General features: G+C 43.6%; 3 protein-coding genes across 6 annotated transcripts; 2 read left to right on the forward strand and 1 right to left on the reverse strand.

Moving 5' to 3' along the window:
- Positions 1 to 370: 370 nt before the first annotated feature.
- atcaya (ATCAY kinesin light chain interacting caytaxin a) lies at positions 371 to 15,875 on the reverse strand. Its single transcript, XM_084163475.1, has 12 exons — positions 15,629 to 15,875; positions 14,663 to 14,721; positions 12,640 to 12,891; positions 10,727 to 10,900; positions 10,391 to 10,493; positions 9,993 to 10,124; positions 9,648 to 9,734; positions 4,489 to 4,587; positions 4,118 to 4,153; positions 3,900 to 3,968; positions 2,201 to 2,270; positions 371 to 1,646 (listed from the first exon to the last, which is right to left on the reverse strand). The coding sequence occupies exons 2-11, from the start codon at positions 14,697 to 14,699 to the stop codon at positions 2,237 to 2,239; spliced, it is 1,023 nt and encodes a 340-aa protein (XP_084019601.1). The 5' UTR covers positions 14,700 to 14,721; positions 15,629 to 15,875; the 3' UTR covers positions 371 to 1,646; positions 2,201 to 2,236.
- Positions 15,876 to 20,516: 4,641 nt separating this feature from the next.
- On the forward strand, positions 20,517 to 49,888 carry zfr2 (zinc finger RNA binding protein 2). Of its 4 annotated transcripts, none has more exons than XM_084164388.1 (19): positions 20,517 to 20,605; positions 22,950 to 23,208; positions 23,541 to 23,655; positions 23,935 to 24,153; positions 24,318 to 24,622; positions 24,859 to 25,044; positions 25,253 to 25,472; positions 25,630 to 25,784; positions 25,887 to 26,006; positions 26,399 to 26,580; positions 27,441 to 27,567; positions 27,745 to 27,956; positions 36,141 to 36,312; positions 37,443 to 37,617; positions 39,075 to 39,163; positions 39,433 to 39,528; positions 39,641 to 39,752; positions 47,672 to 47,769; positions 48,033 to 49,888. In XM_084164388.1, the coding sequence occupies exons 1-19, from the start codon at positions 20,553 to 20,555 to the stop codon at positions 48,210 to 48,212; spliced, it is 3,075 nt and encodes a 1,024-aa protein (XP_084020514.1). In that variant the 5' UTR covers positions 20,517 to 20,552; the 3' UTR covers positions 48,213 to 49,888. The 4 variants fall into 4 exon arrangements, with proteins under 4 accessions (XP_084020514.1, XP_084020515.1, XP_084020516.1 ...); XM_084164389.1 differs by having other exon boundaries at positions 27,748 to 27,956; XM_084164390.1 differs by having other exon boundaries at positions 26,399 to 26,544.
- Positions 49,889 to 50,990: 1,102 nt separating this feature from the next.
- Positions 50,991 to 60,356, forward strand: matk (megakaryocyte-associated tyrosine kinase). The gene is made up of 13 exons (XM_084163705.1): positions 50,991 to 51,023; positions 51,450 to 51,507; positions 52,050 to 52,163; positions 52,373 to 52,488; positions 52,713 to 52,932; positions 56,199 to 56,292; positions 56,486 to 56,551; positions 56,673 to 56,772; positions 56,972 to 57,056; positions 57,266 to 57,339; positions 57,563 to 57,758; positions 58,000 to 58,086; positions 59,625 to 60,356. Exons 2-13 carry the CDS (start codon positions 51,499 to 51,501, stop codon positions 59,814 to 59,816), a joined length of 1,353 nt encoding a protein of 450 aa, XP_084019831.1. The 5' UTR covers positions 50,991 to 51,023; positions 51,450 to 51,498; the 3' UTR covers positions 59,817 to 60,356.
- The last annotated feature ends 5,027 nt before the right edge of the window (positions 60,357 to 65,383 follow it).

The raw sequence follows: 65,383 nt of genomic DNA on the forward strand, positions 1-65,383 counted from the left end.
TACAATTTGGTGTATTCAAAATGTTTGGTGAACTTTTCTGAAGCCATTTTCTTACTTTGTCCGTTGAATATCGGTAACCTCTACTCTAGCCCATCATCATCCACACAATACCTGTCCACAGAAAAGGACTTCTGTTATGTTTTACATTTATCAAGGTAACATTTGAAGTTGGATGCCACTTCAGAAACAGAGGCATTTCTGATTATCATACTTGCTATAGATGTGCATGTCTAGACGGGTTGACAGGTTACCAACAAATACAATGCATGATATTGTACTATACTTGTACAAAAATTAGAAGAGCACACAAAAATCTATCTTGAGTTACATATTAGGAAGGCAACCTGCCCCAAAAAAACACATACATTTTATGCTCACCATTTAATGACAATCAAATTCAATAGTGCAAAACAACACTTACAATACATGTATGTAATTCTTACAAAAATAAAAACTCTAACACTTCCTCCCCTCTACCACCCGGTAGGTAAGTATCCAATAGAAGATTGACCAGTAGGCGACTGGTCCATAATCCAATAGGACATCTGAAGGTATATTACATGCTGACAACATGTTGGCATGCTTTGACTGCACCCACAACACAGCATGATACAGAAATGATACCATTAAGTCACAACATTAATGATTGAATAACTGAAATGAAATGCAGTGCTCTTGACATTACAGTCAAACCAGCACATTTCTTGGTCTTACTTTCAGTGTGCCCCCATATTCATGTACAGACAAGAATCCTGAGGCACATCAGAATGTAAGGTACATAGGTTGGTTAGTTGGGCACTGAATGATCCCCGGACCATGAAACACGATGACATCAAAATTATTAATGCAACACAGCTGATCAAAAATAAAGCCTGTACTAGGACACATTATGAGGCCAAAATGAAGCAACGGTGAAGGCATCTGATGTCTCGCAAAGCATTCTAGTCTACATCTACATTTTCAAGGGCTAGCATAGCGCTAATGGGTGAAATGATGCACACCAATGCTGAGCTCTAAGTAGCATTGCCTGACTCTCTGGTCCTCCTCCCCCCTCTTCTTCTCTTAGGCATATCTTCCTCTCAGAAACCAGAGCTGGCAGAGCCCTCAGTGCAGCTCCAAGGACATGACACCATCCAACACTGTCTGTATACAGTAGTTAGTACATACTCAAGTCTAGTCTACAATGGTTCCTGCAAGAGCCTCCAACACATAAAACTGTAACAGGTCTGGTTACCTCCCTGCTACTGACAGCTTACACCATTTATGTCCTGTGAAACATTTTCTACAATATTCATGTTAGTTTTTCTTACATCTTGACTTATGCAAAGGCATCGCACTGTCATCTATATTTGAAATGGATACAAAACTCATGGTGGGGACTGGTAAGCACTTTTAGCGGTCGTAAAAGTATGTAACATGGAGTTGTACAGTCCCCAGAACAGACAGTTCCTTGGAATGTCCTGATGGAATCAGTTGGCAACCTAAGAACCGCTGAGGAGTGTGTGCACGCACGTTGGGGAGTTTAATATCTTGATGGAAACATCTTCAGCTTGATATTTATAAATGAGGAAGTATTCTTAGACTTGTTGGACTTCATGTTTCTTCTTATAAAACACAGTTTTCATGCTCCAAACTTCTTTCACCAACTGCACAGATGAAAGAAGACACCGTCATTAAGAAATAGGCTAATGATATAAACAACTTGTACAAGAATGCACTTTTCAACACGGTAGACTAGGTTCACAGAGCAGTTCATTCAATACAGCTGACCTTATTGAACAATTAGTGGGGCATACCTGACCGCTTGACCTCTTGACCCCTGAAAGTCCCTTGATGACCCAGTGAGAGACACACATTCCTAACACATCCACCCATTAGGCCTGGCTGGCTGCACTTGACAGGGCATTCCTCTATAATAGCAGTGTGGACTGGCAGGGTCTGATTCTTAAACGGCTGAGCAGATGGACATTACGTAACAGTAGACGTTCAAATGGTGCTGGTGGTTTAAATATATTTTAAGTGGTTAAATGGCCTGACCACAGAATTATATCTTAGAACTAATTTAACAAGATCTCTATGGGCCTGACTCCTGCCACAGGCTACCAGTGGATACCGTATGCACAATGTACATTGTATTTATGAGTGCAGTGTCACCTTGTAGTCAGTATGAGAAGAGCAGTAGTGTTGTGTCCTTCCTTACCATGGCATGAGATGAATAAAGAGGAGCAGATCCCTTTCAGATTCCTTGCCCTGCGATCATTGACTTGGGCCTGCAAATGAGTATGAATAAATAAATATCTCTGTAATATTGTTTCCCCATCCATTTCCTGATATATTGCTGGTGAGAGATAATAGTGCTTGACCATGGCCATGTTGACTGCTGCTTGGTCTATACCAGGTAGACTGGTAGACGAACATCTCATTCCAAATTCATGGGCATTAATATGGAGTTGGTCCCCCCCCTTTTGCTGTTATAACAGACTCCACTCTTCTGGGAAGGCTTTCCACTAGATGTTGGAACATTGCTGTTGGGACGTGCTTCCATTCAGCCACAAGAGCATTTTTGAGGTCGGTCACTGATGTTGGGCGATTAGGCCCGGCTCGCGGTCGCCATTCCAATTCATCCCAAATGTGTTCGATGGGGTTGAGGTCAGGGCTCTGTGCAGGCCAGTCAAGTTCTTCCACACGATCGACAAACCATTTCTGTATGGATCTCACTTTGTGCACGGGGGCATTGTCATGCTGAAACAGGAAAGGGCCTTCCCCAAACTGTTGCCACAAAGTTGTAAGCACAGAATCGTCTACAATTACATTTACATTTTAGTCATTTAGCAGACGCTCTTATCCAGTGCGACTTACAGTTAGTGATATCCAGAGTGACTTACAGTTAGTGAGTGCATACCATTAATTTTTTTATTTTATTTTTTTCATACTGGCCCCCTGTGGGAATCGAACCTACAACCCTGGCGTTGCAAACGCCATGCTCTACCAACTGAGCTACATCCCTGCCAGCCATTCCCTCCCCTACCCTGGACGACGCTGGGCCAATTGTGCGCCTCCCCATGGGTCTCCCGGTCGCGGCCGGCTACAACAGAGCCTGGATTCGAACCAGGATCTCTAGTGGCACAACTAGCACTGCGATGCAGTGCAGGTAGCGTTCCCTTGGCATCTGCCAAACCCAGATTCGTCTGTCGGACTGCCAGATGGTGAAGCGTGATTCATCACTCCAGAGAACGCGTTTCCACTGCTCCAGAGTCCAATGGCGGCGAGCTTTACAACACTCCAGCCGACGCTTGGCATTGCGCATGGTGATCTTAGGCTTGTGTGCGGCTGCTCGGTCATGGAAACCCATTTCATGAAGCTCCCGACAAACAGATATTGTGCTGACGTTGCTTCCAGAGGCAGTTTGGAAATCAGTAGTGAGTGTTGCAACCGAGGACAGATGATTTGTACACGCTACACGCTTCAGCACTCTGCGTTCCCATTCTGTGAGCTTGTGTGGCCTACCACTTCCCGGCTGAGCCGTTGTTGCGCCTAGACTTTTCCCCTTCACAATAACAGCACTTACAGTTGACCGGGGCAGCTCTTGCAGTGCAGAAATTTGACGAACTGACTTGTTGGAAAGGTGGCATCCTATGACGGTGCCACGTTGAAAGTCACTGAGCTCTTCAGTAAGACCATTCTACTGCCAATGTTTGTCTATGGAGATTGCATGGCTGTGTGCTCCATTTTATACACCTGTCAGCAACGGGAGTGGCTGAAATAGCCGAATCCACTCATTTGAAGGGGTGTCCAAATACTTTTGTATATATAGTGTATCTCCAACCCTGGTCCTGGAGAGCTTTAAGATATCCGGCTATCACACACAGGCCGTTATAGTGTAACTGTCTACTCCCTACCTCTCTGCCTTGGCTGAAGAAGACACCTGTGGGTTTGGATGCTCCTGCTGCCGCTGTTCCTGCTCCATCCTGTACAAGCAGAGGGAGACAACACTTGTATAAAAGCTTGATGAATGAACTGACTGAGGATACAGCATGGATCACCCCTGATTGAGCATGAGCATGGCATGTATACCTGGTTAATTCAATCAAAAAAATAAGATGAAAATGTGTTTTACCTTTCTTTCCGAGCTTTGATCCTCTCCTCCTCAAATCTGTAAAAATAAAAGATTAAGATCACTATTCTGATCCAAGTCCTTTCCCAAGAGTTGGAATACAGATCCTATCTTACATATTTTTTTGGGCTGACAAACAAAATCTGAAAACCTTTGATATTCAAATGTGTTCTTCTATGATTTATTTACTGCCTCAAAGTCTCTGCCAGGCATCCATGTCTATTCACGGAGGGAAAAATTATTGGCTTGCAAGTTTACATAATTTATTAGTCTGCAAAATTGCAAATCACTACAAGTCAGTGAATGATGGTGGGAGTCAGGTGGGAGTCAAGTCTTCAGCTTAGTTACTCCCCATAGTGGTCGATGATACTTACTGCACCACACACTCCGGGACCTGCACATGTTCCATGGGGACTATCTCTGCCAGCTCATCCAGACTGTGCACATACTGGATCTTATTCATAAACTTCACACTGCAAATAGAACAGGATAATAACAACAACCAGTTATATTGGTGTTATGTGTACAGTTGTGGTCAAAAGTTTTGAGAATGACACAAGTATTGGTCTTCACAAAGTTTGCTGCTTCAATGTTTTTAGATATTTTTGTCAGATGTTACTATGGTATACTGAAGTATAATTACAAGCATTCCATAAGTGTCAAAAGCTTTTATTGACAATTACATTAAGTTTATGCAAATAGTCAATATTTGCAGTGTTGACCCTTCTTTTTCAAGACCTTTGCAATCTGCCCTGGCGTGCTGTCAATTAACTTCTGGGCCACATATTACATTTACATTTACGTCATTTAGCAGACGCTCTTATCCAGAGCGACTTACAAATTCTGACTGATGGCAGCCCATTCCTGCATAATCAATGCTTGGAGTTTGTCAGAATTTGTGGGTTTTTGTTTGTCCACCCGCCTCTTGAGGATTGGCCACAAGTTCTCAATGGGATAAAGGTCTGGGGAGTTTCCTGGCCATGGACCCAAAATGTCGATGTTTTGTTCCCCGAGCCACTTAGTTATCACTTTTGCCTTATGGCAAAATGCTCCATCATGCTGGAAAAGGCATTGTTCGTCACCAAACTGTTCTTGGATGGTTGGGAGAAGTTGCTCTCGGAGGATGTGTTGTTACCATTCTTTATTCATGGCTGTGTTCTTAGGCAAAATTGTGAGTGAGCCCACTCCCTTGGATGAGAAGCAACCCCACACACACGAATGGTCTCAGGATGCTTTACTGTTGGCATGACACAGGACTGATGGTAGCGCTCACTAGGAGTGGGCGATATACCGGTTTGATAGTAAAAACCGGTATTGTGCCGCGCCATGATATGGATTTAGCAATATCATGGATACCGCGATTTATTCAGAATTCATAAATTCGAATTTTGCATCAATATTTTTTTGTTCCAAATTTCAACTGAGTGATAGTACTAAGTAGCTACATCTTTTTTTTATTTTTTTATCCAACCTTTCTTGGTTCTTACGAATAAAAGAATGTATGTTAATATGTTGACCTATTTTTATGAGCGCACGTCGCATGCACTTGTTGCACGCATGTAGTGCTAGCAACAAAGAAGTGTGCAGGCAGCTGCAGTTAGGAGGCAGGTTAACTATTGGGGGAAAACTTTACAATCCAGGATGAGCGAAAACACAGAAATTGATGTTGCTCAAGAGCAGGAGGATAAATTGGTTAAGAAGAAAGGGGGCACCTCTGTTGTTTGGAACTGGTTTGGCTTTAAAATCTCCGACCCCGACCAAAACACTACCCTATGCAAGTTGTGTCGTCGTGTTGTCTTAGCAAAAGGTGGAAACACGACCAACCTGTTCAATCACTTAAAAAACATACATGTCCGTGAGTATGAACAATGCACCAGAATGCGTGAGACAGTAAGCCCAGGAGCTCGCCCGAAGACAAGCCAGACTCGCACTCAACAATCAATTATATCATCATTTGCTGCCGGTACTTGCTATGAGAAGACGAGCAAAAAATGGATAGACATCACAGCTGCGATTACAAATCACATAGCGAAGGACATGGTACCGATTCAAACTGTGGAGAAAGAGGGGTTCAGAAAGTTGATTCAAACTCTGGACCCAAGATATGAGATCCCGAGCCGCAAATATTTTAGCCAAAAATGCCTGCCACAGCTTTACACAGAATGCTGGGACAGAGTTTACAGTGAGATAAATAACATTCCATTCTTCTCCACTACTGCCGATCTATGGTCAAGTCGTACCACAGAACCTTATATAAGCCTCACAATCCATTACATAGACGGTGACTGGAAACTGAAAAGTAAGTGCCTACAGACGTCTTATTTCCCAGACGACCACACCGGGGAAATAATTGCAGGTGGGCTGAGGGACATACTGTCGTCCTGGGGATTAAAAGAGTCGCGTCAAGTTTGTATGACGACCGACAGCGGATCGAACATGATCAAGGCATTGCAGCTGAACAAGTGGGCAAACCTTGGATGTTTCGGACACAGGCTGCACAATGCTATTGGTAAGTTTCAGGACTGTAGCCTAGGCCTACCCTGTATGATGCTTATTATTAAGAAAAAATACAGCTCACATCAGCCATGTACCGTAGGCTAAATCTAAGCACATCAGATTTGTAAAATGTGTAACAGTTGAATGTAAATGCCGTAAATCCTCAAACAAAGATTAAAAGTTATATTGTATTGTGATTTCTATATAAAAATGCATTATTATTAATTATTATTGTATTGTGATTTGATTATTTTTCACCCTATTATTTTGATTTCTTATTCCCAATTTCCAGAGAGGAGTGTCCAAAACGCTCCCGGGCCACAGGGGTGTGCGATTTCCCGGGCCACAGGGGTTTGCAAAAAGGTGGTTAGCACGTTCTCATACAGCTGGAAAAAGCAGAAGGCCCTGATGACAGCACAGAATGAACTAAGCCTGCCCCTGCACAAGCTCATCACAGAATCTCCGACAAGGTGGGGATCTCGTCTGAAAATGATGGAAAGAGTCCTGGAGCAGGAAAAGGCCATTACACAGGTCCTGGCAGGGGACAAAAAGACACGGCACCTTGTACCTACCTGGCAAGACATCCAGGTCTTGGAATCAGTCACAGCAGCACTGAAGCCACTCCAGGACTTTACAGATGCCCTGTCAGGAGAAGCGTATGTGAGCGTGTCCTATTTGAAGCCTGTCATCAATCTGTTAAATGCAGAGGTTCTAAATCTGAGCAAGGACGATACAGAACTGACCAAAGAGATCAAGATCAAGGTTCTTGATTACTTGAATAACAAGTACACTGACCCTGCAACAGATGAGCTGCTCTCCATGGCTACCTTTCTAGATCCAAGGTTCAAGACCAGGTACATGTCCGCTGAGAAACTGGAGGACATTAAGGTATTTATTCATTTGTTCTTGTTTTATTGCTTCAAATGTAAAGCACTTTGGGCTGCATTTTATGTATGAAAGGTGCTATACAAATAAAGTTTAATTATTTTCATTTTTTAAGGTGAGAGCTGCCTCAGAGACCGAAGCCCTCCTGGTGGAGAACACAGCCCTGGGAAAATCGTCTCTTGCAGAGGATCACACTGACAGGGAGAAAGAAGCTTCCACTGCTCATCAATCAGGCAAGAAGCCCAAGAAGAGCCTTGGGAGCTTCTTTAAGCAGACCAGCAGTGCACCTGCCTCATGTTCAGAGAGGCAGATCATTGAGCAAGAGCTGAATAGCTACATTCTGGCAACGGCAGCGAGTCTGATCCTTTGGAGTGGTGGCGATTTCACGGATCTAATTTTCCACGTGTGAGTTGTCTGGCAAAGAAATACTTATGCATCCCTGCCACAAGTGCCCCCTCTGAGAGGGCATTCAGCACTGGGGGCAATGTGGTGACATGTCACAGGGCAGCACTAAAGCCAGAAACAGTCAACATGCTGGTATTCCTGGCACGGAACTTGTGAAGAAAGTTCTAGTGAAGATTTGTTGATATTGTTGATAATTGATGGTTGAGGCTTGAAAGGTTTAGTTTCAAACGGTTAGTTTTTTACATATCTACGGACCGTAGCCAAAACAAACACACGTATTTGAATTTGTAATTACCTTATTTTCTTTATCTCCTGTTATTTTTTATTTAATTTTACTTAATATCTAATTTATATATATATATATATATATATATAGGCCTACCTACCTCATGTTTACGGAATGCATGTTTGCACAATACAAATAAAAACTTTTCAGGTCCATACGGTCCAATGCCTCACTCTTTCTGGTTATATAAGGTTCAAATACATATTTTTCCTTAACTAATATAATTTAACCAAGAAGGGATATTAAAATGTGATTCATATTTTTTTACGTCATATATCGTGATATCATATCGATATCGTCTGGACAGTGGAAAATATCGTGATATGAATTTTAGCTCATATCGCCCACCCCTAGCGCTCACCTTTTTTTCCGGGTGCCCCAAACAATCGGAAAGGGGATTCATCAGAGAAAATGACTTTACCCCAGTCCTCAGCAGTCCAATCCCTGTACCTTTTGCAGAATATCAGTCTGTCCCTGATGTTTTTCCTGGAGAGAAGTGGCTTCCTCGCTGCCCTTCTTGACACCAGGCCATCCTCCAAAAGTCTTCACCTCACTGTGCGTGCAGATGCACTCACACCTGCCTGCTGCCATGCCTGAGCAAGCTCTGCACTGGTGGTGCCCCGATCCCGCAGCTGAATCAACTTTAGGAGACGGTCCTGGTGCATGCTGGACTTTCTTGGGCGCCCTGAAGCCTTCTTCACAACAATTGAACCTCTCTCCTTGAAGTTCTTGATGATCCGATAAATGGTTGATTTAGGTGCAATCTTACTAGCAGCAATATCCTTGCCTGTGAAGCCCTTTTTGTGCAAATCATTGATGACAGCACGTGTTTCCTTGCAGGTAACCATGGTTAACAGAGGAAGAACAATGATTTCAAGCACCACCCTCCTTTTAAAGCTTCCAGTCTGTTATTCTAACTCAATCAGCATGACAGAGTGATCTCCAGCCTTGTCCTCGTCAACACTCTCACCTGTGTTAACGAGAGAATCACTGACATGATGTCAGCTGGTCCTTTTGTGGCAGGGCTGAAATGCAGTGGAAATGTTTTTTGGGGATTAAGTTCATTTTCATGGCAAAGAGGGACTTTGCAATTAATTGCAATTCATCTGATCACTCTTCATAACATTCTGGAGTATATGCAAATTGCCATCATAAAAACTGAGGCAGTCGACTTTGTGAAAATGAATATTTGTGTCATTCTCAAAACTTTTGACCACGACTGTACAACTATTAGTTATCCGTCACAGTGGTGATATGTAGCATAACTGTATTATAAAAAATGCTCTCAAACTTTTGTATAATTTCAGCCAGAAGTTTTGAAAGTGCTGCTCAATTTTTTTTTGCAATTCATATGATAGGTTACGAATCCAATTCGTACTATATGTTACGAATTTGTTGTGTTTAAGATCCTGGTGTGCATCTTTAACATGATGTTGTGTGTTGTTGTTGTTCTGTGGTCACCTGATGAAGGGCCTGGATATGGCCAGCACAGTGCGGATGAACCAGGTGGGGTGGGCGATGACCAGAGACTTCAGATTCTTCCTCAGCCTTCAGGGACAACAGAAATAAATAGTTGAAATAAGGCAATACATACATCCCATAGTGCTGGAAGAATCTATCAAGCAGCCTAGTATGAGTCGATCCCCATTTCCCATTGACTGCCAGTAGCAGTGACAAGCTCAATTACTCCCCATTAGTTTCTCCTGAGAGTCAGTCAACATTTGTGTTATGCACATCCATCCTATGCCGACAGTATGAATGATCGCTTTTGTCATGCAGTGGTGTATAAGATATAAATATCCTTACCTCCTATCAATCATCTGATAGCATTTCTTCAGCCATCCTATGCCCGGCATCTTGCCCCGCGGTGTGGCTCCATTCATGTAGATGATCAAATAGTCCTCAGCAACCAGCATTTCTAGACTGCTGACCACATACCTGAGATGGCAATGAGGAAGGGAAAAATATTGAGGTTTATTTCATTGCTGCCATGGCAAGCACTAAAGAAATCTCGAGTTCTATTTTCTGGCAGCATAAATCTTCAATACAAAATTCTTATGTGATGTATGACATGATATCTCTGCATTCAATAATAGTATCACAGGCATGATGACCTAGTTTTAAATATCACTCTGTCGTAGCTGGGCATTTGTGCCTCTTGCCATAAATCAGTATCTCTGCAATTAGTAAATCCAATTACTCACAGGAAGAGGTTCTCCATGATGTAGTGGTAATCTGCACAGCTGCTGTCGGGCAGGTAGCAGGCTGAGAACACTATGATGGCATTCAGACCCTCGCCATAGTAACCTGCAGAGGGCGAGGAGAGTGACAGTTGACATGGCCTGTAAGTTCATCCCGTTGGTGTCAATTATCTGGATGCAGAACCATCAATATACAGACATATACAGACGTCAACTCAGTTTGAGATTGAATGGGCACCATGTTGGCATCAAAAGTTCCATGACAATTCAATTGTAATTAGTTTAACTATGTATACAGTATCTATGGCTCTGGCTGGATGCTGTTGGCTGGATACTGACCCCCATGGGTGATGACGCGGAGGTATGGCCTGATGACCTGCATGTCGATGCGGTGCTCCTGCTCCCCAATGATCACCGTCCTCCACAGGCGCCCGTTACCCCCTGTCCCATCAGCACAATCCTCCTCCTCTCCGTCACCAGGCGCCGCTTTGGCGTTGGCTACTGGCGTGTCATCTGGATGTACATAGTGAAAAGTTGAAAGGTGTTTATGCTATAATGTGAAGTTGGTTAAAAACAAATGTATGTATATTAGTGAGACATAATGGATTTGTTTTACGTCATCACCTTTGTACTTCTCTTCATGTTTCTTAGCTGCTGTGCTGTTTAGCTGTAGTCTAATAGTCTAGACGTTAACATAAGTGTACAACGCAGCTATTTACACTCAACAAAAATATATGGATTTCACATGACTGGAAAAACAGATATGCATCTGTTGGTCACAGAGACTGTACCTTTAAAAAAAAGCTAGGGACGTGTATCTGGTGTGTCAGTATCTGGTGTGACCACCATTTGCCTCATGCAGCGCGACACATCTCCTTCGCATAGAGTTGATTAGACTGTGGATTGTGGCCTGTGGAATGTTGTCCCACTCCTGTTCAATGACTGTGCGAAGTTGCTGGATATTGGCAGGAACTGGAACACTCTGTCGTACACGTCCATCCAGAGCATCCCAAACATGCTCAATGGGTGACGTCTGGTGAGTATGCAGGCCATGGAAGAACTGGGAAATTTTCATCTTCCAGGAATTGTATACAGATCCTTGCGACATGGGGCCGTGCAATATCATGCTGAAACGTGAGGTGATGGCGGACGGATGAATGGCACAACAATGGGCCTCAGGATCTCGTCACGATATCTCTGTGCATTCAAATTGCCATCGATAAAATGCAATTGTGTTCATTGTCCATAACTTATGCCTGCCCATACCTTAACCCCTCTGCCACCATGGGGCACTCTGTTCACAACGTTGATATCAGCAAACCGCTTGCCCACACAACGCCCTACACGCTGTCTGCCATCTGCCTGGTACAGTTGAAACCGGGATTCATCCGTGAAGAGCACACTTCTCCAGCATGCCAGTGGCCATTGAAAGTGAGCATTTGCCCACTGAAGTCGGTTACGACGCCTAACTGCAGTCACGTCAAGACCCTGGTGAGGATGACGAGCACGCAGGTGAGCTTACCTGAGACGGTTTCTGACAGTTTGTGCAAACCCACAGTTTCATCAGCTGTCCGGGTGGCTGGTCTCAGACGATCCTTCAGGTAAAGAATCCGGGTGTGGAGGTCCTGGGCTGGCGTGGTTACATGTGGTCTGCGGTTGTGAGGCCGGTTGGACGTACTGCCAAATACTCTAAAACAACGTTGGAGGTGGCTTATAGTAGAGAAATTAACATTCAATTCTCTGGCAACAGCTCTGTTGGACATTCCTGCAGTCAGCACGCTCCCTCAAAACTTGAGACATCTGTGGCATTGTGTTGTGTGACAAAACTGCACATTTTAGAGTGGCCTTTTATTGTCCCCAGCACAAGGTGCACCTGTGTAATGATCATGCTGTTTAATTCACTTCTTGATATGCCACACCTGTCAGGTGGATGGATTATCTTGGCAAAGGAGAAATGCTCACTAACAGCGATGTAAACAAATTTGTGCACAACATTTTAGAGAAATAAGCTTTTTGTGCGAATAGAACATTTCTGGGATCTTTTATTTCAGCTCATGAAACATGTGACCAACACTTTACATGCTGCGTTTATATTTTTGTTCAGTATATCTAGCCTGAGTGGGTGCCAGACCGTGTCTGCGCTAGCTACATCTTGCCAAACAACAAGTTGTCTAAAGCACACAGACTGGCACCCAGGCTACCAGGCTGGCACCAGGGCTTCCATTATTCCGCACTGCATGAGCTCTACTCACCTTCCCACTCCAGCTCATTGCCGTTGGTGATGAACTCCAGGGAGTCGTTGTCGTCAGGGGTCTCGATGTCGTCCACGTTTATGTCCAGGTCGTCGGGTGTATCCAGGAAGTCTTCAGACAGCAGGGAACCCTCGCTGTGGTCCAGGGACAGGTTCATGTCCGGGGCCACTAATGTACGGCGCTTACGATGGGTGGACCCTCCTCCACTTCCGCCTCCTCCACCTGCATTAACATTCAGAGAGTTGGGGGGAGCTGCGATAGAGGAGGTGAGACTTGTTAGCTACTGATAGTGTACACACATGACATCCAGTTGAATTCACAGGTGCAAGGTCCATGAAGTAGCATGTGAGATGAGGCTCATTGTTATAAAGTAATACACTGCTCAAAAAAATAAAGGGAACACTTAAACAACACAATGTAACTCCAAGTCAATCACACTTCTGTGAAATCAAACTGTCCACTTAGGAAGCAACACTGATTGACAATAAATGTCACATGCTGTTGTGCAAATGGAATAGACAACAGGTGGAAATTATAGGCAATTAGTAAGACACCCCCAATAAAGGACTGGTTTTGCAGGTGGTGACCACAGACCACTTCTCAGTTCCTATGCTTCCTGGCTGATGTTTTGGTCACTTTTGAATGCTGCCGGTGCTTTCACTCTAGTGGTAGCATGAGACGGAGTCTACAACCCACACAAGTGGCTCAGGTAGTGCAGCTCATCCAGGATGGCACATCAATGCGAGCTGTGGCAAGAAGGTTTGCTGTGTCTGTCAGCGTAGTGTCCAGAGCATGGAGGCGCTACCAGGAGACAGGCCAGTACATCAGGAGACGTGGAGGAGGCCGTAGGAGGGCAACAACCCAGCAGCAGGACTGCTACCTCCGCCTTTGTGCAAGGAGGAGCAGGTGGAGCACTGCCAGAGCCCTGCAAAATTACCTCCAGCAGGCCACAAATGTGCATGTGTCTGCTCAAACGGTCAGAAACAGACTCCATGAGGGTGGTATGAGGGCCCGACGTCCACAGGTGGGGGTTGTGCTTACAGCCCAACACCGTGCAGGACGTTTGGCATTTGCCAGAGAACACCAAGATTGGCAAATTCGCCACTGGCGCCCTGTGCTCTTCACAGATGAAAGCAGGTTCACACTGAGCACGTGACAGACGTGACAGAGTCTGGAGATGCCGTGGAGAACTTTCTGCTGCCTGCAACATCCTCCAGCATGACCGGTTTGGCGGTGGGTCAGTCATGGTGTGGGGTGGCATTTCTTTGGGGGGCCGCACAGCCCTCCATGTGCTCGCCAGAGGTAGCCTGACTGCCATTAGGTACCGAGATGAGATCCTCAGACCCCTTGTGAGACCATATGCTGGTGCGGTTGGCCCTGGGTTCCTCCTAATGCAAGACAATGCTAGACCTCATGTGGCTGGAGTGTGTCAGCAGTTCCTGCAAGAGGAAGGCATTGATGCTATGGACTGGCCCGCCCGTTCCCCAGACCTGAATCCAATGGAGCACATCTGGGACATCATGTCTCGCTCCATCCACCAACGTCACGTTGCACCACAGACTGTCCAGGAGTTGGCGGATGCTTTAGTCCAGGTCTGGGAGGAGATCCCTCAGGAGACCATCCGCCACCTCATCAGGAGCATGCCCAGGCATTGTAGGGAGGTCATACAGGCACGTGGCCACACACACTACTGAGCCTCATTTTGACTTGTTTTAAGGACATTACATCAAAGTTGGATCAGCCTGTAGTGTGGTTTTCCACTTTAATTTTGAGGGTGACTCCAAATCCAGACCTCCATGGGTTGATAAATTTGATTTCCATTGATAATTTTTTTGTGATTTTGTTGTCAGCACATTCAACTATGTAAAGAAAAAAGTATTTAATAAGATTATTTAATTCATTCAGATCTAGGATGTGTTCTTTTAGTGTTCCCTTAATTTTTTTGAGCAGTGTATATTAAGCTAAAGTGACTTATAGTATATCAAATGCCAGACAGGTGAGGTGTTATTTCAATTATACTTACAGGCTCTGTCATCGGTGAGACCACAGGAAGACTCCATGTCACCGTCCTCAGGAAGTGGTCTGAAAATCAACACAGAGAGCACATCATTATGTCAGGGCCACAGCCACACACAATAGCATGACATGAGCAAACACTAAAGCCAGCCAGCCTGACTCAAATAAACCAAACCCCAAATAGTCCCTGAAGCACACTAGTACATCACCACATCATTGCAGCTGGTGCAAAATTAACACATGCCAGCAATCATGTCAGTGGGGTTGTCAGTGATCTGGCTCAGCACCTCAAAGGGAGCGCAGAGAGAGGAGGTTGGGTGGTAATTAGCATCTCCCCAGGGAGTTCTTTAGATTATAGACCTGCCATGGTGTGCGATGTGGGAGGGAGGTAGAGGCGGTGGTATGTCAAAAAACCCTATTCACTGTACAGGGGAGGCAGACACACCGTTAGGCTACCCCTTAACATTTGGTGTAATTTCCCTTGTCACTTCCTGTAACGTGAAACAAGGGAGGACATGGAGGAGGTGGAGAATGAAGTATAATACGGAGGAAATGTCAACAACAACCAAATATCAAGAGGCACTGGGGAAATATAAGGTATACAGATCCACTGTGCTCCACTGCTGCGTAATCCTAAACCATCCTTTCAACCTAACATCCCAGGGAGGACAGACAGTCTATAACAGTGTTGCCAAATCAACATGACTGGCAATAACAAATGACAAGGGCATCCGTTACACCGCATGGTGTCCGATCTAGCATCCCTGAGGCGTCCCACTGCTATAACCACTGGCAAGCTTCCATTGTTTAAATAACCAATTTCCTACAAATGATGACACCATGAAGAAGAAATGAAATAGGAATTATGTCTAACAAAGGTTATGATAATCCAAAATGTCAAGCAGTCAGGCCATATTCTTTTCCTATATGATGATGAGGGCTAAAATATCAAATCATAAGAGCTCCTGCTTACCTTATAAACAATGAGGATGAATTCAAAGACGATCCAGGCAACTATTTGATTTTACAGCAGAGGATCCTATAATATTATGCATTCCCTTTTCTCAGTCGATCATAGGGAGCCTCAGGCACATCATCATTCAGAGCCTAATGATACATATACTTATTTTCTCTTCCTCCTTTTCCTTAAAGCTGATCTGCCACCATTTTCCTGGTGATGCTGTGTTGTTGACTGGTTGCTGCGTCACATGACGTAGCCCACTACCATTTAAGGAGAGAGCTGCACCTGCTCCCTGCCTCCGCTCCTTCAGATGGAGAGAGACAGGAGGATAAAACCTGCTGTCAGAATGCTCTCTCTCTCTCTTTGCCTCTCTTTTTCACACTCCTTTAATTTCCTACTGAGCAATTCTTTGATCTCCCTGCATCTCATAATGACAATAAAGGGAAATGTCATGCCTTAATCCAGTCCTCTTCGTAATTCTTCAGTGCTTGGAGGACAATTATAATTTTTGTTTAAAATCTGTATAGATCCAGTGTTTGTGAATGTTTACGGCACATATTATTGTCATATGGCTATTGCAATCAATGTCAGAGGTTGATTTCAGTAGATGGGGGTATCTGCTAGGTATTCCAGGCTATAATTAGACCAGCTGCACGAGGCTAGCCCACTGGGAAATCCTCAAGCAAATTATACTGGAGCAGATTATTGCCCTTCAACAACAAACTTCACTGCGGGCATGAGGCATTGTCATCTTCCAGTTGTGATGAAATGCCACCCACTCACCTCATCTCCTCAGCACCGATGGCCAAGTGTTAAAAAAAACACACAGTAACATTCTAAAGTGTATTACTGTGTGATTATTCTTGCAAGTACAATGTAACAAATAGTGTAACCTTTGTTGTTACACTGTAGGCTGTATACTATACTTACTAATGGATTACTGCTGTAAGTATAATGTAACGGTGAGTTATTACAATACTTTTTACACAGTATTGGACCCTGCAGGACTAAAGGACCCTGTAAAGTAAAGCATGTTCAAAGTCGTCTGACACCCACCTGGGGAAGTCTTCATCCTGCCACTCGTCTTTACATTCCATGTTATCCATTCGTAGTGTCGCCTCTGTGGTGCCCATCCCATGGAAGGGAGGGGAGGGGAGGGGCCTGGGGCACACAGACATAGACAGACCATACATAATTAACCAACCAACCAACAATAATCAGTCACAGATGGGGTGAGTTCCTTCCTGTTACAATGGAGCACTTTGAGCATTGGAAATTATGTATAGATCCAATTGATCACTTTCACCATTATCATTATTATCAATGGCATAATCAAATCATAGCCTCCGGCTTTAAGCGGGATCAAATCATATCAAACCTATCCTCAGGTCTGAAGATCAAATGGCAATAATGTGGTCCTCTGTAGCTCAATTGGTAGAGCATGGCGCTTGTAACGCCAGGGTAGTGGGTTCGATCCCCGGGACCACCCATACGTAAAAATGTATGCACGCATGACTGTAAGTCGCTTTGGATAAAAGCGTCTGCTAAATGGCATATTATATTATTATAATAAGCCCATGTTTTGTGTAACACATTAGAGAATTCCTCCGTTATAACACAGAGAATGCATTTATACAAGAGGAACAATAGTACGGTTATTAGTATTTTATTTAATTCTTAGTATTTATCATTTCAATTGAGAAACTGAATCTAGGTCACAAGGCGTTTATCCCCCTGTGCAGCATGTGAGGAGCATGTGACTGAGGTCCCCTTGCAGCTTCCCTCAGTCAATCACAATTAAGGAATTTCCTAGGTGGATTCCAAGAGGCCAGGAGAAATCAACTCTTAATCCCTCCTCATCAGCTACTAATCCTCAGCACAGTTGCCACCTTTTTGATGTGTTCAGGTTTATCCTGTCTGACACAAGTTTAAAGAGACAGTTCTACAGCCTATTAATACTGGCTCCAGGTAGCTCAAGCTGGGTTGACATCATGTAAGTCAGTGCAGCGTACTGTAATCACTCACATTCTGTTTTCGAGGGAAAGTTGTAAGTGTGACTGGGTTTCAGTTTTCGTTACCATCATTGGCTATGTTGAATAAGATAGAGGCACTGTAATATTATTAAAAGTCAGATACACCGTATATTTTATGCTGAGGTTGTATGGTTCACTGCATGGGACTGATTGTGTTTAATGGAACTAATTTACTCCTCTCTTTGTACCTCTTCACTCATGTGGAAAATCAACAGAGCCTGACTGGGGTGTACTGTGGCTTAGGTTCCCCAGGTCAGCTGTGGAAATATTTATAAAAACAGATACTCTCAGGGCGGGCTCCGAAAGTACATTACCTGTCTGTGGGTGTGGGTAAGTGACAACATTAACTCTGAGAATTCACCTAACATAAACACAGCAAAATAAATAAGGAGATCAGAATACGATTTGTAAGGCAATGTCCTACACACAGAGGGTGTAGAGCAGTGTACTGTATCCCAGAGGGCAAAGCAGCATACTATAAGACCCCAGCCATAACCCACAAGAGAAGCTGCTTGTATTTCATGTCACTTCGATTGAGCATGCAATCGTGAGCCTTATTGTGTGACCAGAATAATTTGCATACCATACACCCAATAAACGCATAAACCCAACTGTCTGTGCCTAGTGAAGTGATACCGTATCCAAAGTATAATTTGTCAACTGAAGAGAGGGCTGGCATGTTATCAATATGGAGGGAAGAAGAAAAACCCACCAGCATGAGAGGTAATCAAAGTAATCAATTGCCTGCATCTTTCATTTACCAAACACTATGGATTGTTTTGTGCCCTCACAGATATTTTTGTTGGATCCTAATACTTTAAATTAAAACAATGACGGTACTACATTTCTGGAGGTATTCAGTATGCTGCCAGGCATTGGAGTAAATGAAGAGGAATAATAGTAGTGTGGGAGAAAACTTGACCGTAAGGCTTGAATCACGTCTGCAGTCTGCATGTGCAAGGAAAATGCAAGAGCAGAATACAATGGAAACCGACAGTCATTCTTTATCATCTAATCCTATTGATTTACTATATTCATGAGCTACTATACATTTACTTCACACACTGTATGAGTAATGTAATAAAGAGTAGAGGAAGAATGCAAGGGCGTACTCACATGGGCAGTAAGAGATCCCTTGAATCTCTGCTGTCCGTCCTTCCCTTTGTGTCCTCCCTCCTTACTCACGGATGTAAAGATTGGACAGCTAGGAATTGTAATCCTTCAGACCAGGGTCGATGCATGGGTCTAGTGAGTCGCCCCCCTCTCTCGTCGTCCCCTGTGTCAGGCAGTAGCAGCAGGTGTCTGAAGACAGGGGGCAGCTCTGTTCCCTACCCACCCCCCACCCCCCCCCCCCCCCTCCTGGCTCCCTCCACTTCTGTTGGGGAAGGAAAGTGTGAAAGAGACTGGCCGTGAAGACTGAAGTGACAGGCTCCTTTAGAGTTCCACTCAACCCTTTTATTTTGAAGGCATCAGTGCTGGTATCATGATGACTGTTTCTGGTTGTCTATTCTGCCCATGTATTTGTGTCTAGACTCTAAATCAGTTTATGAGTATGAAAATGTATGCACTCACTGTAAGTCGCTCTGGATAAGAGTAAAATGTAAAATGAGAATCTCTTGTCTCTCCATCCCATAATAGATAGTCCATCAGCGCCAATTCCTCTTCAGTAGTTATACTGTACTATCCTCTCTGTTTATGCTGGTTTAATCCAGTCCATGCTGGGATAATCCTCCTGTTCATATCTGCCTAAAAATACCACGTACATATCAAGTCTCCCTTTATGTTTTTACTCCATGAACTGTTGTGAATGGTCCTCTATGCCCACTGTTTCCTGGCAACAGCATCTCTCTCTCTTGCTCTGTCTGTCTCTACACTCAACACACCACCACCCCATCCCCTACCCATACACAGACACTAACTTATTCAGTCTCCCTCGCGCACTTCAGTTCACCAATCATATCCCCCTTTCATCCACACATTTCTCACCCGGCTGCTTATGCTCCACCCATTCCTGTCCTCCTTTCTCCCTTCTCCCCTTTTTCTGCCCAGCTGCAGGAGTGGACTTCCCCTCTATCGAGCATTCTGCCCTAGACAGCAGTGGTGGTGGCAGGCGGCCATGCAATGCCAGTGGGACACACCAGAAGGGCTTATATGTGGCACTTGTGTGATACATAATACACGCTTCATTTGCCACTAGGACGGATGCGTCGGGATGGACTCTGCACAGCTTGAAAATATTTTAAACAGAATATAAATGTTCACTAGGCTTATACGGATTTGAACTGAAATTGATACTTTGTAGCTATGGTTTAAACGATGAAAATCAATTGTGTCAGCACCTCTAGAGTTAAATCAAAGATGTCTATAACTAACCCAAGATAGTTCATCTCTCTCGTTTACAGTGTGAGCAAATGAAGTATAGTAGGCAGAACAAGCAAGCAGGTGGGCAAAGCCAAGCACGAGCTAGCGAGATCGTATTGGCCGTTGTTGCTCATATTTGCATATTTCCGGTAGGGAACGCCTCCTCAGTCAACCTTGCACTCCTAAACAACGCAACTTTGGCAAAGCGTGAAGTCTATAAAACTTAGTGTACTGTGTTCGTAAAATATTCTAGTTTTGGGAACATATTTTTTTTTTTAGATACGATGTTTCATCGATGAGAAAATTAGCAGAATGTCGGCCCAGTTTCAGCTAGTGCCGTCCTCTCCCACAGTTCGCTACTAGACTTCCTCTCACTGCCACATTTGGGTGGTGAGAAAACGTTCTAAAAACCGATGCTTCAGTTTTATAGCCCCTGTGACGGGTCTGTGGTTAAATATCCAAGCGTGCGCGCGAATGGTAGCTGACGGACACGTGACAGAGAGCGGATCCTGTCTGGTGGTTCGGTTACAGTAGATGCCAAGATGGCTGCAAGCAATTATTATGGGTTCACTCATGGTGCCGGTCCGCAGTACAGGTAATTACATAGCTGCTGGCTATGGGTAGCATGCACTCATCCCGAGTCGTCGCCCCGTCTTCTTGCGACGAGTATGCCTCCAAACGCCTCATTGCTGGTGCGATATTGCTAGCTCGAGGCCTTGGGAGTGCAATGGATATGCTAGCCAGATTAGTTAGCTAACTACTGACTGTTATCCAGCAAAGCAGGTTCCAGTCTTGCCCGGCTAGGGAGCGCTTCGCACTTGGAATATAATGAAACCTCAAAACTCTCATTCGTTTGGCAAATATGATTAACTGGCTACAGTTGCTAGCTTAATATGTGTGGTAAAATGGCTAGCTAGTTAGCTTTTTTCCCTAGTGGTAGGGACGCACGAATTAGTTGACTTCCCGAGGTGTAATCATTAGTCCAAACGATTGCGTTTTGCGAAGACAACTAAAGTTTCTATTATTGGACACATTAAGATAGTTCCCTCCCAATTTCGTTCTGTTTGCTTCCGTTTAAGAAACGTTTTCGTTTTGCAACAATCGGCGTAATGAATACGCCCCTGGTCAGCTTCAAACTAGCAGTCACATTTTGGGCGAATATGCTAACATTTGAGGCCGTTCAGTTGTCGAACGTTGGCGTTGCACATAGAAACGCCATGAATAGAGCCAACATGATTCCTTGTTCTAAATGTAGAGGCATGTTTGTTCTACATAACATATTTCTATAACTACAGGACTCCTGATATCTCCAGGAGTGATACGTATAATTGTTTGTCTATCTGTTGTGGTCTAGTACTGTCTTTTTGCTAGCTAGGATTATCTACTTTAAGTGCTGCCCTTCTTCCCAGTAGCCACTTGGTGTGTGAACTGCTGAACCCTCATAACTTGCAGATGATTGTTGACACATCAACCATGATTAAGGGGCAGGGCAATTTGTGACTGTTGTGGTTTTGGTAATCAGTGTATCATTGCCGAAACAAAGATGGCTCTGCCGAGTTATTCCAGGAAGGAAAGAGCGGAAGACTCCACACCACTCTCTCACTTGTGTATCTTACCTAGTTATTTTCAGATGTCATTTTGCTCTTTTGTAGCCTTGGCAACTCTGTATGTTTTCTATCCCAGTTCGCTCCTCTACCTGTAGGCTTTACAGACTCTCCCCACCCGTTGGCTGCAACCCTTCTAATTTAGTGTACCATGCTCAGCCTATGCTGCCCTTCAGTCCCTAGAATTTTTGGCCCTGACGGAGACATGAATCACCCCAGAGAACACTGCTACTCCAGCTGCCCTACATGCAAAATGTGTAGAATTGTGGGAAATTTGCTTTGAAACTGCCAAATCTTCTCTCCGCCAACAAGAGGGGTGTGAACAGTTTGGTGTTGCATGGGTTGCGAGGTAGGGGTTTGTTACTACGCCGATAAATTACATTATCCATCTGGACTTTTGCCACCTAGGAAATTTGTGTGACCGGACCTTCTCAAATAGTACTTGAGTACCCCTGTCCTAGATCTATCCGCTGCCTTTGACACCGTGAACCATCAGATCCTCCTCTGCACCCTCTCAGGGCTGGGTGTCTCAGGCTCTGCACACTTGGATTGCATCCTACCTGGCAGGGCGCTCCTACCAGGTGACGTGGAGAGTATCTGTGTCTGCACCACTTACTCTCACTACTGGTGTCCCCCAGGGCTCGGTTCTAGGCCCTCTCCTCTTCTCTCTATACACCAAGTCACTTGGCTCCGTCATATCCTCACATGGTCTTTCCTATCATTACTATGCGGATGACACTCAACTACTTTTGTCCTTCCCCCCTTCTGACACCCAGGTGGCGAAACGCATCTCTGCGTGCCTGGCAGATATCTCCGCTTGGATGTCGGCCCAGCACCTCAAGCTCAACCTCGACAAGAGGGAGCTGCTTTTCCTCCCGGAAGAAGGCCTGCCCGCTCCAAGACCTCAACATCACGGTTGACAACTCCATGGTGTCCCCCTCCCAGAGTGCAAAGAACCTTGATGTGACCCTAGACAACACCCTGTCGTTCTCAGCAAAAATGAAAGCAGCGACTTGCGCCTGCAGGTTCATCCTCTACAACATCAGTAGAGTACGATCCTACCTCACACAGGAAGTGGCGCAGGTCCTAATCCAGGCACTTATCCTCTCCCGTCTGGACTACTGTAACTCGCTGTTGGCTGGGCTCCACGCTGATGCCATCAAACCCCTGCAACTTATCCAGAACGCTGCAGCCCCCCCCCCCCAGTATTCAGGTTACACATTTACCATTTAGAGATGCCCTTCATAAATGTCAGTGCTTCACTTGGTATTGACAGAGCGTTTTCCGTTTCCATTGTGCCTCATTCTTCCCTCCATCTTGTCTCTGTCCCCACAGCGTTCAGCCTCCACCGGCCTTTGCCCACCCTACCACAGCCAGCTACGGTGTCCAGCCGGCCCCTGCCGTGGCCCATGCAGTGACCGCCTCCTATGCCCCTGCCCCTGCACAACCAGCCAGGCCCGTGGCCTCTGCCCCCTACCTGGCAGCATACCAGACCCACCCTGCCCCCCCAGACTATGGCTACCGGCAGCCGGACCCTACGCCCCAACCCACCACCACCCCACAGGCGTACCAGCTACCGGTATACACCGAAACGGTCAGTCCTATTTCCATTCTTTAGCATCCCGTTGCATGCTGTCATCGTCTTTTTATCTATTAGCTATTGTATATAAATGCAAGTACCTGGGGAGAGTTTTAGATTGTCCAAGTCACATTAATCCTGTGTAGCTCAGTTGGTAGGGCATGGCGCTTGCAACGCCAGGGTTGTGGGTTTGATTCCCACGGGGGACCAGTATGAAAATGTATGCACTCACTACTGTAAATCGCTCTGGATTAGAGCGTCTGCTAAATTACTAAAATGTAAAGAAAATGTGCTCTATTTTGAACACTATTTGCTATGCATATTTACTCTGTAAAACAACCTTTCAGGATAACTACAGTTACGGACGCCCACCTGCAGTCACTAGTTATGAGACTAAGCAGTACTACCAGACAAGTATAGCTCCAGCCCAGCGGACACCAACAGAAGCTTACTACCAGACAGGTGAGTCATTGTCAACCTTATTCCCATACATAATCACACAAAGAAAATCATTAACACTGCAATGCAAGAGCCACCGATTCATTTGAAATGTTCTCTCTTGTCTGAACATGACAATACATAGTGTTTTTACTGTCTTATACACTATTCATGAGAACATACTACTGTGCAAAAGAACTTGGCTGCTGATGTACTGCAAAAGCCAGTATATTGAATATCGTGGAACTGGAGCCAAGCCTGTTAAACAACACTGTGATGATGATGTCTTTCCCTTTCCTGTAGGTGTGAAGAGTGGCTACAGTCCAGTCAGCACAGTGTACAGCCAGCCCCCTCCACCACAGAGGCAAGTCACAGCTTTAAAGCCTCTGGCCCCCGCTAGCTCAGTGTCCACCAGCTACAACATCTACCCAGTGTCCACCAGTGTTCAGCAGCCTCCAACCCCCATCTCGTCTTACACCCCTTGCTCCTCCTTCAACTCCACAGCTGCCACCTCCTACTCGGGTAAGAGATAGAGCTTATTCCCACACCGCCAGAACTCCACATTTAACCCCAAGGATCAACCCTTGTGAAATTCAAGCAAGCACTGCTTGCATATTTGTCACAGCATATGTGTTTTTAGTGTGACCCCCTTCTGCCCCGTCTCAACTCTCCATCTCTCACCTTAGGCATCAGCTACTCTACCTATGACTCGAGTGGCTACACTTCCACCCCCTCCTACTACCAGCCTGCACAGCTTTCCACTCCCCAGCCGCCCCCCCAGCAGCCCCAGCCGTCCATGCAGCCACCTCACAAGCAGCTCACCAGCTCCTCCTGGAGCAACGCGGGGAGCAACATGGTGACTGCTCCCACAGTCAATGCCTACAAGAAGCCCATGTTCCACCAGAACAGGCTGCAGAAGCCCAAAGGGCCACCCAAGCAGCCCCAGCTGCACTACTGTGACATCTGCAAGATCAGCTGTGCTGGCCCGCAGGTAGTGGTGAACTGTGTGGGTGATATGTTATGAGATGGACAGGTCATTTGTTGGCAACGGACATAACGACAACAGAGTCAAATGAATGTACAGTATTTTAACATGCAACAGTTAAACATGTAACGTGCCTAAGGTGAGACATACTGTAGAAACACAGGATGGACATTCAATGTTTTTTGCAGGTTTGTTTTTCTAGGTATGTTGAATTAACTGTTGTTAAATGGTTTTCTCCGCAGACATACCGGGAACACCTCGAGGGCCAGAAGCACAAGAAGAAGGAGGCAGCTCTGAAGGCTGGCAGCGCGGGGGGGAGCAACGGGCCCCGGGGGATTCAGACCCAGCTGCGCTGTGAACTATGTGACGTTGCTTGCACTGGCGTAGACGCGTACGCCGCCCATATCCGAGGGGCCAAGCACCAGAAGGTAGCACAGCTGCACTGACAGGAGGAGCAACATCAGGCAGCTAGCTAGCTAATTGATGCACTGTTTAGCTAGCTAATTTGTCTAGATCAGCTCTGTGATAGTTGCACATGTTGGTGTATCATTAGTGTAACACTTTTAATCAGGTATTTGTGATATCCCACCTCACAATTTTTTATAATGTGTTATTTCTCTCCTTCACCCTGTGTAGGTGGTGAAGCTCCACACCAAACTAGGCAAACCTATACCGTCAACTGAGCCCATTTTAGTGAACAATGCTCCAATTATCTCAACGTCGACCGCTGGGAAGACGACCCCTATTGTCGTCAAGGCAGCTGCACCTGTAGCGCCACCCAAACCGGTGGTCGTAAACGCCGTCAAGGCCCCATTATCTGTGAAGAAGCCAATCACACCCAAAATAACCCTTCTTGGTAAGTCTTCCAAAAAATCAGTTTTTAGTAGTTGGGATTATGATATTATCTGTGCTGACAGATTAAACCAATGATGGATCATTTAAGCAGTAATTCTGGACTCACAAACGGCACTTCTAAGTTGCACCTTACTAATATTTGGCCTTCCTCTTGACAGCCAACAAGCCTGCCACCCCTCCATCAGCCAAGGTGGATGAGGCCAAGCAGTCAGCAACAGTTTCTAAGAGCGAGACCACGAGTGACGATGAGGATGGAGATGGAGTGGGGGGACAAGGGGACGTCCAGCCTGTGGGACATGACTATGTGGAGGAGGTAGGAGTTATTTTTAATGTATTTGTATTCACTAATCATTTTGTAAAAGATGCGAAGGTTATGGTATGTTCTAATGCAAGTTTCCGTTTTGATGATGGGAAGGTGCGTAATGATGATGGGAAGGTGATTCGCTTTCACTGTAAACTCTGTGAATGCAGTTTCAATGACCCCAACGCTAAAGACATGCACCTGAAGGGACGCAGGCACCGGCTGCAGTACAAGGTAAGATGTTTCTAGAGCTAACCGCTATGTACTACAATGCACTTATTGTGCTGGCAAAATTTATTGACTGAAAAACATACATTGAACCCTGTGACCTGTTGTACAAGCATGTCAAGTCACTGCAAAACTATCACCACTAGATGGCAGACTTTGTTTAGGCAGGATGTAGACATTGCTTGCAATGTCCTGTAGCCCCCTTGTCATTTGGCTCTCAGTTGAATTATGTCATTCACATTTACATCTACACATCAAATTATAATTTATTTCCATTATGGCTCTATGCCTACCTCTCAGTTCGAGAGCCTGCTACTCACTAGGTGTGTGAGTGTGTGTGTGAATGTATGAATGACAGCTCTTGACATTGTTACTATCCCTTCCTTCCCCTCCTATAGAAGAAGGTGAACCCAGAGCTGCCGGTGGAGATCAAGCCCAGTAACCGGGCAAGGAAACTGCAGGAGGGCAAACTGAGGAAACAGAAACAGAAGGCTGTGCTGAAGAGACAAAGGGATGATGAGCAGCGCTGGCACTTGGAGATGAGGTCAGAGCCAGACAGCAGCTGGCACACAGAGATGAGGTCAGAGCCCTTGCTTAGGCATAGATCACGCTTACTCACCCCAAAAACCTAGTGTCATCCATTTGGGGGTTAAATGGATAGTGTGAGATTTTGGCAATTAAGCCCTTTTCTACTTACCCAAAGTCAGATGAACTCATGGATACCATTTTTATGTGTCTGCGTGCAGTTTGAAGGGAGTTGCTAACTAGCGTTATCGAAATTGCTAACTAGCATTAGCGCAGTGACGAAGTCTACAGATACAGCTGTACCTGTAGACTTCCAGTCATTGCGCATCGTAGCTATACTTATAGACATCCAGTCATTGCGCTAACGCTAGTTAGCAATGGCTCGCAAAACTACCTTCAACTTCCTTCAAACTGCACGCAGAGACATAAAAAAAAACGTAACCCTATCCATGAGTTCATCTGACTGGGTAAGTAGAAAAAGGACTTACGGTCTGAGCAGTGCTTAGGGGTAACTTCTTCCTATAGTGTTTTTTCTTGGCCATGATTTCAGAGGAAGGCAGAGCAGGGGAACCCTGCTGCTGGGTCCACTACCCATATCGTTCTGAAGCCCATGCTCTCAGTGTGGTTCAACCACAAGAGAATTCCCCTGCCTTCCAGTAATAAAGAAATGTTCCTCTTATTATGCCAGTTCCCATTTTCAATACATTTCCTCCTAATATCTTAATATAGAATGCCTGCAACATCTTAAGTGATGAGAACTCTTGATTCCTCCAGCATTATCTGGCCAAATGCCTTTCAACAGTCTCAAAGATGCTCCTGATCAGCATTTTCACCTAACAGACAGGTATCTCAGCAGAAGAATCTACCCAGTCTGAATATTTAATAATCCTGTGCTGTATGTGTCTCCTCTGCCAGGCGCTATGAGGAGGACATGTACTGGAGGAGGATGGAGGAGGAGCAGCTATACTGGGGGGAGCAGAGACACAGGATGCCCCCCCCTCCACTCATGAGCCGGCCTGGCATGCCAGTGCCCCCCCTACTGGTGAAAATCAATGATTAAATCCAATCAATCAATCAATGTTCGGTTTACATGAACTTGATCGCTAGAGGAAAAACTGGTGCAACCAGGATTTATGTATTTAGCTTTTCAGTTTGTTTCCAGAAGTGTTTCGTTGTAGAGAGCACCTGGTTTTATTCAGCTCTTCTCTTCTCCCCTTAGCAGCCTGTGCGTCGGCCGGATTCCCCAGACGACCGCCACATCATGGCCAAACACTCCACCATCTACCCTGTGGAGGAGGAACTGCAGACGGTGCAGAGGATTGTGTCCCACTCTGAGAGAGCCCTCAAACTGGTGTCTGACTCCCTGCTGGAGAAAGAGCCCCCCGCTGCTGCTCCTAAGACTGATACAGAGGCTGATGCTGGTGAAAAAGGGTAAGAGCTATATGGGTTTGTACTAGTTCTCTACCTCGTTATCTTTCTCTCTGTTTCTCTAAATCCATCTCACTTCCACACACAATGTTCTATACAACACATTTCCATTGGAATGTTCTGTAATGCTGTACCCTCCTGATGTGGGCCATGGGCAAGTAGTAGGGCTGGGTGCTGCTTTAAGATTGCAATCGTCTTTCGACGATGTTTGACAGCCATCGTCGATGGTGATGACATCGTGATGCCACAAATTATGGTTTTAGCATATTTGCGTTTGTTTGCTGCACAACAGCGCAGCGCAGTGAGCACACAGCAGGACGACATGCAAAAAGGCCTATTCCCTATTTGCCATAGCCTAATACATTTCAATACTTATGTGGTAGTTAGACTTCACATAATGCAAAAGATAATGTAGATTGTAGAAAGAGCAGAGAGCACCAAAGCTGCGCAAAATGTCAGATCGGGTCTAGTGTGTGTCCCCAATGTCGGATGATCATGGGTGTTTTGCAGTGGGCACTCCGTTGTCTGATAATTTCCCCTTTTCTCTCCAATCCCTGTTCGATTTTAAATGTGACTTGTCATACTAGCCTACTCTTTCACTATCAACATCAAATTAATCTATAGGTCTAACGGAGTTCCATCTCAAAGTTGTTTGTGAATATCCTGAATAAAAACATAGTTATAATGAGAGAGAGAGAACAAAGCAAGATGGACAAATCGAATAGGAAGTTTAAACTAACCTGGTACGTTTCTGCTTTACTTGACCAAAGTGTAGGCAAAATAAATTTAGCAGACGGAAAATCCCTCCTTGCAAACCAAAAAGCCAATAATATAGGCCTACACACAGTCTACTGTCAATAAAAGTTGCAGTAAAAGTTACTTTGACAAGTTAAACGTATAAACGAATATGTATAAAACTGTTGACGTGTTTATTACTGTCCTTGAATTGTCTAACGGGCAATCGGGCATAATCTCCCGCAGCAGCACTTTCAATAATCGGGAACAAAACATGAATGATCAGTGTGTTTCAATAGCTTACAAATTGTGCATTTATATAAAAGTCAACAACGATCAGATAGTGAGGGGGAAAAAAGTATTTGATCCCCTGCTGATTTTGTAAGTTTGCCCACTGACAAAGAAATGATCAGTCTATAATTTTAATGGTAGGTGTATTTGAACAGTGAGAGACAGAATAACAACAAAAATCCAGAAAAACGCATGTCAAAAATGTTATAAATTGATTTGCATTTTAATGAGGGAAATAAGTATTTGACCCCCTCTCAATCAGAAAGATTTCTGGCTCCCAGGTGTCTTTTATACAGGTAACGAGCTGAGATTAGGAGCACACTCTTAAAGGGAGTGCTCCTAATCTCAGCTTGTTACCTGTATAAAAGACACCTGTCCACAGAAGCAATCAATCAATCAGATTCCAAACTCTCCACCATGGCCAAGACCAAAGAGCTCTCCAAGGATGTCAGGGACAAGATTGTAGACCTACACAAGGCTGGAATGGGCTACAAGACCATCGCCAAGCAGCTTGGTGAGAAGGTGACAACAGTTGGTGCGATTATTCGCAAATGGAAGAAACACAAAAGAACTGTCATTCTCCCTCGGCCTGGGGCTCCATGCAAGATCTCACCTCATGGAGTTGCAATGATCATGAGAACGGTGAGGAATCAGCCCAGAACTACACGGGACGATCTTGTCAATGATCTCAATGCAGCTGGGACCATAGTCACCAAGAAAACAATTGGTAACACACTATGCCGTGAAGGACTGAAATCATGCAGCGTCCGCAAGGTTCCCTGCTCAGGAAAGCACATATACAGGGCCGTCTGAAGTTTGCCAATGAACATCTGAATGATTCAGAGGAGAACTGGGTGAAAGTGTTGTGGTCAGATGAGACCAAAATGGAGCTCTTTGGCATCAACTCAACTCGCCTTGTTTGGAGGAGTAGGAATGCTGCCTATGACCCCAAGAACACCATCCCCACCGTCAAACATGGAGGTGGAAACATTATGCTTTGGGGGTGTTTTTCTGCAAAGGGGACAGGACAACTTCACCTCATCAAAGGGACGATGGACAGGGCCATGTACCGTAAAATCTTGGGTGAGAACCTCCTTCCCTCAGCCAGGGCATTACAAATGGGTCATGGATGGGTATTCCAGCATGACAATGACCCAAAACACAGGGCCAAGGCAACAAAGGAGTGGCTCAAGAAGAAGCACATTAAGGTCCTGGAGTGGCCTAGCCAGTCTCCAGACCTTAATCCCATAGAAAATCTGTGGAGGGAGCTGAAGGTTCGAGTTGCCAAACGTCAGCCTCGAAACCTTAATGACTTGGAGAAGATCTGCAAAGAGGAGTGGGACAAAATCCCTCCTGAGATGTGTGCAAACCTGGTGGGCAACTACAAGAAACGTCTGACCTCCAACTGATTGCCAACAAGGGTTTTGGCCCTGTGTAGCTCAGTTGGTAGAGCATGGCGCTTGCGGGTTAGTTTCCCACGGGGGGCCAGTATTAAAAAATGTATGCACTCACGAACTGTAAGTCGCTCTGGATAAGAGCGTCTGCTAAATGACTAAAATGTAAGTACTAAGTCATGTTTTGCAGAGGGGTCAAATACTTATTTCCCTCATTAAAATGCAAATCAATTTATAACATTTTTGACATGCGTTTTTCTGGATTTTTTTGTTGTTATTCTCTCACTGTTCAAATAAACCTACCATTAAAATTATAGACTGATCATGTCTTTGTCAGTGGGCAAACATACAAAATCAGCAGGGGATCAAATACTTTTTTCCCTCACTGTAACAAATTATTATTTAGCCTATAACATTCTTTAACCTCTTAAATGTAATAGCAAAAGTTAGATTTCCGCCTAAATAGACATACCCAAAAGTAACTGCTATTCATGTGTAATTACATGATTCTGACATGCCAAAACTAGGAAAGAAGACATCTGGGAAATAATGAGGATCAGAAGATGGATAGGAGTTACATAGTTCAGAATACACAAGATCAAGCACACACAAAATAACAGTTTTCTTATTTTTAAAGTAATCTTTCATTGACAAGCTATAAGTGAATTATTGATGCCCAGAGCTGGAAACACATCAGATGGCTTCCACAACATTTACATTTTACATTTTAGTCATTTAGCAGACACTCTTATCCAGAGCGACTTACAGTTAGTGAGTGCATACATTTTCATACTGGCCCCCCGTGGGAAACGAACCCACCACCCTGGCGTTGCAAGCACCATGCTCTACCAACTGAGCTACAGGGGACTAATATCAGGAAAAAATGGGATTGATAGACCTAACAACTAGAAATGGGCAGATGTTTTAGTGTTGTCAGGTGTGGTCACGGGACGTTTCCAAGTGTCCCTAAACCTCTCCAAAGTGGCATATGTCTGTGAATTAGATAATTCCACTGCTATTACATATTGGCAATCCCTAAATGCTATTTGTTCAGTATAAAAACACAATTTCTACCATATCAACCTCACTCGAACATTGTGGTGGTGTTATGGGGTATCCAGGGTACATGTCCTTTCAACCTCTCCAAAGTGTCCGAATGTGGTAATTGCACTGTTTTTGCACACTTGATATGCCTAAAAGTTATTGTTCACTATAAAAACAAAATTTTTACAACACCAACCTCTTTCAAACATTGTGGTGGTGTTGCGGGACATACAGGGAATATCCAAGTGTTTTTTATTTCAACCTCTCCAAAGTGCCTGAACGTTTAGCCTAGACATATCCAATGTATTGGTCCCACATACAAATGAACTGTTTACAAAAACAATATAAAAGCAACAGATATACATTTTAAAAAATTATGTCTTATCAAACACAAACTTGGTTACACACCTGTTCTTCACTAAAAAAGGTGCAAAAATATAAATAAGCGGAACTATTTACAAATGGCATTCGTGTTCGTTTTACATCCCAGGTGTAGATGATTAGATTTCACTTTCACCGTAGCTTGTGCATGTTGTAAAAGTCTTTGAAGCAGTCCCTCTCTGCCAGGAAACAAAAAGCGAACTGGGATTTCAGAAAGAAGATCGACATTTCACGCTTTTTTTCCCCCCTGTGTTTTGTGCAATACTTGCAGTTCTTCCTTTTTGTCTTTTGGCATGTGTGTTGGATAGTGGGGGGGGGGTCTTGTGATGGTTGAGGTTGCTTTGGGCCCCCAATTCAGCCATTTCCAACACCAGCTGCTCTCGGAAGGCCAACTGGGAGAGAGGGGTTTGACCTTTTGCTTTGGCCATCTGCTTGTGGAGAATGAAAGCATTTACTGTAGCAATGTCCACAAACTGGTAAAAAAAAAGTATTATACAACTTCCTGGTCTTGTGGAGGACCTGGTAGTAGCATATCATAGCATCAGATAGGTCGACACCCCACGTGTTGGCATTGTAGTCCTTCACAGAAACAGGAATGGGGACATTCTTCCTTTTTCTCCCTCCTTGAGACATGGTCGTTATTGAATGCCTTCTACTGTGTGGTGAGCATGGTTACTTCCCTAGTGTTCTTCCATTTCACAAAAAGCAGCTTGTTAGTCCTGATCCAACGTATGGTCCCCCTCTCCGCTGTCTTTGTCATGTCGTTTACCTTGGTCTTGGGGAAACCGATTATTTTAGGACGAATGGTGCCACAAGCCCCTATGTTCTTTTTGAAGAGGTCTATGAAAATTGGATGTAGAACCATCAGACGGGGTGATTTACTTAGTAGTGGGGGGTGAAGACCTTGACCGGCGAGGGCGCTTGCTGGGCAGGTGTGGCTCCCAAACGTCAGCATCCAAATAGTCTGCATCCTCAGCTCTGTGGTGAATAAAATAGAGAAATATTGTTGTAAGACACAGAATTACAGTTGACTAAATTTACAAAATGACATTACTGTAAAGTAAAAACACCAAGCCTAAACTTTATCTGTACAGTGACTCACATAGGTGTGACGCACACACACAATGCAAACAGTAACACTTTGGAGACAAAGGCAGAGGTGAGAACCACAAATAAACAAAGGCCATGAGAGGATGAAACTCAGAACAGCAAACCGTGAACTAATATAAAACATAGACAATAACTACTTTGGAATTATATAACGTTGAAATTACTTGTTACATAGGCCTATAAACTAAATCCAAAGCACAAAAAGCAGACAATTTATAAAAAACGAAATATATATATATATATATATATATATATATATATACACACACACACAGTAAATTAGCTATGTAAAGTCATGGAAATAATTTACTTACAGATCTAAAAGTGAATCCAATTTGGTCAGGTCTGCTGGCTCACCTTTATCATTCGGCCTGAAACCAAAGAACTGCCAAACAGGCAAAGACGTGCTTTTCTTTCCCACCAAGTCAGCCATAGTTTTTTAATGATTTAGCATAAGGCAGTCTGAAACTGTCGGAAAGTAGCCTAATGGAAGAAAGAATGTTGCAAATACGCTTACCCAGATCAAGATTAAATGACAATCAGTCTACACCAGGGGTGTCAAACGTCCGGCCCGCAAACGGGTTTAATCCGGCCCGCGAGATGATTGGCGCAATAGCAATTGTGTTAAGCAAGCAAACTGTTTATACCGGGGCAGAGCAAGTAGGTCAAGCACGTGCAGCCAATGAGCTACTTTGTTTTACCCGCGATATTTATTACGGCTTCTACTTTTAACATTATGTGCTTTGGCACCCTCATTGCCCCAATATGTCTCTGTCAAAAAAGAGAAAAGTGGACGCAGAGTGCAGAGTGTTCCAAGAAAAATGGTCATCCTATTTATTCACGGAATTGAATGGGAAAGCTGTATGTTTGGTGTGTTCAGAGCATGTTGCAGTGCTGAAAGAATATAACCTTTGTCGCCACTATGTGAGTCTTCATGCCGACAAATATGACAACTTTCAAGGACAGCGGAGATGAGAGAAGGTGAATGAACTGTTGGCGGGTCTGAAGAAACAGCAGTCTGTGTTTACTCACAGCCGAGACATCAGTGACGCTGCAGTGAAAGCTAGCTACCTCATTGCTAATGAAATCGCAGTGGCTTCAAAACCATTTAGTGAGGGTGAATTTGTAAAAACATGCATGATGAAGGCAGCGGAGATTGTGTGCCCTGAAAAGCGGCAGGCTTTTGCAAATATCAGCCTGACAAGAAACACAGTTGCAGACAGGATTTCCGATCTTTCAGTGGATTTGGACAGCCAGTTGAAGCAAAAAGTAAAGTCATTTATTGCGTTTTCGGTTGCAATTGATGAAAGCACGGACATTAGATGTTGCACAACTGGCCATTTTCATCCGCGGAGTTGATGACACATTGACCGTCACCGAGGAGTTCGTGGAGTTGGTGCCGATGACAGATACAACGACAGCAGCTGATATTTTTACCGCACTCGTCGGCGCGCTGGACAGGGTCGGAGTGGACTGGTCCCGCGCTGTCAGTCTGGCTACAGATGGTGCGCCCTCAATGATCGGGAAAAAAGCAGGCGTTGTGACAAAGTTCAGAGAGAAAGTGCAATCTGCAAATGGAGGACGTGATTTTTTGACTTTTCACTGTATTTTGCACCAGGAGGCTTTGTGTTGCAAGTCATTAAAGATGGATAACGTCATGAAGGTGGTCATCCAAACTGTTAATTTCATCCGATCCAGAAGCCTGAATCACCGTCAGTTTGACAGCCTTCTCAGAGAGAAAGACCACATCTATGGCCTGCCATACCACACTGAGGTAAGATGGTTAAGCCGAGGTGCTGTGCTGAGGCGTTTCTTTGATTTACGAGAAGAAATTGAACAGTTCATGGAAGAAAAGGGCAAACCAGTGTTAGAATTTCATTCCGCAGAATGGATGCAGGACCTTGCATTTATGGTGGATGTTACAGAGCACCTGAATAACTTGAACAAACAGCTGCAAGGGCGCAACAAAGTTGTCACGCAGTATTATGACAGCATACGTTCTTTCAAGTTGAAGCTGTCATTGTGGGAGACGCAACTTGCCGGTGGTGATGCAGCTCACTTCCCCTGTCTGAAAAATGTGTGCGCGACCCAACATGTGGCAGACATGAAGCGGTTCAAAGATAAAATAACGGGACTGTTACGGGAGTTTGAGCAACGCTTTCAGATTTATGTTTATATGTTTTTATGTTGATGTGCTATTGTTTTTAATTGTTTTAATTTTATTTGTATATTTAACCTATTCTTGACTCTGTGGTTCTTGCACTTGTTTGGGGAACAGGATTTCATTATTTTTATCTACATTTCTGCCTGAGAAATGACACCCTGATATAGTTCTGTGATATACTTCTGTGAATCACTGAGGCATTGTGTGTTTGTGTGTTCTTTGTCCTCAGAACTTTCAAATAACTTGAGGTGTTTTATGATTAATAGTGATGTTGTGCTTTTGGACACTGTCCTCAGGCTCCAGCTTTATGTTTATATGTTTTTATGTTGATGTGCTATTGTTTTTAATTGATTTTTATTTTATTTGTATATTTAACCTATTCTTGACTCTGTGGTTCTTGCACTTGTTTGGGGAACAGGATTTCATTATTTTTATCTACATTTCTGCCTGAGAAATGACACCCTGATATAGTTCTGTGATCTGTGAAACAGTTCTGTTAATCACTGAGGCATTGTGTGTTCTTTTTCTTTAGAATTTTCAAATAAACTTGACGTGTTTTATGATTAATAGTGATGTTGTGCTTGTACTATTTTGGACACACTGTCCTCAGGCTCCAGCTTTATGTTGTATGTTGATCGTATTAAAACAAAGAAAACAATTTGAAGTTGTTGTTCTTAAGTTATATATACCATGTGGCCCCTGAGCTAAAATGAGTTTGACACCCCTGGTCTACACTATTGTGTATAATATTTTAAAGTAGGCTAATATAACTAATATGAATCATAGCCCTTCCAATTTGAAAATCATGCTGCCTAGACTAGATTTAAAAATAAAAGTAGGTCAAACACTGTTTAGGCCTAGCAATGTGTCCTTTATATTGCGTTCTTCCTGCCAATTGACCCCTCTTGGAGCAACGCGATACAATAGACGATACGATTGTATTTCAATGATGTTTGGACAGGACAATGGGACGATGTGTCATTCCAGACATCGCCCAACCATAGCATGTAGCCTGATGTATATTTTCCTTTACCCATCCCTGCTTGACCTCTGATCCCTGGTGTGTAGACCTGACACTCAGGCGGCCCGTATGCTGAAGGGGGTGATGAGGGTCGGCATTCTGGCCAAGGGCCTGCTGCTCAACGGGGACAGGAACGTGGAGCTCATCCTGCTGGCTGCCAAGAAGCCCACCCTCTCTCTACTGAACGACATCGCTGAGCAGCTGCCCAAAGAACTGATGGTAAGATGATTATCAGCTTCCCTTAAGTGGAATCATATCTTTTGGGATCCACTGTGTATGAGATGGAGGTGGGGTTTTCTACATGCAGTTGGATTCTACACCAGAAAATAACACATCAACCATTATAAGGAACAGTTAGGGACTTTTCCCCATCTTTGATGCTATTTGGTCAAAAGAGGAAATCTGATTTTCATTATAAAATGACAAACCACAACTCTTGACGTCATGTCATGTCATGAGGTTGTCGTCAGGGCTGCACCAACACTAGAAAAGGAACGTACTGTAAGATCACACTGTATCATTAATGATTCAAGGAGAGTGGTTTCCCCTCTGTCTGTACTGCAGAGCTCAGTTCATAAACCTGCAATCTTATTTGAACAGTGAAACATGTATTTGCATCTGTGGTGCCTGAGATGCCAAGAGTAGTGCTGATGGGACACAATACCAGTCTGTGCCTTACCAGTGGTCACAACATCTAGACTACAGATGGGCATCAAGACTATTCAAGAAGAAACAGTCAATGAAAGGACCTATACCAAAAAACATGGGTTAAAATAGTGTTTGTTTTCTTTCATATGCTTTAGCTTACGCTTGATTGTGCTATGAGCTTGTCTGGCACAATGGAATAGTCAACAAAAATGATTGCTGAATTTCACATTTGGCACTCCAGCAGGTTCAATTAAATGTCCAAAGCATTTAAAAGAAAACAAATACTATTTGAACCCAGGCTTTATAACAAATGAAATGTGTATATTAGACTGTGGTGTGTGTTGCATTTCCTTCCTCCCTCTGAATTCTGGTATAATAGTGTTTTTCATCAGAAGTGCTTTTGACTGATCTTTAGTGCCACTGCCTGGTTATGAGTCATGACACATGAACCCTACAGAGACTAGGGCTATAGTTAAACATGTACTCCCCTAAGGTTACATAAAGCCATAAAAATAAACGTGTTTTATAGAATTACTGTCTCTTAAACATTTGTCCACTTGCATAAGATTATCTAAATGGGCCTTTTTAAAAGCTAAATGCAGCTATTGAGAAATGATTTGAATTTCTGCCCCCCAGCCCAAAAAGATTCACACCCCCCCCCCCCTCTAGTGAGTAATCCAAAGTGTCCTTTTAACCGGCAGACATTTTCTGAAGATCAGTATGAGGTACAGGCTCACCCTGAGGAAGCCAACATCGTGATTTTTTCGAGCAAGGAGCCAAAAATGCAGGTCACCATCTCTCTAACTTCGCCACTGATGAGGGAGGACCCTGCCCCTGAGAAGGAGGAAAAGGCAGGAGACAAAGCGGCTGAGAAAGGTTAGAGAAGCCAAGCTTTCAGTCCAATAAATGCACTGTATGTCTCCCAAAGCTCATACTCAACAAAAAAAAGAAGAAATGGGACTTTTAACCAAGCCCATATTGATTTTCATCCAAATGTGGTAGATATCGTAGAATAACACTTTTGTTTCTCCCCTCCCGGCCTCCGAAGGTATGAAGTAAATTGACTCGCCCATTCATTTCTGTCTTGTTTTAATTTATCCATTATTTCCAGTACCAGTAGTCCTTCTGTTTTCCACTTTACTTTCTCCGACATGGAAATCTAAAGCAGGGCTCTCCGACCTTTCTATGCCATTTGTGTGTGAATGTGTGTGTCTATGGACACATGCCCAGGTGAAACCATGAAAAACAATGGAAGTGATAAACTATACAAAGATAATGCCCAGGGATGAGTGTGCGTCTATTAACATGACATGCAGGAATAATTGTATCACTTTTGATATACATTTGAATGTTATTTTGTTCCTATTAATCTCCATCTAGGCTAATGTCAATTTCCATAATCTTATCAACAGTTAGTCAATAGTTGCTAATGGAGTTTTAAGAGATCCCATGACCATCCCTCCATCTCTCATCCCTGTTAACTGAAACGGCATCAACAAAGTATTGATTGACAAGGTGTTGGAGTGTCATTCTATCCCCACACAATGGTCTCTATTGAAGTTGGGACTAGATTATTGAATTGATTAGTCTGCTATACAGTTAAACCCGTCGCATTGCGGCATACTCTTAGAACCATTGTGAGATGCAAAACACTCCCTCACCTATGTGAGCTGATCTCACCTTTTTCTATCACTGTAAATACCCTTACTTGGAAAAGGTTTCAAATTATATTTCCCATTGCTTAAGTTGTGGTGTTTGGGTTTGTTGATCAGTATGTCCGCCTGTATCAGCAGACCTTGGCAAACATACAGTATGTACATGCATTTCCCCCTGTAACAGAGGCGCTAACATCTACCACTCTTGCCACAACAGTCTCTAGGAACATGGAAAGCCCTATTGTACAACTGTAGCTTATCTTGTGAAATTACATTTAGCCACAGCTCTAAATGACTAAGAAGTTACCATTTGGCATTCCATATGTCTATTCAGTTCAATATGTATATTGATAAATAGCATGATATGGCAATGGATGCATTAAGAACATCAAGTCCCAAATTGAATGCATTATTGGCACATTTTCTTACCATGGAAGTGATTTGTGGTAAAACGGTCTATGACCTAATAGTTGAATTACCCTGTTTGTCATATTTTGTTAATCAACACATCCAATGCAATCACTTAATATTTCCTCCTGACTTTCTTTATCTCTGTTATTACCCATAACTCATGAGAAACTGGGTGAAACAGTACTGTAGGTGGCTCTGATGGACACATTCATATGAGTGATAGAGCAGTAATCAATGAGCCAGTGTGTTCCTCCTATCCTACTGTAGGGGTGCCTGAGAAAGACCCTCCTGATGTTCTGAACCGAAGGAAGTGCCTGGAGTACCTAGCTGCTCTGAGACACGCCAAGTGGTTCCAGGTAAAGAGAATATGTACAATGGCAAACAACATGTTCACTCCTAAGTATCCCGAGTCCCAGATTGTGACTAAGACAGCAATGGAGTTGGCAAGACAGCACAAACAGATCTGGGACAGCCTAATGCCTAAGTACTGAGTCCCAGAATCTTCATAAACATGATCCATAAACAGGGCCTAGGTAAAACTCCAGGCCCTAGTTATAGCTTGTCTGTGTATAACAGTGCACTGTAACAGGTGTTGACTTGTCTTTTGTGTGTGTGGTATCTACAGGCTCGTGCCAACGGTCTTCAGTCCTGTGTGATCATCATTAGACTGTTACGTGATCTGTGCCAGCGAGTTCCAACCTGGGGCAAGATGCCAGCCTGGGTGAGGATGTTCTGTCTCAATGTTCAGCTTTTTTAACTAAGCTAATTGACGTTAAAGTTCTTAATTGTGTGTTGTGTGTCTTACGTGGTGTGTGTGGACTCCCTGTGTTCAGGCTATGGAGCTGCTGGTAGAGAAGGCCATCAGCAGTGCCACGGGGCCCCTCAGCCCAGGGGAAGCCATGCGTAGGGTCCTGGAGTGTATTGCCACGGGCATTCTGCTGCCAGGTGAGGGAGTTTGCTAGTATTATTTGTTAGTATTGGTTAGCCAGGGTGGGATCACCCCTAGGAGTGGGCGATATACCGGTTTGATAGTAAAAACCGGTATTGTGCCGCGCCATGATATGGATTTAGCAATATCATGGATACCGCGATTTATTCAGAATTCATAAATTCGAATTTTGCATCAATATTTTTTTGTTCCAAATTTCAACTGAGTGATAGTACTAAGTAGCTACATCTTTTTTTTATTTTTTTATCCAACCTTTCTTGGTTCTTACGAATAAAAGAATGTATGTTAATATGTTGACCTATTTTTATGAGCGCACGTCGCATGCACTTGTTGCACGCATGTAGTGCTAGCAACAAAGAAGTGTGCAGGCAGCTGCAGTTAGGAGGCAGGTTAACTATTGGGGGAAAACTTTACAATCCAGGATGAGCGAAAACACAGAAATTGATGTTGCTCAAGAGCAGGAGGATAAATTGGTTAAGAAGAAAGGGGGCACCTCTGTTGTTTGGAACTGGTTTGGCTTTAAAATCTCCGACCCCGACCAAAACACTACCCTATGCAAGTTGTGTCGTCGTGTTGTCTTAGCAAAAGGTGGAAACACGACCAACCTGTTCAATCACTTAAAAAACATACATGTCCGTGAGTATGAACAATGCACCAGAATGCGTGAGACAGTAAGCCCAGGAGCTCGCCCGAAGACAAGCCAGACTCGCACTCAACAATCAATTATATCATCATTTGCTGCCGGTACTTGCTATGAGAAGACGAGCAAAAAATGGATAGACATCACAGCTGCGATTACAAATCACATAGCGAAGGACATGGTACCGATTCAAACTGTGGAGAAAGAGGGGTTCAGAAAGTTGATTCAAACTCTGGACCCAAGATATGAGATCCCGAGCCGCAAATATTTTAGCCAAAAATGCCTGCCACAGCTTTACACAGAATGCTGGGACAGAGTTTACAGTGAGATAAATAACATTCCATTCTTCTCCACTACTGCCGATCTATGGTCAAGTCGTACCACAGAACCTTATATAAGCCTCACAATCCATTACATAGACGGTGACTGGAAACTGAAAAGTAAGTGCCTACAGACGTCTTATTTCCCAGACGACCACACCGGGGAAATAATTGCAGGTGGGCTGAGGGACATACTGTCGTCCTGGGGATTAAAAGAGTCGCGTCAAGTTTGTATGACGACCGACAGCGGATCGAACATGATCAAGGCATTGCAGCTGAACAAGTGGGCAAACCTTGGATGTTTCGGACACAGGCTGCACAATGCTATTGGTAAGTTTCAGGACTGTAGCCTAGGCCTACCCTGTATGATGCTTATTATTAAGAAAAAATACAGCTCACATCAGCCATGTACCGTAGGCTAAATCTAAGCACATCAGATTTGTAAAATGTGTAACAGTTGAATGTAAATGCCGTAAATCCTCAAACAAAGATTAAAAGTTATATTGTATTGTGATTTCTATATAAAAATGCATTATTATTAATTATTATTGTATTGTGATTTGATTATTTTTCACCCTATTATTTTGATTTCTTATTCCCAATTTCCAGAGAGGAGTGTCCAAAACGCTCCCGGGCCACAGGGGTGTGCGATTTCCCGGGCCACAGGGGTTTGCAAAAAGGTGGTTAGCACGTTCTCATACAGCTGGAAAAAGCAGAAGGCCCTGATGACAGCACAGAATGAACTAAGCCTGCCCCTGCACAAGCTCATCACAGAATCTCCGACAAGGTGGGGATCTCGTCTGAAAATGATGGAAAGAGTCCTGGAGCAGGAAAAGGCCATTACACAGGTCCTGGCAGGGGACAAAAAGACACGGCACCTTGTACCTACCTGGCAAGACATCCAGGTCTTGGAATCAGTCACAGCAGCACTGAAGCCACTCCAGGACTTTACAGATGCCCTGTCAGGAGAAGCGTATGTGAGCGTGTCCTATTTGAAGCCTGTCATCAATCTGTTAAATGCAGAGGTTCTAAATCTGAGCAAGGACGATACAGAACTGACCAAAGAGATCAAGATCAAGGTTCTTGATTACTTGAATAACAAGTACACTGACCCTGCAACAGATGAGCTGCTCTCCATGGCTACCTTTCTAGATCCAAGGTTCAAGACCAGGTACATGTCCGCTGAGAAACTGGAGGACATTAAGGTATTTATTCATTTGTTCTTGTTTTATTGCTTCAAATGTAAAGCACTTTGGGCTGCATTTTATGTATGAAAGGTGCTATACAAATAAAGTTTAATTATTTTCATTTTTTAAGGTGAGAGCTGCCTCAGAGACCGAAGCCCTCCTGGTGGAGAACACAGCCCTGGGAAAATCGTCTCTTGCAGAGGATCACACTGACAGGGAGAAAGAAGCTTCCACTGCTCATCAATCAGGCAAGAAGCCCAAGAAGAGCCTTGGGAGCTTCTTTAAGCAGACCAGCAGTGCACCTGCCTCATGTTCAGAGAGGCAGATCATTGAGCAAGAGCTGAATAGCTACATTCTGGCAACGGCAGCGAGTCTGATCCTTTGGAGTGGTGGCGATTTCACGGATCTAATTTTCCACGTGTGAGTTGTCTGGCAAAGAAATACTTATGCATCCCTGCCACAAGTGCCCCCTCTGAGAGGGCATTCAGCACTGGGGGCAATGTGGTGACATGTCACAGGGCAGCACTAAAGCCAGAAACAGTCAACATGCTGGTATTCCTGGCACGGAACTTGTGAAGAAAGTTCTAGTGAAGATTTGTTGATATTGTTGATAATTGATGGTTGAGGCTTGAAAGGTTTAGTTTCAAACGGTTAGTTTTTTACATATCTACGGACCGTAGCCAAAACAAACACACGTATTTGAATTTGTAATTACCTTATTTTCTTTATCTCCTGTTATTTTTTATTTAATTTTACTTAATATCTAATTTATATATATATATATATATATATATAGGCCTACCTACCTCATGTTTACGGAATGCATGTTTGCACAATACAAATAAAAACTTTTCAGGTCCATACGGTCCAATGCCTCACTCTTTCTGGTTATATAAGGTTCAAATACATATTTTTCCTTAACTAATATAATTTAACCAAGAAGGGATATTAAAATGTGATTCATATTTTTTTACGTCATATATCGTGATATCATATCGATATCGTCTGGACAGTGGAAAATATCGTGATATGAATTTTAGCTCATATCGCCCACCCCTAATCACCCCACATTTACTGCAGTTCTGTTTTGCCCCACCTGGAACCTCTTTGTTCTCTAGTGCTTCCTACTGGTCATTCAGGGTCCAAGGAAAGAAATAAAGGGGAAACTTGAATTTTGAACTGTACAGTGTGCTTTGTCAGCGGTATACATAGCTAGCAGTGTTACTTTACATTCTTGAAGCAGAAGTTGTTCAGAGCGGTGGTATGTAAGCAGTGAGTGGAACAATATAAATAATGTAGCAGTAGTCATATATATATACATACATACATACATACATACTGTCTTGCGAAAGTATTCACCCCCCTTGGCATGTTTCCTATTTTGTTGCCTTACAACCTGGAATTAAAATGGATTTTTGGGGGGTTTGTATCATTTGATTTACACAACATGCCTACCACTTTGAAGATGCAAAATATTTTTTATTGTGATACAAACAAGAAATAAGACAAAAAAACAGAACTTGAGCGTGCATAACTATTCACCCCCGCGAAGTCAATACTTTGTAGAGCCACCTTTCCAAGCAATTACAGCTGCAAGTCTCTTGAGGTATGTCTCTATAAGCTTGGCACAGCTAGCCACTGGGATTTTTGCCTATTCTTCAAGGCAAAACTCCTTCAAGTTGGATGGGTTCCGCTGGTGTACAGCAATCTTTAAGTCATAACACAGATTCTCAATTGGTTTGAGGTCTGGGCTTTGACTAGGCTATTCCAAGACATTTAAATGTTTCCCCTCACACACTCAAGTGTTGCTTTAGCAGTATGCTTAGGGTCATTGTTCTGCTGGAAGGTGAACCTCCATCCCAGTCTCAAATCTCTAGAAGACTGAAACAGGTTTCCCTCAAGAATTTCCCTGTTTCTGATTTTTTTTATTTTTATAACCCAACCCTGATCTGTACTTCTCCACAACTTTGTCCCTGACCTGTTTGGAGAGCTCCTTGGTCTTCATGGTGCCCCTTGCTCGGTGGTGCCCCTTGCTCGGTGGTGCCCCTTGCTCGGTGGTGCCCCTTGCTCGGTGGTGCCCCTTGCTTGGTGGTGTTGCAGACTCTGGGGCCTTTCAGAACAGGTGTACATATACTGAGATCATGTGACAGATTATGTGACACTTAGATTGCACACAGGTGGACTTTATTTAACTTATTATGTGACTTCTGAAGGTAATTGGTTGCACCATATCTTATTTAGGGGCTTCATAGCAAAGGGGGTGAATACATATGCACGCACCACTTTTCCTTTATTTATTTTTTAGAATATTTTGAAACAAGTAATTTTTTTCACTTCACCAATTTTGACTATTTTGTGTATGTCCATTTATATGAAATCCAAATAAAAATCCATTTAAATTACAGGTTGTAATGCAACAAAATAGGAAACACGCCAATGGGGATGAATACTTTTGCAAGGCACTGTACATACAGTGGGGAAAAAAAAGTATTTAGTCAGCCACCAATTGTGCAAGTTCTCCCACTTAAAAAGATGAGAGAGGCCTGTAATTTTCATCATAGGTACACGTCAACTATGACAGACAAATTGAGAAAAAAAATCCAGAAAATCACATTGTAGGATTTTTAATGAATTTATTTGCAAATTATGGTGGAAAATAAGTATTTGGTCACCTACAAACAAGCAAGATTTCTGGCTCTCACAGACCTGTAACTTCTTCTTTAAGAGGCTCCTCTGTCCTCCACTCGTTACCTGTATTAATGGCACCTGTTTGAACTTATCAGTATAAAAGACACCTGTCCACAACCTCAAACAGTCACACTCCAAACTCCACTATGGCCAAGACCAAAGAGCTATCAAAGGACACCAGAAACAAAATTGTAGACCTGTACCAGGCTGGGAAGACTGAATCTGCAATAGGTAAGCAGCTTGGTTTGAAGAAATCAACTGTGGGAGCAATTATTAGGAAAGGGAAGACATACAAGACCACTGATAATCTCCCTCGATCTGGGGCTCCACGCAAGATCTCACCCCGTGGGGTCAAAATGATCACAAGAACGGTGAGCAAAAATCCCAGAACCACACGGGGGGACCTAGTGAATGACCTGCAGAGAGCTGGGACCAAAGTAACAAAGCCTACCGTCAGAAACACACTACGCCGCCAGGGACTCAAATCCTGCAGTGCAAGACGTGTCCCCCTGCTTAAGCCAGTACATGTCCAGGCCCGTCTGAAGTTTGCTAGAGTGCATTTGGATGATCCAGAAGAGGATTGGGAGAATGTCATATGGTCAGATGAAACCAAAATATAACTTTTTGGTAAAAACTCAACTTGTCGTGTTTGGAGGACAAAGAATGCTGAGTTGCATCCAAAGAACACCATACCTACTGTGAAGCATGGGGGTGGAAACATCATGCTTTGGGGATGTTGTTCTGCAAAGGGACCAGGACGACTGATCTGTGTAAAGGAAAGAATGAATGAGGCCATGTATCGTGAGATTTTGAGTGAAAACCTCCATCAGCAAAGGCATTGAAGATGAAACGTGGCTGGGTCTTTCAGCATGACAATGATCCCAAACACACCACCCGGGCAACGAAGGAGTGGCTTCGTAAGAAGCATTTCAAGGTCCTGGAGTGGCCTAGCCAGTCTCCAGATCTCAACCCCATAGAAAATCTTTGGAGGGAGTTGAAAGTCTGTGTTGCCCAGCGACAGCCCCAAAACATCACTGCTCTAGAGGAGATCTGCATGGAGGAATGGGCCAAAATACCAGCAACAGTGTGTGAAAAACTTGTGAAGACTTACAGAAAACGTTTGACCTGTGTCATTGCCAACAAAGGGTATATAACAAATTATTGAGAAACTTTTGTTATTGACCAAATACTTATTTTCCACCATAATTTGCAAATAAATTCATTAAAAATCCTACAATGTGATTTTCTGGATATTTTTTTCTCATTTTGTCTGTCATAGTTGACGTGTACCTATGATGAAAATTACAGGCCTCTCATCTTTTTAAGTGGGAGAACTTGCACAATTGGTGGCTGACTAAATACTTTTTTTCCACACTGTACATACATACATACATACATACAGTTGAAGTCTGAAGTTTACATACACTTAGGTTGGAGTCATTAAAACTTGTTTTTCAACCCTCCACAAATGTCTTGTTAACAAATTATAGTTTTGGCAAGTCGGTTAGGACATCTACTTTGTGCATGACACAAGTAATTTTTCCAACAATTGTTTACAGACAGATTATTTCACTGTATCACAATTCCAGTGGGTCAGAAGTTTACATACACTAAGTTGACAGTGCCTTTTAAACAGCTTGGAAAATTCCAGAAAATGATGTCATGGCTTTAGAAGCTTCTGATGGGCTAATTGACATCATTTGAGTCAATTGGAGGTGTACCTGTGGATGCATTTCAAGGCCTACCTTCAAACTCAGTGCCTCTTTGCTTGACATCATAGGAAAATCTAAAGAAATCAGCCAAGACCTCTGAATAAAAATTGTAGACCTCCACAAGTCTGGTTCATCCTTGGGAGCAATTTTCAAACGCCTGAAGGTACCACGTTCATCTGTACAAACAATAGTACGCAAGTATAAACACCATGGGACCACGCAGCCGTCATACCGCTCAGGAAGGAGATGCGTTCTGTCTCCTAGAGATGAACATACTTTGGTGCGAAAAGTGCAAATCAATCCCAGAACAACAGCAAAGGACCCTGTGAAGATGCTGGAAGAAACATGTACAAAAATATCTATATCCACAGTAAAACGAGTCCTATATCGACATAACCTGAAAGGCCGCTCAGCAAGGAAGAAGCCACTGCTCCAAAACCGCCATATAAAAAAAAGCCAGACTACAGTTTGCAACTGCACATGGGGACAAAGATCGTACTTTTTGGAGAAATGTCCTCTGGTCTGATGAAACAAAAATATAACTGTTTGGCCATAATGACAATCGTTATGTTTGGAGGAAAAAGGGGTTTGCTTGAAAGCCGAAGAACACCATCACAACCGTGACGCACGGGGGTGGCAGCATCATGCTGTGGGGGTGCTTTGCTGCAGGAGGGAATGGTGCACTTCACAAAATAGATGGCATCATGGGGAAGGAAAATTATGTGGATATATTGAAGCAACATCTCAAGACATCAGTCAGGAAGTTAAAGCTTGGTCACAAATGGGTCTCCCAAATGGACAATGACCCCAAGTATACTTCCAAAGTTGTGCCAAAATGGCTTAAGGACAACAAAGTCAAGGTATTGGAGTGGCCATCACAAAGCCCTGACCTCAACCCTATCGAAAGTTTGTGGGCAGAACTGAAAAAGCGTGTGCGAACAAGGAGGCCTACAAACCTGACTCAGTTACACCAGCTCTGTCAGGAGGAATGTGCCAAAATTCACTCAACTTATTGTGGGAAGCTTGTGGAAGGCAACCCGACACGTTTGACACAAGTTAAACAATTTAAAGTCAATGCTACCAAATACTAATTGAGTGTATGTAAACTTCTGACCCACTGGGAATGTGATGAAAGAAGTAAAAGCTTAAATAAATCCTTCTCTCTACTATTATTCTGACATTTCACATTCTTAAAATAAAGTGGTGATCCTAACTGACTTAAGACAGGGAATTTTTTACTAGGATTAAATGTCAGGAATTGTGAAAAACTGAGTTTAAATGTATTTGGCTAAGGTATGTAAACTTCAGACTTCAACTCTGTATATGTATATATCTATCAGTTTGAGTGATTTGTGTTCCTTTTCTCAGACGGTCCTGGGCTGCTGGACCCCTGTGAGAAAGCCCAAACCGATGCTCTTGGGAGCATGACCAAGCAAGCCAGGGAAGACATTACTGCCAGCGCGCAGGTACTATCACTACCACACTCACCATGTGATTGGGCATAATCAACAGTAACTTTTGGAAGACTACCACCTTAGACTGGGAAACGGGGCGGCATGTAAAGAAATCATGGATAAGCTATATGGGTACAGATTCACTTAACTTAAACCCCCTTGTTATTATGCTAGTTCTGTTTACACTCCATTCGTGTTTGATTTTCACACATTGATATGTGTGAGAAGGGAATGTTTGAAGTCCACTGATTGACCTCTCCTCTCTCTGGTTCCAGCATGCTCTGCGACTGTTGGCGTTCCGTCAGATCCACAAGGTTCTGGGGATGGACTCCCTGCCGGCGTCCAAGGCCAGCGCTCGGAACCGCAAGCGCAGACGGGACGGGAGCGAGACGGGAGAAGGAGAGGGGGAGGGCAAGAAAGACAAGAAAGAGGATGCAGAAGAGGTGGATGCTTGATCTCTGCCAGAGCAGCGTTAGCCTGGGTGCCCGTCTGGTTCTGCTTCTAATGTTGGCATGAGAATGATAGTGGAGTAAAGCAGAAACTGACTGGCACCCAGGCTAGAGCAGGTTAGTAGTCTATACTGGCAGAATGTCACATCCTTTACGTTTATTTTTATTCTCAAAATCTATATGAATATAACTGACTTAGTCGTAACATTTCTGTCTCCCTAGAGGGAGGAGAGAATGGGAGGGGAAAGGTAAAGATTATTTACTGTAATTCTCTCCCAGTCATTCTGTACTGTAACATACTGTAGATGTGCTGAAAATTGGCTTTAACGTCACTGACATTTCAAGGAGTTAATGACTGATAGCCTGATCCCAGATCTGTATGTGCTTCAGGCCAACTCCTCTTCATGTATTTATGGCATGAAAACGATCGTCAGAGGAGTCAACGATCGTCAGGAGTTTGCTAAAGCACATACTGATCTGGAACCAGGCTAAATGATTGCATCATTCCATTTCCAGAATATTTGCCCACTCAGCTACTGAAGCCCTCCCATTTTCAGTACCTGTACCAACCACTGTTACTTACCATTGTCTTCTATGTACTGTAAGTACTCTTACATGGATGCCTACATTGTAACAAAGCCCTTTTAGCTTTTTTTTCCTGCTTTTCTTATTGAAGACGAGCTTTAATCCTATACTGCACAGGCTAGTTCAAGTGTTTTATTATATACCGAAGACTGCAGGAGTTCCTCATCTAGGTGCATGAATTGAGATGAGTTCTGTAGATGTGGATGGGTTTTGCTGAAGGGTCCGGGGTGAAGACCTGTTACTCAGAGGTTTTAAATACAAAGACATGGGTAAATTAAAGTATGTTTTAAGAATGTACGGTTCATTGTGCCTAAATTGCAGGCAATGACAAATACAATTCTAAAGCTGTAATGTGAAGAAAAACACGTAGAAAACATTGCTCTTTGAAAAGCACTCTCCGTATAGTCTATAAAGATGCCTATACATTTGTCAGACACCTGAAAGAAAAAAATCTGCTTTGTACAAGATGTGATTGCACCACAAAACACTTTTAAAGCTTAAAGGAATCACTGGGTAATAGAAAATGTTTTGTCTAAGAGTTGACTGATAGCTCATACAGTATGTTGCACAGTCTAAGTCTAGCATGCTGAGAGAATGAAGCACTTATAAAATGACCATGATGTTATTATATGCAGCCATATTTTTATGTAAACTTGCCTATTAACAATCTGTTTGTGTTACTGGAGGAAAATGTCTTTGGTGAGTGAGAACTAGAAGTATGGATATCTACTGAAATTATCAAGGGATACCAGTCTTAAGACTTTCTTCCTTGTGCCTGCATGGTTTTGTGTCTAGGAGATGTCGTATCTATGGACTGAAGGTTCTAAAAGTGGAACATTTAAAGCGAAGATCTTATTCACATACTGTATCTTTGTGCATTAAGATTTTGTAAGAAGCGGTTTGTGCTTTTCATATTGACTTCATCTACAAAGAGCATCTTCACAGCACCCATTTTAAGTTTTGTTTTTATCTTTGCAGGATGTTGCAATTTACTTTATTGTTAAAAGGAGAGTTAACGTTGCTGTAATATTATTTGAATTTCTTTGTAGTGGCGCCTTAAATCAAGGATGAATATTAAAGACTTAACCCATGGTCTACTTTTCTGATTATGTGAATAATTGATTATTTTTGACAGAACTGCCATCCCACACCTTGTAAAATGTGTTGCCATTCATGTAGTCCCGTGTAGCTCAGTTGGTAGAGCATGGCGTTTGCAACGCCAGGGTTGTGGGTTCGATTCCCACGGGGGGCCAGTATGAAAATGTATGCACTCACGAACTGTAAGTCGCTCTGGATAAGAGCGTCTGCTAAATGACTAAAATGTAAAAAAAAATATGCCACTGAAAAAATGGTCCGCGCTTCCACAAAGGAGGAATTGTATCGTATCGCACCCCTCTGATATATTGAATATTCATGAATGTAAAGAGAGCAGCAATCAAATGAGATGGGCTAATTCCATTGAATTCTACAGTCTGGCAGAAATGAGTGTTTGAATCAGGAAAATGTCCTCTCACAACCTCTACAAGCCAGAATGTTGAATAAAATTCTTATTTTAACATACTTTACCAGTTGTCCATGCGGTTGGCCCTTTTGGCGGTAGGAATGTTAGACCAATATATCCACAAGAAAGTATAATTACATCAACTTTTCAAAGCGCTGGTAGTGTGTTACGATTTCTATTACCTGAAACGTGCACAAGAAAAAAAAAACATGCGCATGCCTCAGGTGATGGAAATCTGAACGCACTACCAGCGCTTTGGAAAATTGATGTAATTATACTTTCCTGTGGATATGTTGTCTCACATTCCTACCGCCAAAAGGACCAACCGGTAAAGTACGGTAAAATATACATTTATTCAACATTCTGGCTTGTAGAGCCAGAGGAAACTTTCCTGATTCAAATGATAATTTCTGCAATTCAACGTCGGGTTTCCAGGCAAGGTGGTGAGTAATCATTGAAGCGCTGGCTAGTATTCGAAGATGCGTTTTTGATTAACTTACAACACACAACCTCTTATGTTCTTGTCATCGGAACTTTTAACTGCATAAAGGAATTAGGAAGTAGCTATTTCTACCGCGATTCTCGTTGTTACTAAATAGCCTGTAATGCGACGCGCCGGGGCAATTGGTCACTGGCGTCCTCGCCCATTCCACAAATCGAAACTGCGATGAGAAATGTGACCGATCGAATCCTAATGCTGATCAACATTGTGAACAAATGTAGTGTTATTGGTAAGTAACAGTTTCAGCTCACTGTTATGGCTTCACTTGTGTTCTCATTATCAGGAAATAAATAGTCTTAGTTCATACGTCAATTGCTACAGCTCTCCAAATACCTGCATGTTATGAGCACTCATATGTCTGGACCATATTACAGTTTGCTTCATTGCTGAGCCACAGGTATCTGACTGCCATATGATGTCCCACCTTGAGTGGTCTGTTTTAATGCTGTTGCCTATTTATTTTCTTATATTTAACTGATCCTTCAAATAGGGTTTCTTTTTTTAGGAATGTATATATTTTAATGACTTGGAATGGAGCAGTGGTAGGCTACTGTTACTCTAACATATTGTTTATTTAGCCTACTATTATTGCTAGAATTGTGTTAGAAGTTTTCCAGATGGTGTTTCTCATAAGACATTTGCTCTCCTTGAACAGGTGTTCTTGTTACTGATGAATTTACATCCATCCAGACTTATTCTTGAGGATGGCAACGGTATGTATCAATTGTATGTCCCGGGTCAATAACTGTGAGATAAAATCATTATTTCATGACACTGCATGGCTTGTTTATCAGTTTGTAGGAAATAGTGACTCATTCCCTCCTGAGAAATAACTGGTTAATTTACATTTTTAAAATGTTTAGTCATTTAGCAGACACTCTTATCCAGAGCGACTTAGTGCATACATTATTTTTCATACTGGCCCCCCGTGGAAATCGAATCCACAACCCTGGCATTGCAAACGCCATGCTCTACCAACTGAGCTACATCCCTGCCGGCCATTCCCTCCCCTACCCTGGACGACCCTGGGCCAATTGTGCGCCGCCCCATGAGTCTCCCGGTCACGGCCGGCTACGACAGAGCCTGGATTCGAACCAGGATCTCTAGTGGTACAGCTAGCACTGCGATGCAGTGCCTTAGACCACTGCACCACTCACTTAATTTACCACCATGTCTGAACTTAAATTTTATTTGGAGTTTCTGAGCAACTGATGCTGTAAATGTCAAAGTTGCCTTCTCTATCTCCCCCTTATAGAAGAGTTTGGCGTCCGGCACACAATGTGTTTCCAAGAGTGACCACAGCAAACCTAAAGCTGGTGAACTGGCCTACTGCAAAGGAGACATCCTCACTATTGTGGAAACAGGAACGGTACATAATGACTATGTTGTTATTCTATGGTCAGAAAAGGGTCTCAGGGGCCCTCGTTGCACACAATGTACTTTCCAAAAATAATAATCCAAACTTGCCCCTGCTCTTTGTGTACTGTCTGCTCTGGTGGGGGCTCTATAAATACAATTGAGATGAAATTAATCTATTTGCATGATTCTACTGAATGCTATTCTGATGCTGTTTTCTAGGGGAAAGGACATTACAAGGCCAGACACAACACCACAGGAGAGGAAGGACTCATCTCTTCCACCAACGTGCGAGAACGAGAGGCCATTCGCGTCAACCCCAGTCTCAGTCTCATGCCGTAGGTCTATTTAAGGCTATGCGTCTGGACTTCTATATATAGACCTATATTACAATACACCTACTTTATAGCATACAACTATAGTACAATTAAGATGGAAGATTTGATCCAGTTTGGTTAGCTCTGAGCTAGGGCCAGGTGGTTTTCCTGACCTTGAGACAACTCCTGGCCCTTTATGGAATATCTATCTAATCCCGACCAATAACTCTGTTGGTCCATGCTAGCTGGTTCCATGGGAAGATCTCAGGTCCTGAGGCGGTGTCCAAGCTGCGGCCTGTGGAGGATGGCCTGTTCCTGGTGCGGGAGTCCATCCGTCACCCTGGTGATTACGTGCTCTGTGTCAGCTACTCCAGCCAGGTCATCCACTACCGAGTCCTCTACCAGGACAGCAAACTGACCATCGACAAAACCCAGTACTTCTACAACCTCTTAGACATGATAGAGGTGAGGAGGAGATAGATTTGTTTGATTTATTTATACAACTTTTATTTATCAAGGTTAATCTCATTGAGGTAAAATCTATTCTGTAAGACAGACCTTATTGATAGGGTCAGGAGTTTATATATTGAAAATTAGCTGGACGTGTTGAGATATGTGTATACAGTGCAGACCTTTTAATAAACAGGTTAACATTCGTAAGGCCACGAGGCCAGACGGAATTCCTGGATGCGTGCTCGGCGCATGCGCTGACAGATGGCAAGTGTCTTCACTGACATTTTCACCCTGACCCGTTCTGTAATACCAACTTGTTTCAAGCAGACCACCATAGTCCCCGTGCCCAAGAACGCCATGGTAACCTGCCTAAATGACTATCGCCCCGTAGCACTCACATCTATAGCCATGAAATGCTTTGAAATTCTGGTCATGGCTCACATCAACACCATCATCCCGGACACCCTGGACCCACTCCAATTTGCATACCACCCCAACAGATCCACAGATGACGCACACTGACCTCACACACCTGGACAAAAGGAATGCCCGTGCAAGAATGTTGTTCATTGACTACAGCTCAGCATTCAACACCATAGTCCCCTCCAAGCACATCACCAAGCTAGGGACCCTGGGACTCCCTCTGCAACTGGATCCTTGACTTCTTGACGGGCCGCCCCCAGGCGGTGAGGGTAGGCAACAATACATCTGCCGCGCTGACCATCGATACTGGGGCCCCTCAAGGGTATGTGCTTATTCCCCTCCTGTACTCCCTGTTCACCCACGACTGCGTGGCCGCAGGAAACGGCGGGGCGAGCACACACCCATCCACATCGATTGGGCTGTAGTGGAGCGGGTTGAGAGCTTCAAGTTCCTCGGTGTCCACATCACTAAGGAATTAACATGGTCCATACACACCCACACAGTTGTCAAGAGGGCACGACAGTGCCTCTTCCCCCTCAGGAGGCTGGAAAGATTTGGCATGGGCTCTCACATCCTCAGAAGTTCTACAGCTGCACCATTGAGAGCATCTTGACTGGCTGCATCACCACTTGGTACAGCAACTGCAAGGCACCCGACCGCAAGGCGCTACAGAGGGTGGTGAGTACGGACCAGTGCATCACTAGGGCCGAGCTCCCTGCCATTCAGGACCTCTATACCAGGCGGTGTCAGAGAAATGCCCAAAAATGTGTCAAAGACTCCAGCCACCCAAGCCATAGACTATTCTCTCTGCTACCGCACAGCAAATGGTACCAGTGCACCAAGTCTGGAACCAACAGGACCCTGAACAGCTTCTACCCCAAGCCATAAAACTGCTAAACATGACTGCTAAGTAGCTAATCAAATGGCTACCCGGACTACCTGTATTTACCCTTTTTTGAACTCACACATATTACACTGACACCACAACACATACACACACACACTACAAACGCCCACACCTGCATACGGATGTCACAAACACACACTTTCACACCACGCTGCTGCTACTGTTCCACATATGCTGCTGCTACAGCTCATTCTATTATATATCATGTTGTCTAGTCACTTTACCCCTATAGCTACCTCAATTACCTTGTACCCCTGCACATCGACTCAGTACTGGTACTCCCTGTGTATAGCTCTGCTATTTTTACTCGTTATTCGTTATTCACTGTGTATTTATTCCTCGTGTCACTTTATCTTTATCTTTAACTCTGTATTGTTGGAAAAGGACCGGTAAGTAAGCATTCACTGTTAGTCTACACCTGTTGTTTACAAAGCATGTGACAAATACCATTTTATTTTGAGGGTTTCCTTACAAATATCTTGCCTACGGCATTATACTGAGGAGCTAATGTTCATAATCACAACAGGGAGCCTGATCACACTGAATTTGATTTGAACCACATTGAAAGGAACTGTCGTTTACTGTTTACAGTTTAAAAGAAAGACTTAAGTCCCAGCAGACCTTTTAATGTTAATCTATATTGAGCCTGTGAGTTTCCGAGCTATTGGAAAGCACAGCCACAATGGTGTTTGGAGATGTGAGTGACTGTAAAGACTAAAGATGGCTCACCACTCCCTTATCTGTGGAGCACAGATGTCTTTATCCCTGACTCATATCGCTGGCTAACTCTTGTGAGGAAATAAAGGGAGAATCCAGCTGCTCCCTGACACCCACAGCTGAGGGCAGGACTATTCGATTTAAAAATAAAACAAGTTTGTTGTGTACAGTTCTTTTTGATAGTACTAAATTGGTATAGTTTTAGAATGAATAACTAACAGTAAATACTGTACATACATTCAGTATACTGTATGTGGCCCCTACATACACTTGTGTCGTGAGTTCTAGCAACCAACTTAGTAAATAAAAAACGAGCCTCTTAAGTTTGCGACAGATATATTTTGTAAATCTATCTCAAACGGCACGTCATAACAGTAGTCAGGACATTAACACCTGCCCCTTATCAGCTGTGGTTAGTGCACTGTGGCTTTGCAGTGCAACTAAAGAAGAAAAGGCTTATGTCCTGACTACTGTTATGACGTGCCGTTTGAGATAGATTTACAAAATATATCTGTCGCAAACTTAAGAGGCTCGTTTTTTATTTACTAAGTTGGTTGCTAGAACTCACGACACAAGTGTATGTAGGGGCCACATACAGTATACTGAATGTATGTACAGTATTTACTGTTAGTTATTCATTCTAAAACTATACCAATTTAGTACTATCAAAAAGAACTGTACACAACAAACTATCGAATAGTCCTGCCCTCAGCTGTGGGTGTCAGGGAGCAGCTGGATTCTCCCTTTATTTCCTCACAAGAGTTAGCCAGCGATATGAGTGGCGCAGTGGTCTAAGGCACTGCATCGCAGTGCTAACTGTGCCACTAGAGATCCTGGTTCGAATCCAGGCTCTGTCGCAGCCGGCCGCGACCGGGAGACTCATGGGCGGCGCACAATTGGCCCAGCGTCGTCCAGGGTAGGGGAGGGAATGGCCGGCAGGGATGTAGCTCAGTTGATAGAGCATGGCGTTTGCAACGCCAGGGTTGTGGGTTCGATTCCCACGGGGAGCCAGTATAAAAAATATAAAAATACATTTTTAAAAAATTTAAAAATGTAATCACTAACTGTAAGTCGCTCTGGATAAGAGTGTCTGCTAAATGACTAAAATGTAAATGTAATGTAATGTAATGCTCAGCTCGCTACCATAACATCATTTTCTCCAAAAGTGTCAATGACAGTATAGTTCAGTCTCTGTTTTAATATAAGCTGTCACTAATGGCTATCTATGCAGTTCTACTCCAAGCACAAGGGAGCTATCGCCACCAAACTTCTAAAGCCCAAAGAGAAGGAGGGAACCAAGTCAGCTGAGTTGGAGCTGTCTAAAAGTAAGAGCTTGGCCTTTACCGTCTCATGATGTGTCAGAGTTGGCCTCCTCAAGGCTCATCGATTCCTTCCTGGTTGGGGGCTGCTGGGTATTTTGTGGGTGTAAGGGTGTGTCTCACTTCTTTCTTTTGAAGTGAGAGCGATAAAGAATGAAAAGCTACTTGTTTTAGACTGTTGTCTCTGTGTGTGTCACAGCGGGATGGCTGCTGGATATCAGGAAGCTGACCTTGGGAGAGAGTATCGGGGAGGGGGAGTTTGGAGGTGAGACTGCAATGTCTTATTGTGAATGTTTTAAAATGAACCGTAAACCATTCTAACATTGAATTGAACCCTGATTCTAGATGTTACAGGTTTAATTGACAGTCATCCTTTTGTCCAATAGCCGTGTATGAAGGAGACTACATGGGCCAGAAGGTGGCAGTAAAGAACATTAAATGTGATGTAACGGCTCAGGCATTCTTAGAAGAGACCACTGTTATGACGTGAGTCGAGAGTAGCGAGACATGTTTTCTTGATTAACTTAATTGATTTAATTAAATGGAGTAATTTCTAACTTCCTTTATTCCTTCCTTCATTTTATGCTTTCTTTCTTCCTTCCTTGTTTCCTTCCTTCCTTCCCTTCCTTCCTTCCTTCCTTGCTTCCTTCCTTCATTGATTGTTTTTGATCTGACTCTCCACTAGGAAATTACAGCATAAGAATCTGGTGCGGTTGTTGGGGGTGATCCTACACAATGGACTGCACATCGTCACAGAGCTCATGGCCAAGGTACTGCTGCTGTGACTTCAGTACAGTCAATCTGTAGTCACAGTCAATCAAGACTAACAAATATACTAGGAGTAGACTTCATCTCAGTCCAGGAGACAGGCCCTAATAGCTTGTTGATGCAAAACAATTGTAGCAAACACACAATTAGGGACTAACTTAAATTACACAACTCCTATCCAACTGTATTTCTCTTTATTTGTGTGTTGCAGGGTAATCTGATGAACTTCCTCCGGACGAGGGGCCGTTATGTCATCGGCACTGACCAGCTACTACGCTTTGCACTGTGAGGCCATATCATAGAATTACATAGAACTCTATACACTCTACATTACTACAATCACACTGCTCTTTAACAGTCAACTCGTGTCCCTTAGTCATTCATAGCGGATCCCATGGTTGTAGGTATATACAGTTAAACGGCACTTCTTGGTACTCTCCCTGCCGCATGACCAACTTTACATTTGTGTCTATTTCAGTATATAAGAGTGTGTGTGTTGTGTGTTCAGAGATGTATGTGAGGGTATGGAGTACCTGGAGTCTAAGAGGTTGGTCCACAGAGACCTAGCGGCCCGTAACATCCTGGTCTCCAACGAGGGCGTGGCCAAGGTCAGTGACTTTGGATTGACCAAGTTGGACTGCAATGCCTCAGACAATGCTAAACTACCAGTCAAATGGACAGCCCCTGAAGCCCTGAAGAAAGAGGTATGATCATGTTTACCCCTCTAACATCTAACGTTTATCACGCTTACAGTACAGACTTATGTGTATTAACAGACATAAAGAATGCATAATTCATGGGTATTGTGTATGATGGTTGGTTGGTGTCAGGGTTTTAGCCTATGTCGTTATCACACAGTACTTCTCATGTCAATCAGCCATCATTGTTGTGATTTTGCTACCTATCATTGAATTGCTTTTGTGGTCATGTGTGGTTGTCCTGCAGAAATTCTCTACACGGTCAGATGTATGGAGCTACGGTGTTCTCCTCTGGGAGACGTTCTCCTATGGTCGACAACCCTACCCTAAGATGGTGAGTCCGGACTTTACTGATCTTTATGAACAGTGATGTAGAATTTTCAGTCACTGTGGCAGCACAACGCACCAAAACTTAGTATGAGAAATGTGAACTGGTGTTTCGAAAAATCAATCAAGGCAGTCCGACCCAGTTGCTCACTTTCTTATGGTGGTGTAATGCGCTGAACAATGGCATGCCATAGCTCTGTCATTCATGAAGCTGCAAGGTCCTCTGTTCTGACGCCAGTGTCGCAGCAGGTGTCCCAGAGGTATTTTCCTGTGGGAGGAGAGCCACGGTATAATAAAGCTTATTGATTGCGTCATCTGGATACCTACGCCAGTCGTTTTTACCAGTGACATCCTGGCACCAGCGCGTTTCTCCTATTATGGTTGGTCCTAATGGAAAACGGGTTTGTTTGACATTTTATGCCTTTATGACCCGTTTTCCACGTATATCAGCAGTGCTTTATCCACTGATGGACTTACAGTACTGAAACGAAAGAAACTTTGCCTAAGGTTAAAGGCCATGTAAATGTGTCAGGACAAGGATTTGCACCAGACTCATTTTATTTCTCCTGAATGGGAGTCGAGGGAAATGAGGGGATTTATAAGCTTGGCTCTGGTCTGACTGTGTGTAGTTATGTTGTACAAGTAGAGGACCCCTGTGAATAGGTTTTAACCATATTTCTGTCCCATGGTTTCTGATGCGGTCATAAACTGTAGTCTGTCCCAGACCTCTGTTTCTTTAGCACTACATTTTAATTGGCACTCATTGTCACCATATGTGTTCATTTGAAGAAAAACACCTTAGTCTTGGTGAAGCAGCACCGATAACAAACTATGCTGTGTTGACAGGGCAGTTAACTCTAGAGAAATGGAAGGGTACATTATTTATTTACTCCATTCTTAAAATTATCTTTATCCATGCTTTATCTGTTTGCAGGGAGTCTCAGTTACTCCCCACACAGGTATGTAAAGCGGAGAATCAAAGCAATGGCACTAAGCAGGTAATAATGGCAGGGATAAACCAGGATTAGTGCTTGTAGGCCGCGTTTCTACGGCAACCGCTCCTGTTGGCAGCCAGCCAAAAAGAAGAACGAGGGGGTGGGGTGAGGAGGGTGAGAGAGTGTGTGTGTGTTCATGAGTGTGTATGTGTGTTTGTACATGAAGGGGGGGAAGAGATTATGGAACTTGCACTCTCCTGTGACACATAGTCTCACTGTCAATCCTTTGTACCTGTCCAGCCCTATCCCTGTTTGCCTGGCAGGTCAGGGAGAATATGAGGACATGGCATGGGCAGCCTGCGGGGGATCAGCTAGACTGACTTAAAGCATGCTTAGTGGTGGTTTAACCATATAATTAGAATGAGTGACTCATACTGCACTTGTTTAATGCAGGAGATTTAACATACAAATACAGTATGTAGACTAAATGCTGTATGTTTGACCTTTTATTTTGTGTCCACTAAAAAGTTAACTGACCCTTTAAGAGGGGATGACATTATCTCATGTCTCATCTCTTTTTCTATCTGTCTCGTTATGTCTCCCTCCTCAGTCTCTGAAGGAGGTGAAGGAGCATGTGGAGCAGGGTTACCGTATGGAGGCTCCAGAGGAGTGTCCCCCCAGTGTCTACGCCCTGATGAGGTGCTGCTGGGAGGCTGAGCCCAGGAAGAGGCCCTCCTTCCATAAACTACAGGAGAAGCTGGAGAGAGAGCTGACCAAACACAGCCCTGGCCCTGGCTGCTGAAGTCACTTTAATAATCCTATTCAAATAACTATTGTTCTTTGTTTTGAGCTGCCTGGAGCAGGGACAGTAACCTGGGCAGGTGGACCCAAGTGGTTACCGCTCGCTTCACAGCTTTCCCGGGAAACTCAATGTATTATAGCATCACACGGACGAAAGAGTAGCGGATGAAGGAGTTCGCTTCTGCTGCATGTTATGTTTCTTTTTAATGGAATGAACTACTGTAATGAAGAGTCCTTACACTTATTTCTATATGTGGTAATAGAGGGAGCAGCTCAGCTCGTCATATCTCCACACCCCAATTCTGTTTCCATCCTGAGTAACATATTATTTGTGTTACCAATATGTGTTCATTATTTTTCTTTCATAAGAGACAGAGAGCGAAAAGGAGAGAGGGAGAGCGAGAGAGATGGAAAGAGGAAAAATGCTTATCCGGGATTAAATCCCAGATCATCCGTATCTGCTTGTTTCAGACTGTAATTGTCCAGCAATATGCCCTGCGACTCGGAGCTTAATATGTGAAATCTTGAATGTTATTGCTGATATTAGGAAGGAATTACAAATCCGACAACAGTTTGTCTGTGTACAAGCTCTGAGAAGCTACAGGGGATTGGGACGGAATATCCTATTTTCTTTTCAGTTCATTTGCCATAAATGTAGTAGGCCTATACTCCCATAAAACCAGTGACTCATCAGGCCTTAGTCGATCTATCTATCTGTGTAAAGGGATTTTTTTTATTAAATCCAGTTCCTAAAAGCAAAGGGGGTGCTCGGATTGAACAGTAACTTTTGGACAATGGACATTTACAAAGAAGAGAAACATGCTGCATCCGGGGTTTACAATTAAAAATATTAAATAATGTAGAGCATATAAGGGACTTATCTCTAAAACAACCAAGGTTCTCCTGTCTTCAAGCAGTCATGATTAACTCAGCCCAGATTAGAGAGGGGAGAGCTTTTTATTTTATTATTGTTGTCACGTTACAACCCAAATTAAAGATGTCATTAGTTTTAAGTCTTTGTAAGCCTGGTATTTGTCTTTCACCCATGGGATGAACCCCAGATTGAGTCCTGATCCGCTCCCATCACATCACCATAGGGCCTGTGGGTGGAGTTGCTTTGTTTCCCTAAAACTTCTAATGGATGATATGAAATATTCCCAGAAATAATGAAAAAATAAATAGGAACATTTTTAAGCGGCATTTGGCTTATTTCTGGTGAACGACTACGGGTATTGAAGAAGGAATTGTCTGAAGGTTGGTACATCTGTGATTTAAGGAGAAGCCCTACAGAGTATTGGCCAATACCAGTACCGTACAGTGCAGTAGATGTAAAATTCCTGGAAACCACTTTCATTCAACTGGATCACATTCTCATGCACTCAAGTCATTGCCAACTCACTACTGTAGAACAACAATAAATTGGAGATTGTTTACGATAGAAATACCTATGTTCTGACAGCCATCTCATTAGAAATATTTTAGAATGTTGACGTTTAACTATAGTAGCTATGTCACCGAAGGTAGTCTTATACTCAGAAGACACTGTTCGTAGGGCCTTGCGGCCCCCACCAACAAAAAAAAAAAACTCTGGGTCTCAACTTACTGTTGAGAGATAGCAGAGTAGAATAAACGAGGTGCAATTTCAAAATTTGTTAGTGCATCAGCAGTTTTTCTCTTATGTCAGTCACTGACAGTCACTCAATTAGCCCATGTCCGCTAACATTTTATAAGATTGCTAGGTGAGTAAGTCTAGCCAGCAATCTAAACCTTCATGGCTAAATTACCTACTGGGCACGTCCCCAGGGGCCCTAACTGCCAGGGGGACCCCGACCCCCAGGGGGCCTCCATTGATTTTGTTAGTCACCCAGGTATCGTATGAACACCATCATTAAGTTTGCCGACGACACAACAGTGGTAGACCTGATCACCGACAACGATGAGACAGCCTATAGGGAGGGGGTCAGAGACCTGGCCGTGTGGTGCCAGGATAACAACCTCTCCCTCAACGTGACCAAGACAAAGGAGATGATTGTGGACTACAGGAAAAAAAAGAGGACTGAGCACGCCCCCATTCTCATCGACGGGGCTGTAGTGGAACAGGTTGAGAGCTTCAAGTTCCTTGGTGTCCACATCACCAACAAACTATCATGGTCCAAACGCACCAAGACAGTCGTGAAGAGGGCACGACAAAGCCTATTCCCCCTCAGGAGACTGAAAAGATTTGGCATGGGTCCTCAGATCCTCAAAAAATTCTACAGCTGCACCATCGAGAGCATCCTGACTGGTTGCGTCACCGCCTGGTATGGCAACTGCTCGGCCTCCGACCGCAAGGCACTACAGAGGGTAGTGCGTACGGCCCAGTACATCACTGGGGCCAAGCTTCCTGCCATCCAGGACCTCTATCCCAGGCGGTGTCAGAGGAAGGCCCTCAAAATTGTCAAAGACTCCAGCCACCCTAGTCATAGACTGTTCTCTCTGCTACCGCACGGCAAGCGGTACCGGAGTGCCAAGTCTAGGTCCAAAAGACTTCTCAACAGCTTCTACCCCCAAGCCATAAGACTCCTGAACAGCTAATCATGGCTACCCAAACTATTTGCACTGCCCCCCCACCCCCACCCCCACCCCATCCTTTTACGCTGCTGCTACTCTGTTAATTATTTATGCATAGTCACTTTAACTCTACCCACATGTACATATTACCTCAACTACCTCAACTAGCCAGTGCCCCCGCACATTGACTCTGCACCGGTACCCCCCTGTATATATAGCCTCCCTACTGTTATTTTATTTTACTTTGCTCTTTTTTTCTCAACACTTTTTTGTTGTTGTTTTATTGTACTTTTTTAAATAAAAAAATTAATGCATTGTTGGTTAAGGGCTGTAAGTAAGCATTTCACTGTAATGTCTACACCTGTTGTATTCGGCGCATGTGGCCAATAAAATTTGATTTGAACATGGCATAAGTGAAGACCGAATTGCAGGAAATTAGCTTTAAAACTGCTAAATGTTCTCTCCGCCGCCAAGAGGGAGGCCACTAAAATGTTTTGTCTGCTTAGGGCCCCCATAAGGCTAGAGGCGGCTCTGCATTTAAGTGACATATTACATATGTCACTATAAAACATATATAGTTATGGTTCTTACTATAAAATAAGACCGGAGAAGTCTGGTGCTAGAGTGGAGGTCAGAGTGGATACGGGGCGTTTTATTTATTTTGAAAGCGTGTTTAAATGCCACTATTTGGACATTCTAATGAGACCATGTTGGTGTTTGTCTTGTCGTCAACTGGGTCATTATTAGTTATGTTGGCCAAGCCTCTCTTGGACTACCCCATCGATAATGGTGGCCAAGGCTGAGCTTAACCTGAAGTTGACTGGGAAATAAAGATAATGTTGACCAAGCCTGTGCTGGAACTGGTAGACTGGGCCATAAGTAGTGTTGGGCCAACATGGAGAAAAACCCCTGGATGCCTAGTATGCCTGGCCTGGCCTAGGTTGCCAGCAGAGCCTTATAGAAGCAGCAGGCCACAACCAGTGGCATTGGTATCATTATTGGCTGCTAATGAAGTAGACACAGTTATCAGACTCCTATAATCCAGGCTTACAGTTCAAATGGAGACTGCTCTTTTGACACTCTAAGCTGCTCTGAAATATTTTTGATCCCCTCCCCATGCTCTGTTGAATGAAATTGAGTGAGATACCGGGTGAGTTCTCCTTGAGTGCATGGCTTTAGGTAAAGTGATATTTTATAACAAGTTCCTTTCAGGCGCTTATTACTTACTTACTTAGCCACTTATCCTGTATATATTTTTGTCTGTGATGCAGTTTTTTTTATTATTTTTTTACAATTATTGTGCCTGACTCAAAATGGAAGGAGAAAGTTGAGCTGAGAGCTAACTGTGAGATGACGCTCCTGAGAAGTGATACGTCAGTAAGGTATCCCCTTCCAAGTTCATCAGGATGGCAAAACAGAATAGTTAACACATAGTGAACCGAGAGTCAGTTACTGGATTTCCAGGTGCTTTTCTTTTACGAAAGAACCTGCGGAACCCAATCAAAGCTCACCTGGCCTCGGGTCCTTTGGTTACTGGCATGTGTGATTGTTAATGAGGATGAGAGCCAGTTGATAGTGAAGTCTTCCTGCCCCAGTGCCTTGGTTTACATCAGTTAGCTACACTCTGAGGACACAGGCTGGACACAGTAACACAATAACACTGCTTAAGCAGCCAGAGCTGGCTCTGGCCTTTTAGGGGCCCTAAGTGAGATTTGTGGCTACCCTCTTGATGGGGGTAAATTCCTGCAATTCTACACATTTTGCCATAAGGCTTAAAGAAAATGTTTCCATTTTAAAGCAAGTTTTCTGCAGTTGTACAAACTTTGCCATGGGACAAAGAGAACATTTAGCTATTTTATAACACATTTCATCCAATTCTACGGTCTACAGGCTGGGCTGTAGACCGTATTTTACGATATACCTGTATTGATGCACGGACAGGTTTGGGTTTTTACTCTACCTTCTATAACGGTATTTGAATGTTTCGTTTGTTAAATGTGATACGCTGTGTGTAACGTCCAGTTTTATAGTTTACTTAGCTACTTGAGTCATCTCTCTCCTTTCTCTCCATGCCACTTTCCACACAGACCTAGCCCTGCCCAGTCACTCAAGGAGCGCATTTGTTGATCCTCTACCAAATCAAATAAAAATCAAATCACATTTTATTTGTCACATACACGTGTTTAGCATATGTCATTGCGGGTGTAGCGAAATGCTTGTGGTTCTAGCTCCGACAGTGCAGTAATATCTAACAAGTAATATCTAACAATTTCACAACATATACCCAATACACAAATCTAAGTAGGGAATGAAATTAAGAATATATTCATATATGGACGAGCAATGACAGAGCAGCATGGACTAAGATACAGTAGAATATTATAGAATACAGTATATACAGTGGGGAGAACAAGTATTTGATACACTGCTGATTTTGCAGGTTTTCCTACTTACAAAGCATGTAGAGGTCTGTAATTTTTATCATAGGTACACTTCAACTGTGAGAGACGGAATCTAAAACAAAAATCCAGAGAATCACATTGTATGATTTTTAAGTAATTAATTTGCATTTTATTGCATGACATAAGTATTTGATACATCAGAAAAGCAGAACTTAATATTTGGTACAGAAACCTTTGTTTGCAATTACAGAGATCATACGTTTCCTGTAGGTCTTGACCAGGTTTGCACACACTGCAGCAGGGATTTTGGCCCACTCCTCCATACAGACCTTCTCCAGATCCTTCAGGTTTCGGGGCTGTCGCTGGGCAATACGGACTTTCAGCTCCCTCCAAATATTTTCTATTGGGTTCAGGTCTGGAGACTGGCTAGGCCACTCAAGGACCTTGAGATGCTTCTTACGGAGCCACTCCTTAGTTTCCCTGGCTGTGTGTTTCGGGTCATTGTCATGCTGGAAGACCCAGCCACGACCCATCTTCAATGCTCTTACTGAGGGAAGGAGGTTGTTGGCCAAGATCTCGCGATACATGGCCCCATCCATCCTCCCCTCAATACGGT

Source organism: Coregonus lavaretus (assembly GCF_964263955.1).
Source record: "Coregonus lavaretus genome assembly, chromosome: 6".
Taxonomy (NCBI): Eukaryota; Metazoa; Chordata; class Actinopteri; order Salmoniformes; family Salmonidae; genus Coregonus; species Coregonus lavaretus.

Excerpts from the sequence above, each read along its gene's own strand:
- atcaya (XM_084163475.1), bottom strand. The coding sequence starts at position 14,699 with ATGGAGTCTTCCTGTGGTCTCACCGATGACAGAGCCT. Across the intron at positions 4,154-4,488 it reads GTCCCGGAGTGTGTGGTGCA|ATTTGAGGAGGAGAGGATCA; the intron begins GTAAGTATCATC and ends TTATTTTTACAG. Across the intron at positions 2,271-3,899 it reads TCTTCAGCCAAGGCAGAGAG|GCCCAAGTCAATGATCGCAG; the intron begins GTAGGGAGTAGA and ends ACTCATTTGCAG.
- zfr2 (XM_084164388.1), top strand. The coding sequence starts at position 20,553 with ATGGCTGCAAGCAATTATTATGGGTTCACTCATGGTGCCGGTCCGCAG. Across the intron at positions 24,154-24,317 it reads AGCTGCCACCTCCTACTCGG|GCATCAGCTACTCTACCTAT; the intron begins GTAAGAGATAGA and ends CTCTCACCTTAG. Across the intron at positions 25,045-25,252 it reads GAGGGGCCAAGCACCAGAAG|GTGGTGAAGCTCCACACCAA; the intron begins GTAGCACAGCTG and ends CACCCTGTGTAG.
- matk (XM_084163705.1), top strand. Across the intron at positions 56,293-56,485 it reads TGAGTTGGAGCTGTCTAAAA|CGGGATGGCTGCTGGATATC; the intron begins GTAAGAGCTTGG and ends TGTGTGTCACAG. Across the intron at positions 58,087-59,624 it reads GACAACCCTACCCTAAGATG|TCTCTGAAGGAGGTGAAGGA; the intron begins GTGAGTCCGGAC and ends CTCCCTCCTCAG.